The sequence below is a fragment of the Lactuca virosa genome, chromosome 4 (assembly GCF_052849685.1).
Source record: "Lactuca virosa cultivar CGN04683 chromosome 4, Lactuca_virosa_CGN04683_v6, whole genome shotgun sequence".
In the NCBI taxonomy this organism is placed as follows: domain Eukaryota; kingdom Viridiplantae; phylum Streptophyta; class Magnoliopsida; order Asterales; family Asteraceae; genus Lactuca; species Lactuca virosa.
In genome coordinates, this window is record NC_136429.1 from 67,963,097 (window position 1) to 68,035,185 (window position 72,089).

General features: G+C 35.5%; 3 protein-coding genes and 2 non-coding genes across 6 annotated transcripts; 3 read left to right on the forward strand and 2 right to left on the reverse strand.

Annotated features, from left to right (window-relative positions):
* Window positions 1-28,850: 28,850 nt before the first annotated feature.
* On the forward strand, window positions 28,851-30,287 carry LOC145105206 (uncharacterized). The gene is made up of 3 exons (XM_079042336.1): window positions 28,851-29,103; window positions 29,609-29,663; window positions 29,764-30,287. Exons 1-3 carry the CDS (start codon window positions 28,966-28,968, stop codon window positions 30,141-30,143), a joined length of 573 nt encoding a protein of 190 aa, XP_078898462.1. The 5' UTR covers window positions 28,851-28,965; the 3' UTR covers window positions 30,144-30,287.
* A 1,040-nt stretch (window positions 30,288-31,327) lies between these two features.
* On the forward strand, window positions 31,328-31,399 carry TRNAC-GCA (transfer RNA cysteine (anticodon GCA)). Its single transcript has one exon. It is a non-coding gene; the product is annotated as a tRNA-Cys (tRNA).
* Window positions 31,400-31,473: 74 nt separating this feature from the next.
* TRNAC-GCA (transfer RNA cysteine (anticodon GCA)) lies at window positions 31,474-31,545 on the forward strand. The gene has a single exon. It is a non-coding gene; the product is annotated as a tRNA-Cys (tRNA).
* Window positions 31,546-34,134: 2,589 nt separating this feature from the next.
* On the reverse strand, window positions 34,135-38,538 carry LOC145105207 (serine/threonine-protein kinase BSK7-like). Its single transcript, XM_079042338.1, has 11 exons — window positions 38,034-38,538; window positions 37,357-37,456; window positions 37,047-37,261; window positions 36,830-36,965; window positions 36,453-36,586; window positions 36,266-36,371; window positions 36,011-36,096; window positions 35,547-35,735; window positions 35,285-35,437; window positions 34,940-35,053; window positions 34,135-34,658 (listed from the first exon to the last, which is right to left on the reverse strand). The coding sequence occupies exons 2-11, from the start codon at window positions 37,433-37,435 to the stop codon at window positions 34,389-34,391; spliced, it is 1,482 nt and encodes a 493-aa protein (XP_078898464.1). The 5' UTR covers window positions 37,436-37,456; window positions 38,034-38,538; the 3' UTR covers window positions 34,135-34,388.
* A 2,826-nt stretch (window positions 38,539-41,364) lies between these two features.
* Window positions 41,365-45,500, reverse strand: PRL1 (pleiotropic regulatory locus 1). Of its 2 annotated transcripts, none has more exons than XM_079042340.1 (17): window positions 45,248-45,500; window positions 45,148-45,172; window positions 44,663-44,768; window positions 44,200-44,269; window positions 44,035-44,097; window positions 43,839-43,923; window positions 43,658-43,750; window positions 43,512-43,575; window positions 43,325-43,410; window positions 43,135-43,236; window positions 42,788-42,871; window positions 42,655-42,715; window positions 42,490-42,556; window positions 42,320-42,397; window positions 42,161-42,225; window positions 42,002-42,079; window positions 41,365-41,898 (listed from the first exon to the last, which is right to left on the reverse strand). In XM_079042340.1, exons 1-17 carry the CDS (start codon window positions 45,382-45,384, stop codon window positions 41,726-41,728), a joined length of 1,437 nt encoding a protein of 478 aa, XP_078898466.1. In that variant the 5' UTR covers window positions 45,385-45,500; the 3' UTR covers window positions 41,365-41,725. The 2 variants fall into 2 exon arrangements, with proteins under 2 accessions (XP_078898466.1, XP_078898465.1); XM_079042339.1 differs by having other exon boundaries at window positions 43,839-43,926.
* Window positions 45,501-72,089: the final 26,589 nt, after the last annotated feature.

Here is a 72,089-nt window from a genome sequence, read left to right on the forward strand (position 1 = left end):
TCAAGAAAAAATCAAGAAGTAAACCTATTAAACACTAGCACACGACTTGAGGATTGTAACCTATCGTATTGACAAAATTTTAGTTATGTGCCAATCCAGTTGAGTGATTATGCATATGAGTTCTACGAGTTCTCAATTGAATGCATAAGGGCAAACACCTTGATCAATGAAAGTACATTGACTGGCATAGGTGAGCTGCTAAATAACTTGGAAGCAGTGGTGGGACCCTTGATGGCAAAGAATCAAGTATGAACAAGTTCTGTCCATAAGAGTTTGGATTTGTCACAAACATTATCTTATGATTATGGTTATGACAAATTCACATGGATAGGAACACATGCACCATAAAATCTAAGTGTCATAAGGTTTCTTTCCTTCATGAAAATGATTGTGAGGAAACGCTTTCACTAAGAAAGATTTTGGAGATAGCATTGTGTAATTTGCATTTCTCGAATTCGATTATGACTACGGCATCCCTCTTCATAGTTCGAATTGTGAGATTTGGCAATTAGTTTAAACATTTAAGACTTATTGCGATAAGTGCTGAAATTGTTTAGACACACATATAAGCTATCTAAGGAAAGGTGTATGAGTTTGAGAAGCTTAGATAAAGTCTTATCGAAGCATCTAGTATTAGAAATATGAACTTAAGAAATTCAATAAGCATTGTTTTCTAGAAGTTCAGCTGATTTCTGAATACATGTCAAAGCTAGTGGGAGCATAAGTGTTATGCTAGTAAGGAGATAATCATCATGTTAGTGGGAGCATGATTATTATTTTAAGTGTTCCAAGTTAGCAATATTAATTATAGAAAATAAAAGTTTCACTTTGCAAAGTTGCAGGGGTTGAAAAGTTGTTTTGCTATAATTAAGGGAGAGAATATTATACTTCGGTTCAAAATCTAAAGGTTTAGATCGAGAAATCTTAATCAAATTTAGTCAAAAGATATATGAATGTTATGTTGAAAAGATTCAACGTAAGAGAATTCTATATATGGAATTATTTGTTGCGTTCCCACACTCGATTATGATTACCGCATCCCTCTTCATAGTTCGAATTGTGAGAACATGGCAAATAGAAGTAGAAATATTATAGCAAGAAACTGGTAAAGTATCACGTTTTTCATTATGAATCGTGTCCCATACGCTTCGGGTATAGGATTGATTGCATATGCTGTAATATCCGACCGTTCTAAAATTTTCCAAATGCCTAAGGCATTTAGAGGGAAAAAGGGAATAGAACCGGTTTTGACTAAATTAATTAAACAACTGTCAAGGACAATCTAAGGTTCGCCAAGGATTGGTCGCTTGTGGACAGTTGGAAGTATAGTCATGGATGGACCATACTGACATTATTATGAATAGATAAGATTCTATTTAAAATGAGTTGTCATATGGAAAATATGGAAATGTTTTCATATTGGGAGTTAGACGTTAAGAATCTATATGTCTAGATTAGAAACTTTTATGCAAGAAGGATGTTCAAAGGAATGTACTTTTAATGTGAGACTTCGTATCTATGGAATTGTCTTGCAACAATCTCCAATAGAGGACTTTGTAATTTCATTGGCAATAGTATTTATAACTTTGGTGCTGCGACATTACAAAAGGGTCATTGCATTAAATGTTAGAATCTAACATATTCTATAAGTGGCAAGAATTTGGTATTCTTATACTTGTGGTAAGGATTGGAAATTGTGAAATGAGTGTGATTGAAAATGTTATTCAATTATACAATTTCACAAAGTAAGGACCATAGAAAAACATAGTGTGCATGCTAAGAGCATGGGACAATTGTTGTTATAATTCAAGTAATAAGTTGATTACTCGAAACATTATACAATGAATAATGTGTAATCAATATGGTGACTAAATAAAAGGAGTTTTATTTATACTCAAAAGTTTGGGGCCATATTGGATTCGATTATTATTGTGTTTCACTTTGCATGTTTTGACTTCCTGAATAATAAGATTATTCAAACGTTCCACAGTCGCTCATACTTTGGGAGTAGGTATGAAAGAAGATTGTCATGAATTGGTTGTAGATTGTCTAAAGTGTATTAGACATAGCAAAGGTTTGCTGCAACGTTCATGAGTGCTTACGAATATGATTTGAGCATTGGATTAAACCCACGCTCACTTGGATCGCTTCATGGATTTTATCACGAGTGATTGGTGAGACGATAATATCTTATATTCTTGAAACCGAGATGTGTGAATTGTATCTTGTGAGTCGGTTGCACATTGATAATATGTAAACGCACCAGTAACTTGGTGTTATAAAACATATTGTTGTGTGTAATTCGGTGAGCGAGTACAAGCGAGCACTGAGTCGAAGTTTATCCATTCCTTTTACCCAATGTAGGATAAAAGTGATATATGTGGGCCCCTCGATGATTTAGTGATGACAAACATAAAGTGCTCGGCCGGGACATGACTGATTTGATTTGTTCAATTAGTCAGTCGTTATAAATCGGAAATCGGGAAACAACACATAGACTGAGAGAATGATTTAAATCCATGTCTCACGTCTGTACGATATCTAGAATGGAGGAATATGTGATCCCTTATCTAAAGGACGCGTATCTGATAAGATCAGAGTTGACAGCGGTTTTTGAAAGCTACGATTGCTGATTAGGATCTGAAGTCATACGCAGAATAGTTATTAGACTTATCCAAGTGGGAGACTGTTGGATTAGTGTCTCCATAACTGTTTTGGTATGTACTTGACCCGATTGCGAGCATGATCCTTTTGGGTTGCCTTCACCAAAGCAACTTGATAGGATGATTTGTGGAGAAAGAGATTAATTATGATTTATTAATATATTATGTGAATAATATATTAAAAGATAAATCATATTATTTAATCAATAATAGTCAAGAATTAATCAGAATTAATTTTGTGGCTAAAAGACATTAATTAAATAAAGGGGACTAGAACTGTCAATTGTGTGATAGTTGGATATTGGGCTAATGGACTCCATAGAGGATGGAGTGGACGAAATCTATGGGGAAACCCATTAGAATTCGTCCAAGGCCTCTAAAGGAGGAGTCCATGGGCTGCTTAGGGCCTAAGCAGTCAGATTAGGGTTTCCTAGTTCAAAACCCTAATAGCCTCACATATTTAATGACCCCTAGGGCACCAAAAACATGGCTAAGCATTCCTTAGGGTTCTTGCATGTTTTTTGGTGCCTCCTTCTCTTCTTCTAAGGCATCCTCTTGCTCTTGGTGTTTGTGAGCCATTAGAGGTGTCACATTTGTGACACTAAGCTTTCAGAAGCCAATTACAAGAAGGAATTGAGATTGTTATTGCTACATAACAATCAAGGTAAGATCTAAACCCTAATCCATATGTTATTCGATTATTGTATGCTAGATCTAGGGTTTATGGCTTTGGATGATTATTGCATGTTCATTAGACAAACTAGATCCAAAGCTTTAGGGTTTGCATGTACACCATAGGAATGATGTGGTGCTCAAAACCCATCAATTTTTAGGGGCTCAAAAAGTCCAGTTTATAGTATATACTAAAATTGCCCAAGAACTTCGCCCGTATCTATTATCTATTTACGACGTGAGAAAGAAAGATGGGTGAAAGCAAGCGACAAACAATCATCAATCGCGCATAGAGAAACCAAACATCCGCTGCTCCTGCCTCCTAGAGACTCGTTGGCGTTGGTGTCGATGGCAGAAATCAATTCCTACCTAGAATACGTCTCCCTTAAATAAAAAGTAAGAACAAAATTCTCTATTTTTCACATTCAGTCCATAAATCGATAATGTATACCTCTCAATGCTCAAATATCAATTTCTTATCGGTCGATACTTCACACTTGAATCTTGAGTCTTGACAGTGATGATATAGTGGTGATTTCTTTTATATGGTTCAGTTTGAAGGTCTGATTTTTCTATAATCTGATACAGCAAAGCTGATTCTGAATTTCTGATTTTTCGATTAGGGTGCGATTCATTTTTGGCTGTTTTAGAAATCAGATTTGGATTAGTTCATGAGCTCAATTTCGAAATCAGTTTATTAAGGTTTGTTGTAAATTTGATTTCTTTATTTCTTCTTTAGTGATTCACTAATTTAGTTGTGATTTGTTTTTGTTTTCTGATTCATAAATCAGATTGGGATCGGTTCATGAGTTCAATTTTAAAATCTATTTATTAAGGTTTGTTGGAAATTTGAATTCATCTATGTTTCTTCTTTAGTGATTCACTGATTTGGGTGTGATTCGCTTTTGTTGTCTGTTTCAGAAATCCGGTTTCTCCTTTATTTATGCTCGATACCTACTTCAGAAATCAGGAGTGGATGAGTTCAATTTCAAAATCTATTCATTAGGTTTGTTTCAAAATTTTGATTTATTTCTTATCTATTTGGTTACAGTAAAAAAGAATCAAAAGTCAATGTATCTAATTTTTGTATCAGATTGGTGCTCGTTATCTGCTGTGAAGTAAGAGCCAAACTTTTGATTTTAGTTTATTTTGAATATCTCAAATATGAACTTGAATTTCCTAAAAAACATATTTATAATAGAAAAACAATTTGATGAAATGCAATATTTTGAATTTATTTTTGGTTTTTTGTTTGATGGTTCCAACTAAATTTGTTTAGTTGATAATGAATTAAAAAATGTTGTTTAAATATTGAGTCCAATTTGACAAATGGTGAAAAATATAATGTTGATGCAATTAGTTTATTTATTTAGTTGCCAATTTTGCAGAAAATGTTGTCAGATGAAAACATATAAAGGTGAAAGTCCTTGGACATCTAATCAAATAATGGAGTATGCAAGAAGACTGGATATGTTCCCTAATGTGTTGATTGCATGTAGGATATTGTTGAGGGGTCCTGGTTACTGTTGATTTCGTAGAAAAAAGTTTTTCAAAATTGAAGCTCTTGAAATCCTATCTCCTATCTTCGAAGAACAATGTCTCAATAAAAATTGAATGGATTAGTAATTTTAAGTATCGAAAGTGATTTTTTATAAAATATTAAATATTGTAAAATAAGAGGTGTTTTCTCATCAAAAAAATGCACAAAGACATCATTTTAAGGGATTTTTTTGTAGGTTTTTTTTGTATTATTTGTTTGATTTTAACATTTATTGTAATTTTGTTTTAAAAATCTTTTTTGCATATGTCTTTTGTATCGTATTGTACATATATAAGGGCATAAAATTTTTATCTCGCCCCGGGTAGTAAAAAACAATGAACCGGCCCTGGATAGGATCGTTAGATATCCTAGAGATAATAAGAAATGATCATTAGATATCATGTAAAGATACTAAATTAATATAAATAAATATATCCTAAAATGATAATAAGATGGGATCGTTAGATATTCTGAAAGATAGTAAGATAGGGTTGATAAATTACTTTAGGGGAGGTTTTTATAAAAGAAAAAGGATTCTTAAATTAATACAACCCAATAAAAGCCGAAAACTATAAAAACTTGTGCACTCACGAACATTATATTAACATTTTCAAAAATCGCATGTGTTCATAGGATGGAGTAGAGATCCAGTCAAGGAAGGATTATCGGCATGAAGACTTGTAGACTTTCGTTAGATAGGTAATTATGATTGGACCTCTGTGATTTGGGAAATCTTTATACCGTCACCACTCGAAATTTTCTACTATCGGCCGAGGAGGGTGTGACAAAACGACACCCATTCGATCCAACTTGTCAATGTATGATTTCATTTTCAGAACATGCACCCACAAAGAGTTTCCATCTTGATGTCTACATGCCAATAGGGCTTGATTAGATTTGTATCTTTCAACTTAAGGAAAATGTGTCATTGGGAGAGTCACTGGAGGTGGGGGTGGAAGAGTTCAAGAGAGATGATGTCCAGTTCTATCATTTCCGAAGGAAGGGAAAACAATTTCACCTTGACTTGAAATTGGAATACCATATCTAGAAGATTGGGGAAAACCATTTCCATAAGAATGAGGAAGACCATTTCTATCTCCATAAGATATTTATAAGCAGGAGAAAGGAGAATAAAGTTAGTTGATTTTAATCCTTAATTATTGATCCAAAATTTAAATTAATGTTAGAATCCATATTTTCGATTCAAACTTTGAAGAGCAATGTCGTAATCAAATTCGAATCTATTTTAGGTAGGTAAGGCTTTTACCAATTCCAATCTTATGAAACTCCTAGATCTTTTGAGATTCATTGGATCTTATCAATGACATGTTTAATATCAGATTATCCTCTCATTTTTATGATTGGGATGTCGAGGATCACAAACGAGATGTGAATAACCATGCAAACCTGCTTGACAACCTTGATGTCATTTATCATCTCACATTGATGTGTCAGTTAACCACACACGCTCCATCAACAATGATAATTTTCGAGATTCCCATAATTTATCTTTAAAGTCCTTACTAGTGTGACGGTTAACCACACACGCCCCACTAACGACATATTAAAGTATGATGTGCGTTTTCATGGATTAGCATACTATTTCACATTTTTTCTAAAGTAACTAGAGTGAGATTTCTAAAGAATATTCTAGTACTTTTATATCATTATACTTATTAATGATATTATGTCCTATCAAATCCGTTCGGCTAACAACCCTCCACCATACATGGGACGGTAGGTGAGAATGGACACCCAATGACGGTCATTTTATAGGTCGCTTCCTTATACCCCCCCCCGCCCTTATAATATGGCTTCGTGAATGAGGCGTACTAGCGATTTGACTTACTTGTCTTATACATATAGAATTAAATTTTAATAATAATATATATAAAGTATATTTTAAAACATTTTTAAAATATGAGGTTCAAATATAAATTATTTAAATTAATCTTTTTAATTAATTAATATTAACCGGTTATGATTTATCTTTATCTTTTAATTAAACAATTAATTAAATCATTTGTGGATTAAATAATTATTTACTATTAATCAATTAATAAAATAATTCAAATTTAATCCTAATCCAAAACCCCTTAATTTTCGAAAATAGGGCTAGGGTTTTTCAAGTTTTAACCGTTCAAAGTTTAAGGCTTTTAAAATAACAAATAAGGAGACAAGGTAAACCCTAAAGGGGATCCTCAATTTTTGAAAAGGGTTAAGGAAGGCTAGGTTTTCAAGAACCCTTAGTATATTTCAAAAATTCGATGGGTCGAGGCTAGGGTTTCAAGAACCCTAGCAATTTTCGAAAAATGACTCCTTAGGGTTTAATTTTGATCTATTCAACATTGTGCAAGATCAATTGGCTCTGATACCACTGATAGGTTTTATAGGTTACTATAAAGTAATATGTGGCGGAAAAAACTTAACCCTAAGGTCACATGCAACCTATTAGATCTAAGTTTTCTCTATTGATTTGCAACAAACAATTGAACATCAAGAACCCTAGGAGTACTCTACTATTTTCGAAATTCACAAAGGGATTATGGTTTACATAGCTTTTGATTATTGTTGTAAATAATTAATAAAATCCTTCTTGAACAAACTCTAGAAAGCAAGCACCAGAAATCTTATGCCTCTGATGGCTCACACCCAAAACCCTAAAAACCCTCGAATGAAGAGGAGTGAGAGGAAGAAGAATGAAATTTTGTTCCTAATACTGAAGTGGTACTCAAGACCACCTATTTGATTCAGCAGGTTCGGAGTAGACTTCCGACCATACAGATTCGACAGAAGAGCTATGTCGACAATCGCCGATCAGATCTAGAGTTTTAGGTAGGGAATATGGTTCTCCTGAAGGTGTCGCCCTGGAAAGGTGTCATTTGTTTAGGAAGATGGGCAAGTTGGGCCCCACGTACATCGGTCCTTTCAGGGTTTTGGCACGGGTGGGTCGGGTTGCTTACCGTTTATATCTTCTAGAGGAGCTTAGTCAGATCCATAACATGTTTCATGTCTCTCAGTTGCATAAATGTTTGGTTGATGATTCCGCAGTGGTTCCATTGGAGGACATTCAAGTGGATGACTGTCTGAATTATATCAAGAGACCGGTGGCGATCCTTAACAGAAAGACGAAAACCTTGAGGAACAAGGTTACTGAGTTGGTGAAGTTGCAGTGGCAGCACCGCAAGGGTTCATAATGGACGTGGGAGCCCGATGACGAGATGAGGGAGCATTACCCAGAGTTATTTGCGGCAGTGGACTTCGAGGACGAAGTCTGATTCAAGTGGGGGAGAATTGTAACGCTGCACTTCCAGGTTTTCCCTTTAAGCACTTGCTATATAAAAATATTTGCGAAATCGGTCCCTATCCGAGTACGCTGGGCGTACTGGCTCTCAAGTTAGTCGCGGAGGTGCCCACGTACGTTGGGCATACATGGGAGTACGCGGGTCGTACGCTTGGCAGGGACAACCCATAATTTTTTGGGTTTGTGCCCTATTTAAACACCTTAAGTTGCCTTTGGGGTTTTTTATGACCAGCCTCCATCTCTTAAAACCCTAAGAACGAAAACCTAGTCCCTATTTGAGTGTTTGTGAGCCTTGTTGTGATTTGAGGTGTTTTTGGATTTTTTGAAGGAAATGAAGCTTTGGTGGACTTGGAGCTTGAATATCCAAAATCTTCATCGACTTTGCAATCCATTTGAGGTATAAAGATCCTAAATTGATGATTCTTTATGATAAGATCTAGCTTAGGGCTTGTTTTATGCTTTTTATTGTCCTTTAAGCCATGTTTGAGAGTATGAGCTACTCCAGAATCTAGGAATGGTAGATCTTGGCATTTTTGAGGTCCCTTGTTCATAAAATTGCAATCTTGATGAATCATTTTGGCCCATTCATGAGTTAGAGTTACTCTTATGGTTCTTTTTGAGTTTTGGGCCCCATTAAGTCATAAAAGAGTGTAAATTTGCCAACTTTACGTGTTAAGACACCGTTTACGATCAGATTTGAGAGTTTGGCTTAGTGGGCTTAGTGGCTTACTCGATTAAGTGCTTAATGGAAAAGGTTGGTTTCATGTGGAGTACGTTGGGCGTAACAAGCTCATATGTTGCGCGTAGTGGCCCCAAAGGGAGTACGCTGGGCGTAAGTCTGAGTACGCTGGGCGTACTCAACAGTTTGACTTTTGTTGACTTTTGTGTTTTTGGCCATATTTGGACTTTTAGGGTTTGCGCCTTGTTAGGCCAATAGTCTTTTGACCTTTGGGCTATTGTTTGACATTGGGACTTCTTGGATTGGGCCCATAATAGGATTTGGGTGCCATTTAGGTTTTTGGGATATATTGGGCTTTTGGGTTGGGCTTTGGTTATTGGGCCAAGTGAGGAAAGGGTAAAATGGTCTTTTAACCCTGGGAATTGGACAATTGAATGTGATTCGTAGTTTTGGTTTATGGTCCAACTTATTAGTTAGGTTTATTTGATTGGTCAGCACGGGGACTTTCCAGATCAGCAGCCCGAGTTTTTATCTGAGATATTTAACAGCTTGAGGTGATTTTCCTCACTGGGCTTGGCGGATCGAAGGCACCAATGCCGGCCCATGATTTATTATGATTAGGATGTTATTTTTCTGTGTGACTCTTGCATGTATATTATATGATATGTATACCGGACGGGGTCTGATGCCAGGCGGGGCCTGATGAGTGTATTGTATGCCATTTATCTTAGTGATGCTTGCACGTGTTTTATGTGACTGTATGGATGTTGGGCGGGGCCCGATGCCAGGTGGGCCCTGATAAATGTGATGAGGCGGGGCCTATCTCATACCGTTGACAGCCCTGTTCCGAGCGGGGACCGATGTCGGGTATGAGGTATTTTAGGGAACTCACAAAGCTTTGTGCTTAAGGTCAATTTATGTTTTAGGTACTTTCGGGTCGATGGGGAAGAGATGTGGATGATCGCATCGCACACACCACATTGTTCTGTCTTTTTATTTGACTCTGATTTATCTGGATGATTATTGATATACTCTTATTTCATTATGGTTTTATGAAACGTTTTGGTTGATGGTTTTAATATTATAAAAATGAAATTTTTGGTCTTAAATTTTGGGACGTTACATTATGACATCACGTTACTGATGCGTTTTCGCAATACAATACACAACCGACTTGTAAATTACAACCCATATATCTCCGTTTTAAGAATAAAAGATATTATCGTCTCACAATTACTCATGATAGAATCCATGAAGTAATTCTATGAGCGTGGGTTTATCAAATACTGAAAATATCCATTTTCTAAGTACTCATGAATATTGTAGCAACCATTGCAATGTCTAATCTCCATAGACAATCTACAGTTCAATTCATGACAGTCTTAATTCACTACTTACTTCCAAAAGTATAAGCGACTGTGGAATTTCGATTAATCAAATTATCCAGGAAGAAAAACATGCAAAATGAAACACAATAACAAACTAATTAACTATGGTTTCAAAACTATTGAATATAAATAAAACTCTTATTATTTAATCACCATAATAATTAAGAATTTATTCATTGTATAATGTTTCAAGTAATCAACTACTCACTTGAATTAAACATCAGTCATGTCATGTTATGAACATGCATACTATGCTACTTTATGGTCCTTCCTTTGTGAACAGATCAATTGGACATTATTCCAATGATGCTCATTTCACAATTCTAAATTCTTATCACTATCCAAGATGTGATGGAATTTCAACTTAACATGCATTAATCTCCTATGATATCAAGATTCCAGAGTCTCAAATATTGATCCTTTGATATTAAAAAAAATATCTCATTGGAACATTGTTACTAGAAACAATTTCATGGTAATTTCTAGTTCAAGGTACACTCCTTGAACACTTCTCTTTGAATTAAAGTTTCCAACTCACATGTAGATTTTTCAAGTATCTCTCATTATAGAAACATTTCCATATGACCATCAATTCTAATCAAGAACCATCTCAATCCAGAATCATGTCAAGATGGTCCGTCCAAATTAATATCATACTTCTAACTACCCATAAGCAACCAGTATTTTGGTATAATCTTACAATGTTCTTGACAATTGTTCAACAACTTTAGTCACACAAAATTCTAGTCCTTTTTCTCACAATGCTTTGAGCATTCTAAAAATCAGAATACGTTAATATTATAGAATATGTAATAGATCCTATATCCGGAGCATATGTGACTCGATTCATTATGTCTCACATAAGGATTTGATATTTGTTCAGTCTCTTATTTCCTATGTTGAATCATTTCAACATTATATTCATATATGTCTATGACTAATGTTGAGTCTAATTGTGTTGCGTCTTGGGCTTATGTTTTGTATCCGGATTGGGCCTGTCCATCCGTGATTATCTAGTAGGGTTATACTATAAATATGCATGCATGTATGCGTTAGGAGGTTAACGTTGTTGATTATTACGTTTATTGTTTTGTAACCCGAAACACCTCTACAGTCGAAGTTCTTAATCGAGCTCTTCAGAGGTGTTGAAGTTTTAATCATACGACACATTCAAAGCCATTCTCGTGTTCATAATTACTTTCTTAATCGTTTGTCTGCATATAATCTAACGATCCTAATTGAACTTTGTTCTAACAATTGGTATCAGAGCAGGAGACTGTGTGATCAATACACATTCCTTCTGTATTCAGAATTCTTTAGGGTTTCCGCTTTTATCGTATAAATAGAAGTCGTCTTCTTCATATCGACGGCAACTCTGTTTCAGATAAAACCCTAATCTCAAGTTTACAGGTTTGATTCTAGCAGCTCACCATGTCTCACGAAGATTCGCAAACAAATCCCATCAACATCTCAAACAGCATTGGATCTACAACCAGGATACCCATTCTCTACACTCAAGACTATGAAGTATGGGCGCATCACTTTGAAGACTACGTGGTTGGATCTGAAGATAATGGCTATCTCATCTGGGAAGCTATCACACTTGGTCCGTTTGTTCATTCAGGAACGAACACGACAGTTAAGTCCCAAAAGGAATATAACAAGCTGGTGGCGGATGTAGAGAAGATGCCACAGGATGAGAAAGACAAGTTGCTGTGTAACGTGAAGGCCATGAGAATGATCAGATTCGCCTTGCAATCTGACACTTTTCGGTTGGTTGGTTCATGCACGACGGCCAAAGAAATCTGGGATAGGTTGAAAGAATTTTATTCGACTGATGAAGATCTGGAACACTCCATTCAAACCTTGCTACTGTCAGAATTTGGAGTTTTCGAACAGAAACCAGAAGAAAAACTCATACAAACTTTCGATCGGTTCAATCATCTCCTAAGTAAGATGATCAAGCATGGAATAGAAAGAAAGTTGATCGAGCAGAAGGTGACCTTCATGAACGGTCTGAGACCAGAATGGATGGTTGTGGTTTCAACCGTGAAAGCGCATGAACAGTTTAAATCTTACTCGCTAGCGAAACTTGTGGGAATACTTAAGTCCCATGAGAGTGTTGTAACTAAAGAAGTGAAGGTAGTTTCTGGTGTGGGATCGCTAGCCCTTGTCTCAAAAGGAAAAAGCATTGCAGAAGAAGAAGAAGAGTCTGATATGTCTGAGTGTGATCTTACAAGCGAAGAGTATGCTATGATGGTCACCAATCCAAAGAATTTTGCACGAAGAAAATTTCCTGTCAACAAGAACCGAAACTGGCAAGGAAGTTACAGTTCTGAGAAGGTGAAGGATGAAGCGAAAATCTCTTCTCAAAAGGATGAAGACAAGAAGGAGAGCAAGCTTGTAGGAGACTTTGGGTTCGACTGCAATTACTGACATGGCAAGAACCACTTTGCCAAAGATTGCATGCTAAGGAAAATGGCTGAGAAAAGAGATAGTGAAGATGATGAGGCATACTATATGCGCAAGTTGGAAGAGATCAAGAAAAAGAAGGCGACTAATAGTTCTATGAATGCCTTAATTGTGCAGGAGAATGCAGATAAAGATGAGTTCGGTGGCGTTGAAGTTTGGTCAACCGATTCTGAAGATGAAGAGGTGAGAAAGCCCACTCATGGAAAGGCTTATGTGGCAAAGGAAGTAGGTTCGGCTGGAAGGTGTTTAATTGTCACAGTTGGTTCATCAACCGAAAGTGCAAGTGAGGAACCGAACCTGACTGAGGACAAGTGTTTTGCAGCCAAGCCTGTGAGTGAGAAGATCAACGACTGCGATCGGCTGATCAAAAAGGTACAATCCATCCTTGAATCACTTAAAGTTCCAATTACAGATTATGAAGAAGAATTAAATGAATTAAAATTTAAATTTTCTAACTTAAGTGGTAGTCTCATGCAAACTCGCTTAGCGAATTCTAACCTAACTGACCGACTCAGCAGGGTGTCTTCAAAAAGTGAGGAGAGAAGGATGTGGATTGAGCTAAATGAGGCGGAATTAAATAGAGCTAGGGATGAAAGTATTTATTTGCAAAGAGACAATTTAAAGTTTTTAAAACAAAGGAATGTTTTTTGTTTAATTGCTAAGCGACTATACTCTAATATTGCTCAATTACATTTAAGTTGTGAGATAGGAAAGAAGATTCATAAGATGATTTTACCCTTCCTTGAATTTAAGGAGGATGAGGTCATAGCAGAATGTGAATCAGTAGTATCATCAGAAGAGACATCCATGTCTTACAAAATTGGACTGGACAAGATAGAAACCTTCATTGATTCTAAGGAACACAAATGCATGCTCAAAAATATTTTAGATGAAAATGATAGGTTAAAAATTAAGTCAGACACTATTCAATCATTTGACTTGTCTAATGCCAAATTAACTTCAGAAAATAAAATAAACTTAGAAAAAACGTCTGAATTTGATGAGGAAAGTGAGATGAGTGAAATCTCAGTAGAAGACGAAGTTGATTGCTCTGAGTTCATGAAGAGTGAAACCAAGAATGAGAAACCCCTCATATCTGAAAATTCGGTTGAGTTCGCTCGCTTGTCAAAAGACAAGACACAAAAACTCAAGGAAAAAGCTATGGTCTATCAAAAAGTTCAAACTGTGTTGAATCAGGTATATGCAGTTACAGGGGTCACTGCTAAACAAACGGCAGAATTAAAAATCTTGGTCGACAAAGACAATGCTGAAGGATGCGACGATTACTTCTGGTCTGCTCCTATTGACAACGCAGACGAACCCGTAGGCTTATCTGAGCATACTTCATGGAGGGTTAAAGGAAGATATGTTGATGAACCCATCAACAAACCCTCAAGTTTCGACAAACCAAGCACAAGTGGAACTAAAGAAATCCCTAAAGAACCGATGACAGAACCAACTGTTCCAACAAATACAACCGAAAGTAAAAAGGAGAAGCCAAAGGCTAGCTTCAATATCCACAAATCACAGAAGGAGTTAGCTAAACAGAAACGCTTAAGAAATCAAAGATACGCAAAGAATCTGAATAAGCGAAATCGTCACTGGGAATCTCAAAATCCCAACTACGTACCTCCTAAGAAAGAATCAACGGATAAAGGAAAGGAAAAACTGAAAGGAAAAGAAAATTTCAGCCCAAATTCCTACTATTCCAAATCTCAGAACCGAACATCTACTTTCGGTTCCCAATCTAGCGTACCGAACCGAAAGACAAGTTTCGGTCCCCACATGGGCTCTCAGAACCGAAAGTCAAGTTTCGGTCCCAAGTCTAGTTTCGGTCCTTCTAACTCCCTTAGCAAAACAAATTCAGTGAAGGACATCAAAGGAAAGGGAAAGCTCAAATCAAAATCTGAGTTCCAAAATAAGAAAAAGTCAGCTAACCCCCGAATTCAAAAGAAAATTCCTAAACCATCTAACAACACACCAACTTATACACCAAAATTTAAACAAGATAAAACTAAAATCAAGGTGTATACCATTAAAAGAAAAGATCAAACCACTCTAGTAAAAAGAACATATTTGGTTGATATTTCCACTGTAATTCCTTTTTCTGTGAAAAACTCACCAGGACCCAAGAAAGTTGGTTGTGGCATCGACGTCTATCGCACCTGAACTTCAAAGACATTAATAAGTTGGTGCTTGGTGATCACGTTCGAGGACTCCCTCTTCTTAAGTTTGACAAGGAACATCTGTGTGCAGCGTGTGAGATGGGCAAACAAAGCAGAAAGAGCCACCCTACACGAATCAATACAAAGATGGTTGAAGCTCTTGAACTATTGCACATTGACTTATGTGGACCTTCGGCTATCGAGAGCATCGGTGGGAGTAAGTACATTCTTGTTATTGTAGATGATTTTTCGCGCTTCACCTGGGTCTTCTTTCTTAAGCAGAAATCAGATGCAACTTCCAAGTTAAAGACATTTATCAATCAAGTGGAAGTGCAGCTGAGAAAGACGGTGAGGAATATCAGAAGTGACAACGGTCTGGAATTCAAGAATAACGATTTTGAGGACTTTCTGGCTGACAAGGGGATAACTCACAATTTTTCGGCCCCTTATACACCACAACAGAATGGGATTGTTGAAAGACGAAACTGTTCTTTATGTGAGGCAGCCAGAACCATGCTCAGTTTCGCTTCACTTCCGTTATACTTCTGGGCTGATGCAGTTGCAACCGCGTGCTATACTCAAAATCGGTCCTTGCTCAACAAAAGATTCTCAATCACTCCATATGAGATCTTAAACAATCGAAAGCCAAATGTCAAATTTTTTCACATATTCGGTTCAAGGTGCTTTATTTTCAATAATAAAGAGAACCGAAATAAGTTTGACGTCAAAGCCGATGAGGGAATCTTTCTGGGTTATTCGCTAACATCAAAAGCATACAGAGTGTTGAACAAACGCTCCAAACGAATTGAAGAAACATATTATGTAACCTTTGACGATAATTACATGAAGAAAGTTCAAAGGAGCGAAAGTGATTTAGGGGAAATTTTTCCTGCATCAGGACAAGTCTCGGTTCCCATATCCAACTTGTTCGAGGAGTACATTCGGTTATTTGATGAACCAAAGAAAGCAGTACACTCAGAAGCGAAAGCGACAGATAACAAAATCGATAATCTCAAAAAGATCATAGATGAAGCTGCCAAAGAAATAGAAACTGAACCTCCTAAACCGACAGGTGGTCAACCCTCCACTGACTCTCCAAAGAGAGGCTCATTGTTCAAGGGGGAGAGTTCATCAGCACCAAAGACAACTGAAGTATCTTTCGAGGGGGAGAATCCAATTTCGTCCCCAACTCATAAAGGTCCAATCGAGGGGGAGAATCCAACTCCCACAGAGGATGCAAACTCTGATGCTGCCATAGGTTACACTTCGCCAGTCGAGGGGGAGAAAGAGAATGCAACTGACGAAGGCGAGGGTGATCAATCAGAATTTGAAGAGGAAGTGAATGCTGAATTGGATCCAGCATATGACCCAAATTATCCTCCGTTAGTGAAATGGACCAAGGACCATCCCAAAGCTCAAATTATTGGAGAATCATCTGAGAAAGTTCTCACTCGTTCACAGTTGAAAGCGAAACAAACTGCATTATTCTCTAAAGTTGAATTCTGTATGTTTAATTCGTTTATCTCCAAGGTCGAGCCGAAAACAGTTAATGTTGCACTTGATCATTCTGATTGGGTTCAAGCAATGCAAGATGAGCTCCATGAGTTTGAACGCAACCGAGTTTGGAGGCTGATTCCCACACCAAAGGATGCTTCAGTGGTCGGCTTAAAATGGGTCTTCAGAAATAAATTAGATAAAGAGGGGAATGTCATTCGCAACAAGGCTCGGTTGGTGGTGAAAGGATATTGCCAAGAGGAAGGGATAGATTATGAGGAAACCTTCGCTCCAGTAGCTAGGTTGGAATCAGTTAGAATCTTCCTGGCATATGTTGTTCATAAAAACTTCGAAGTTTTCCAAATGGATATCAAATGCGCATTCTTGAATGGAGAACTAGAAGAAACAGTGTATGTTGAGCAACCTCCCGGGTTCGTGAACGAGAAATTCCCTGAACATTGCTATGTGCTGGATAAAGCGGTATATGGTTTGAAGCAAGCACCGAGAGCCTGGTACGAAACTTTAACTCGCTTTCTGAAAATGTCGAAATTTAAGCAAGGTTCGGTTGACCCAACCTTCTTCCGAAAGAAAGAAGGCGAACATCTAATGATAGTTCAAATTTATGTCGATGACATCATCTTCGGCTCCACGAATCCTAGCTTAATGGCTGAATTCAGGAAGTTGATGGAGACTAAGTTTGAAATGAGCGCAATGGGTCCGATTAATTTTTTCCTTGGTTTGAATATTAGACAGGGACCAGAAGGTATCTTTATCAACCAGGAGGCGTACACAAAGACCCTGCTAACAAAATTTGGCATGACAGGAGACTCAAAAGTGAAGGTTCATATGGCTTTTGGCACTAAGTTAACACCCTCTCTGGAAAAACCTGCTGTTGACATAACACTATATCGACAAATGATAGGGTCCCTAATGTATCTAACAGCTAGTAGACCGGACATTATGTTTTCTGTTTCTTATTGTGCCAGGTTTCAAGCTAATCCAAGAGAACCTCACATGGTGGCGGTGAAAAATATTTTCCGTTACCTGAAGCGAACCTCATCTCTCGGTCTCTGGTATCCTGCTAGATCTGGATTCTTCATTCAAGCCTTTTCTGATGCTGATCTTGGAGGATGTGGTCTGGACCGAAAGAGCACTACAGGTGGATGCCAATTTCTTGACGGAAAACTGGTTAGCTGGCAGTCCAAGAAACAAACCTGTGTGTCACTTTCAACAGCAGTAGCTGAGTATATAGCAGCAGCATCTTGCACATCTCAAGTCATATGGATTCAAAGTCAACTAAGAGATTATGGGCTGAGTATGAAGAAGATTCCTCTCTATTGTGACTCAGAAAGTGCAATAAGGATTTGTCATAATCTTGTGCAACACTCTAAGACCAAGCATATTGCACTTAGATATCATTTTATCAAGGACCACGTAGAAGATGGGAACGTGGAAGTACATTTCGTTCGGTCCTCTGATCAACTGGCTGACATATTCACTAAAGCCTTGCCTGAAGCGAGTTTCAATAAAATTTTACAAGGCCTGGGAATGATGGAAGCAGAGTCTGTACCGAATCCTCAAATCTCTCACTAAAAATTAAACAAGCGAAATGGAGCGAATGCTCGGTCTATTTCGGCTCCATAATTTTCGAGAACCGAAATGAACCGACCGCTCGGTCTATTTCGGCTCTGGAATTTTAAGGAACCGAAATGAACTGACCGCTCGGTCTATTTCGGCTCCATAATTTTCGAGAACCGAAATGAACCGAACGCTCGGCCTATTTCGGCTCTGGAATTTTAAGGAACCGAAATGAACCGAACGCTCGGTCTATTTCGCTTCATTCTTTTAAGATAAGGTTTCGGTTGTACACTTTGTTCACTTCAAAAATCCAAAAATATTTTCTTTTTCTGTTTTTATTATTTTTCAGAAAACTTCAAAAATCCAAAAATATTTTCTTTTTCTGTGTTTATTATTTTTCAGAAAACTTCAAAAATCCAAAAATATTTTCTTTTTCTGTTTTTATTATTTTTCAGAAAACTTCAAAAATCCAAAAATATTTTCTTTTTCTGTTTTTATTATTTTTCAGAAAACTTCAAAAATCCAAAAATATTTTATTTTTCTGTTTTTATTATTTTTCAGAAAACTTCAAAAAAAATCCAAAAATATTTTCTTTTTCTGTTTTTATTATTTTTCAGAAAATCTCAAAACTTCAAAAAAATATTTGTGGTGTGTTTGTTTATTTTGTTCTTTTAATTAGGTCACAAGTGTACCAGTACAACAGAATTTGGAGCTAAGGCAGGTATAATGATTTCCATAAGAACTAGTTAAGGGTCCCTAGAAGCATGCTGCTGCATGTTGACAAACGCCTCTACGACTTAGAGCAAGGCCTTAATGATTCGATCTCTACCTATCGTTTCTTCCCAATCAGGCTATTAAAATCAACTCAGTCTAGAGCTACCTTACTCTTCTCATATGAGTTAAGAGTTTTTCTGCTTAGTCACGTTTTTATAGCAGAAGGTACTTTCGGTTCTTTAGCCACCCTCCTTACATTCTCCATCAACTTTCGGTTCATCACTGTAACCCTTGAGACTCTCAGTCTTTACCACTGAGGTTTATGGTTGCACAAAATTTGTGTTTGTGATCTTAGATACGTATACCACGTTCTGAGTGAAACCCACAATCCAACACCCACGACGAATTGACGGTGAATTGTAATATTCAAGATCTTACTGGTTACCTAATGAAATCTCATTTTTAGTTTTAAGTGATCTTTTATGAATTTGTCTAACACCAAGGCTTTTCTTCCCATAAAGATCCAGTTTATTTTTGTTTTTGAGATTTCTATAACTTCTTTAGTCACTATAAAATATATCCTACCTACTTGTTCAACAGACCACATCGGTCTCACAAGTACTTCTTCTAATGTTCGGTCTTATGTTAAGAATCGACGTTCGGTTGAAGATAATCCTCCTTAAGCCTATGACTTAAAAAGAAGTCTTTCAATGTTTCTCTACAAACATTTGATCGTTATTTCACGGGAACCCACACAAGCACTTCAGGTCTCTCTTGACTTTGAAGGAAGCGATTCTTGCCCGGAATCACCTGCTTTCTGTCTTATAATAGACATCACTCACATCTAATACACATTTTGCTTTATTTCTTTATCTTTTGTCACTCTATTGCACGAAAATTTTAATTTTCCAACATTCTGGTTGCTGTTAGTTCGATTTTTGTTTATCTTTTGGCGAAACAGGGGTAATCCTATATCTTGGAGCGACACTGAATTTCAAACGACGATTGAGGATAAGATTTTGGGCGCGTGAATTTGAACGGTCTCTATACCCACGCGTGATGACGTATACCTGGGAGTAACCAACCTGTCACATCGCGCTTTTTCAGGCAACGTTTTAGTGATCGCGTCATTATCATGATGATTTTTCTCTCTCCTAGCAACGGTATATAAAGGGTTTCTAATCTTATTTGTCTTATATCAGCAACAAATTCTCTCAAATTACAAGGCAAGTTGAAACTATTCATCTTCTTTCTTCGATCAACAATGGCGACTTCTTCATCAGTTCACGATCAAACTGCTTCGTCCACATTGCTTTCGATTAAGCCAAATCAGAACATTATTATTGAACTCAATTCGTTTCTGTACGATTCGTATATGCTGCAGGTGGTTGAGTGTTTGAAGTATTCTCCACTGGTTCTAGCCCTAACACAGGTAGAAGCCGTTCTGATGTCACTTTTATCACAGGTTTACTCTACTGCTACTTATGACAAGAACAAGGAACGAATCTGCTTCCAAATCCACTCTCATAAGACTTCAATTTCAAAAGGGAGATTTTGTTCCCTATTGCACCTGGCTGTGGATTCTTCTGTTATTTCACCAGACTTCATCACCACTACTCAACTCTTCTCTATGCTTTACGAAATGGGATACACGGATGTGCTTACCACAATCACGAAGGTTAAGAAGTCCTGCTTACCGTCCCCATGGAATGGAATGCTCACTCTTCTCATCAAGAGTTTGGCGGAGAGAAGTGTTGGATCTGATGGCACCAGCAAGGGTTTTCTAACCCTTCTATACGGTCTTTACAATGGTATCAATCTCGATTACGGGACGATTATCTGGTATCAAGTGGTGCAAAGCCTCAACACTTCAACGAGGCATTCTGAAATCTCGTGTGCCCGATTCTGGACTCTCATTACACGTAGGGCAATTAATTCTTTGGAAATTCCAGTGATGAAGGATGTCCTAGTTGCGTCTATTGCTACGTTTCACACCAAGAAAATCATCATTTCTGATCCTCAGAAGTTTCCTCACATTGGCTCTATCCCAGAGACAATGTACCGTGTGTCACAACTGAGAGTAAAGTTATGGCGGATTATCGCAAGCTTCCTCCAACGGCACCGGGAGTCCTATCTCCTGAACATCAGGCTGCCCTAGATGCTGTGGACAAGCCTAGTAACCGAGGGAAGCGGACTACTACCAAGAAAGAGCCCACAGAGGATGATAAGTCGAAGACTGCCAAGTCCAAGAAGCGAAAATCTGACAAAGGGGATTCTTCTAAACTGAAGAAGGTTAAAAAGATGGCGAGAAGATCCAAGAGTCCTACTCCTCCCAGTTCAGAACATGATGAGGAAGTTGAAGAAGAAGAAATTCATCATGACTCATCGAGAGGTAACACTCCTCCCCGTTCTCCTACTCCAACCGAATCTCCTCATAACAAAATTCCAACACCTCCTCCATCACCGAAACAATCAGTTCCAGTTTCGGTTGCTTCTATTCCCCCACCTACCACATCTCAAACAACAACTTCTTTTCCACCACCTCCACCAGTTTCTTCTGTTCCTATTTCTACAAATCCTTTACCAGCTCCTATAATTTCCCAATCCACTACCACTACTATTCCTGAACCGACAGTAAGAGTCAACGTATCTGATACGGGGGCGACTACTGAAACAGAACCTCCAGTTACCTCTACACTACTTTCACCCTCACCTTCAACTGACTCCGGTGCCACTCTCGGTGGTGCTAATGATGAGTATGATTCTACATACTTCAGTCCCTATAGGCTTCCTACTGATGAGGATGATGATGCCCCTATCACCAGCCAACACTTGCAGCGCGTTCATGAGAAATTGGATAAATTACTTGATGACAGCAAGTCCTATAGTGGTGTTGTGCTTAAAGCCTTTTTGGACACTGCTCTTGAACAATACACTGATGCCATTGAAAAATCCACCAAAGCTGTTAATGAGTCTACCTCCTCTTGCCAAAAGGCCACCACTGATATTAATGAAATTGTTCATAGTACTCAGATCTTTCTTGAGTCACTTAAAGGGCATGCTGATACGAATGCAGCAAAGGTGAATGCTTCTGTGGAATCTTTCTCCAAGTCTCTTCAAGAAGAGCAAACAAAGTTTGAGGCTGTACGTTCCTCCATCCAAGCCGAGAACACTTCACTTATCAGTTCGGTGAATTCTCGCCTTGAATCTCTTCACGCTGAGTTGGCAACAGAAAGTGCTCTGAAGGCAGAACTTGCTCGACAAGCATCCTCGATTGAAGTCCAGAAGGTTCAGCTAGCTCACGCTGAAAAAGAAATTGCTTTGTTGAAGACAGAGAGAGCTGTTTTTCGCAGCTGTGCAGGGGATGTGAAGGATATGCTCACCAACATTCTTGGTGCTCATGATCCTATCCTCACTTTGACCATTAGGAATCATCTCACTACCAAACTTCTTCCTGCCCTTGCATTGTTACACGAGATGAAGGGTGTTTCGGAGAAATTTGTTGCTCCAAAACAAGGGGGAGAGAGTGCTCATCAACCGAAGGTTAAAACTGAAACCGATTCTGCTCATCAACCGAAGGTCAAAGTTACAACCGAACTGAAGGATAATGTCGCTTCAGGTTCTGGTTCACAAGCCAAGAAAAAGGAGATTGATGATGATAGCGATGACGAATCTGGGGAAACTATTGTTGAGGCTCTTAAGCGAAAGAAGAGGGATAAAGAGCTTGATGAAACCTTGAAGGTTGCAAGGGAAGCAGAGGAGAGGGAAAGGAGAAACAAGGAAGAAGAAGAAGCCTTGAACTGCAAGAAGGCCTTGTTTCCCTTATGGACAAAAGAGGCACTTATCAATCAAGCTATATAGTTTCCAAGTGTTTATTGGTTGGAACCTGTTGCTTCGTTTGACTGTGATAATTCTAAGGACTCGCAGTTCGACATGCCGATAACACGAAAGGCATTCACGTTTCACTGCTTTGATTCAACTGTTGAGGTTCCTTTTCCACATCCAAAAGTTGACCGAGAGCTTATTGATTTCTATCTGAAGTATGGACAACCTCACCACTTGACATGGAGCGCACAAAATATAATCACTGTCAAGGTACTGAAACCTACGTCTGTTGGGAGGTTTGTAAATGTCAATTTTAAAATCACTCGAGGGTCTTCAAACTCGGTGTCGATTATTTCCCTGGCAGACCTTCCTAATCTAAATCCTCATGACTGGATTCTTTTGTTTAATATTCTGCTCACAAATCTAAGGGAATATGAGCCGATATTGGAGCACTTGAAGAGGATGTTGGCTTCATACATCCATGAGGTTGCAGCTATGGATCAAGACATAGTGAAAGTGATGAATAAGAAACCGACCATCAAGCCAACACCGAAACCAGGTGATGTGAATAAGATGAAGATGGGGCAAATAGATTCAACAAATCTTACTGTGATGTTTACAAAAGGCGAAGCTCACAGATTTTTATTTGCTCTTGTTGATAAACATTTGTTTTCAACTGACTGCTTGGAGCACATCATCAACATTATTCATCGGTGCAAGCAGAACTCAGAAGCAGACAAAAAGAACTTCACGGACATGCTTCGGTGGTACATAACGTTCCGTCATCATTTGCTGGCTATCATTCCGAAGGTGTTCAAAACAATAAAGAAGTCTTCTGCAGCTCAGCCGAAGTGAGCTTTCTGTCCCATTGACGCAAAGGGGGAGATTGTTGAGTCTAATTGTGTTGCGTCTTGGGCTTATGTTTTGTATCCGGATTGGGCCTGTCCATCCGTGATTATCTAGTAGGGTTATACTATAAATATGCATGCATGTATGCGTTAGGAGGTTAACGTTGTTGATTATTATGTTTATTGTTTTGTAACCCTAAACATCTCTACAGTCGAAGTTCTTAATCGAGCTCTTCTGAGGTGTTGAAGTTTTAATCATACGACACATTCAAAGCCATTCTCGTGTTCATAATTACTTTCTTAATCGTTTGTCTACATAGAATCTAACGATCCTAATTGAACTTTGTTCTAACAACTAAGTTATATTAACATGACACGTGTGTCCTAATTATAGTGAGAAGACTCACCTAAGCTAACCAACTGAAGCTCAACAACAACCTCAACAATAGAACAGCTAACCCAAGCTACCTAAAGCAAAAAACGAGACCAATCCTTAGTCAAATACTCAATTCTACCAAAGTTTGACCAAAAGTCAAACTTGTAAAAAGTCAAGGGTCAACGGTCAACCATCACTGACCATCGCGTTGCGACCATCCCCTTCACCGTGTCGTGTTCATAAAAGGACAAAACAGTCGGGTATTCACATTAACAGGTGAGCATCAAAAAACCCATAAATCACGTCGCGTCCCTTGAACGAACGCGTTGTGGTTGCCCTGATCTAACAACTCCAAGACGATTTAATCCATTAAGTCCAAGTTTCCAACTTCCAGATCTGGATCCAAATGATGTTTTAATGGATAAAGTTTCCAAATTTATCCATTCAAACATCCCAAAACAACTAGATCTAAAACCCTAGTTTCTTAAAAGTCCAAATCCTACTTTCTTCATGCATGGAGTAAAAGAGAGCTCATGCATGCTCTCTAAAGTTGACCAAAAGGTTAGATCTGAAGTCTAATATGAATATAAGATTATGGATTTTTCCAAACTCCCAATATCAAACCATAAAGAGACCATAACTATATAAAAATGGACAAAAACACCAAAAACACATGGATCCAAGGATGAAACCCAATAAAGCTTGAATATCTGTAGCATACCATGGTCCGGAAGAAGAATGAAGGTTGATCTCATCAATTAAAAAGCTTAATAACCAATTCTTTCAGTAACACAACACTCTTAATCCATAAAAACACAAGAACGTGGATGAGAGGAGAGAGGAAGAGCTCAATCTATGAAAAGGCAGGCTAGTGTTTGCTCCTAAGGAGCTCTCTGATGTGATGGAGGTTGAAAATGAGCTAAAACAATGAGATATAGCCTTTAAATATAAGGGAAACCTAATATTATGGGCTTACGTTTCACAGATCACCGCGTCGTGGTAACCTTCTTTCCACATCGTGGTGACACAATTCTCGGATTTCATTCCAGCTTCAAACAATCACAACTTCTTTGTTCTAAACCCATTTTCAGTGATATTTATATACATGTGAAGGTATTAACAAGCTCCACAATTCTATCTAATTTCTTTTGACTCGATGTATTCAGAACTTAATTCGTTAATACATGCAAAAAGTCCAAACTATCACTTTTTCCCATTTTACCCCTTTTGGCTCCATTACACATTCAGGGGCTTAAATCGCTTAACCAACATTATCAACATATAATAAGTTCCAACTTTATCTTTTGAAGCCCAATACCTTTACTTGATCAAATTACAATCTGTTATCTCGAAATAAAAACATCCTGAAATTGGATGTTACAACCTAGGGGCTACTAAGCAGATATTAGACATGAGCATAGCCAGGAACAAAGTTACCGGTACACTAAAACTTTCACAAGTTAAGTACATCAAGAAAGTTTTAGAAAAGTTCAGCATGATAGATGCTAAGGCCAGAAGTACACCTTTGGGTAGTCAGTTAAGACTCTCAAAGAAACAATCCCCAAAGACGGAAGAAGATAAGGAACATATGGCTAAAGTTTCATATGCATCTACAGTTGGTAGCTTGGTGTATGCTATGGTGTAAAATCCCAAAGTTCAAACAGTAATTTTTTTAAAAATCAAAGTATAAATTTTCATGAATATAAGACATTATTCGTTATATTAAAAGCAATTCTTGAAATCAGAAATGTATCATCTCATTATTATATTAAACATAATACCATCGTGTTGCAAAAGCATAACATTGTTTTGAAAATCACTTCGTAAAATTAATAAATATTGGATATATGTCATGCCCTTGAGAATTTCTAGATGTTGTAATCATGTCGGATCCCTCCCATCTAATCATCAGACAAACCAGTTGAGAAAAGCATAAGGTAGCAACTACAAGCCTAAGGCTTAGTGAGTAATCACAACACTCACCCATTATACAAATCATATGCAACACACAGAATAGCACATAAAATCCAAGTAATAAGTCACACATTACTTACATTCTACCATATAACATATGCTAGCATACTCCTAAAAATTGTATCTAGAACTTCCCTCTGAGAGCCTATTCTCTAGAACGCAGATCATCTGATCATACTTCCCTCCTAGAGGTTGTTCATGATCAATATATTGTCATGGTACAACTAGAACTTCCTTACGAGAGGCTATTTTCTAATTGTCATATCCTCCCAACCACACTTCTCTCCGAGAGGTTGTTCGTGATCAACATATCGTCATGGTACAACTAGAACTTTCATCCGAAATGCTATTCTCTAGTTGCTCGATCCTCCCGAACATACTTCCCTCCAAGAGGCTATTCCTGGTCGTACATATCATAATTACATAGTCCACATAATAAGAAACTTCGTGAGAACTCACTTGAATATATGACAAGATGAAATCCACAAAACCAAGCTAGTGGCATCGAGTCTTCCTCAAATCACTACACAATACGTAACCTTAATTTAACAATTAAGGCAAAACATTCATCTACACTTCCTTATCAAGTATAGGTCCAAATAAAGTTATTTTATGAGCAAAAGACCATTTTGCCCCTCCAAGACCCAAACCTAACACAATTGACTAAAAGCCAAACTTGTCAAAAGTCAACGCTCACCACGTCGTGACCAAGATGTTGACTGCGCCGCGGTCACTCTATAACAAAACAATCGTGACACTCTAGGCACTGTGTTGTGGCCATCCCTTAGTCGTGCCGCGGATCCTCTTGTTGAAGCTTAATTCATTAAGCACGTAATCCTTACATATTAAGGCTCAGAACTACGGATCTGATTATTCTCGATGATTTAATGGATAAAGTTTCCAACTTTATCAATTCAAATGCATAATTCCTTCAGGATCATTAACCCTAACTTGGTTTGTTCCGACAAGGCTCAACACTAATTATATAACACTCGGTTTTCAAGTATAAGTTCCAGGCTTTATAACATTGTGGTTTTGGGATTTTTTTCGTTACCACGACATGGTAAGCTCTGTGCCACGACGCGGTGGTCATTTAATGACCACAACATGGTCAACTCCTTGCTATGACGCGGTGGCGGTTGGGTCTCAAAACCCTATATTTTGGGCCTTGGGCCCTATTTAAAGGATAAGGGGGTTAGGTTTCGATCACCCTCAACCTCCATCAACTCAGAAACACTCTCATCGGTGAAGTTCTAGAGGTTGCACAGCTCCAAAAACATAGGATCGAAATTCACAAAAATTATTAGGGTTAGATGATTACCTCACTTGTTATATTGTAATAACAAGTACAATCCTTGCTTGATCTTGACTTCTGAAAGCCTAGTGCCCCAAGTGTTGCACCTCTAATGGAGCCACAAACACTCAATGCAAAGGATGAGTAGGAGAGATGAGGAAATCGGATAGGGTTCTTTTAGAATCTTGCATAGGTCGAAAATCCTATAGTGGATGGTTCCTTATATAGCTGTGGGCTGCTAGGGTTTCTGGAGGAAACCCTAATTCCTGCTTAAGGCTTAAGCGGCCCATGGACTCCTCCTTATGAGGCCTTGGACGAAATCTATAGGGCTTCCCTATATGATTTCGTCCACTCCTTATTAAGGAGTCCATTACCCCAGTCCTGCAACTATCAGTGATTTGCAAAACAGCCCCTCCATTATTAATCAGTTCATTTAATCCCAAAATTAATGTCAAATTAATTTCTGATTAATCACTAATTAATAATATGATTTCCAAATAATATATTAATCTTGTAATATATTAATAAAATCATTCTAATTACCAATTTATTATTTCACATAATAAATTCTACTCTCTCTCCATTTGTCATCATATCAAGTTGCATGAGTGAAGGCAACCCAAAAGGACCATGCTACCTATCAAATCAAGTACATACCAATTATAGTTATGGGCTTAGACACCTAATCCAACAAATTTACACTTCTTGAATTGACGACAATATATCTTTATATATTGAAGTGTGTTGCATCAAGAATAGAACACACAAAAAAAAACAACAACAACAATAAATACCGGATAGAAAATATAGAGTAAGGTGGTTCTTTTTGTTCAAATCCTATTGTTTGGCAACCAAAAAATACGAGTGATATCTTACAGTGAGTGATCAGATTACAAATGCAGTTTAGCATTGTATGATTGTGATTTTCTTGGTAATAATACAATCCTCTCTCTCTCTCTCTCTCTCTCTCTCTCTCTCTCTCTCTCGCGGATGTAGGTCAGATTAACTAAGCCACATTAAATATCTGATTTTACAGTTTTTAGTTTGTATTTTTCAGTAGTTTTATTTTGCATGTGTCATCGAAATCATTTATCGATTTGTTTGAAGTTAATAGTCGGCGGTGGCGATGGGTGACTGATGGTTGACCGGTTGTTGGTACCATTTTAAGATTAAAAATGTCTTTTTTTACAATGAACTTAACAACAAGATCTAATTGAGTTAGACGGAGGAACCGAAACAACAAAGTTCAAATCCTAGGATGGCAGGGTTAGATGAAAAAAAAAAGTTTGAGAGTACGAGAAAAAAAATGGGTTTTCTATAAGTACCTCATTCCTTTTCTAATTCCACCCCTTTGATTTGATTTTTTGTTTTTTTTTGTTTTTTTTTTCTATTTTGTTTTTTTGTTGTTTTAATTCTTTTTTAATTATTATTATTATTATTATTATTATATTTTGATTATTATTATTATTATTATTATTATTATTATTATAAATTTCGCACAAAATTTTAACATTCGGAAGACATTATAAATTCAAACGGCTATATAAAATCGGTTTTTAAATATTTTTTTTATATTTTTTAATTACGGACAAAAAAGTCGTTCGAATTTTATAATGTTGTGCGAATTTATAATGTTTACCGAATTTTAAAATGTCATCCGAATTTAATAGTAATAATATTAAAATATAAAATAAAAAGAAAAAAAATCAAAAACAAAAATGAAAAAATAATAATAATAATAATGTCAGATAAAAATAAAAAGTTGATTTGATTGATGTTAGGGGGTAAAATTGGTTAGGTAGACAACCCAACGAAAATTATATAACCCTCTGTAAAAATTATCGACATACCCGTATATATATAGATACATTCCATTGCCTCAAATCTCTCTGATTTGATTCTTTACAAAATCCAGGAAGTTGAAATCAAACAGACCAAAGTCGACTACTTTTCTTTAATTCAATCTTGCAATATACAAAATGGAAATCCCGAATCGTCCCCAAAATCTCCAAGCAAATCCCAAAAAACGTCCTTCTGATTGCAATGTCAACATCCAAGACTCAACTTACTTCAAGATTCGAGCCGTTCTTAAGGATCTTCGTCCTCATTTCCTTGAGGTAATCAAGTCGTAACAACAAATCCCAAATGATGCTCTGTTTGTACGCACTTTTCGTCTTGTTTTATAAACCCTAATTTCATCTCTTTCCAGTTAGTATACTTGTTTTCGATCTGTTCAAATAGTTGCTCCGTCATACAATTTGAATTTTTATGTTAATTCTTGTTATGTGATCTTATTGTTTTTGCCCTGCCTATTATGATTAATTTAGGTTTAACTTCTCGAATAGATCCTAAAGTTTTAATTTCTGGATTTCTTTAGACACTAAACTTTCATAGTAAGTTAAAGATGGGAGATTTTGCAATTACTCATGATTTGGTTATGGACTTGTGCAATTATCGTTAGTTCAATTAGGGTTTATGATTTTCAACTGGATTTCTATAAACATTCATACTAAGTCGCATAGAATTCATTTTTACTTCGAATCTTATAAGAACAGTTATGAATTCATATTCTTTTACAATTTATTTGCATCAAATTCCTGATTAATCCCTCTCATCTTAAAGGTACTCCGAACTCCAGACTTCCAGACTTCCAAAGCTGCTCATGAAATCACCCAACGTAAGTTTTTTTTTTTTGTTTTTTTTTTTAATATAACAATTGACAATCATAGTTTTATAAACTTCATTTTCATTTCCATTTTTATTTCTATATTCCACAGAAATGAAGGTCTTAATGAAGCTATACAAAGACATGACAACAGACACAATCACCATGGAAAAGTGTAAGAACGGAATCGATGGAGTTCATGATCAGAAAAAGCCACCACCACCGGAGGTCAAACCGGCTGAGCCACCACAGCCGCCGCCAGTAGAGAAGGAAAAGGTGGTCACCAGAAAAGCTTCTGAAGAGCTGCCTACCGCCAATAAGCACCACCCTGAAGAAGTAACTCCGGGCAGTTACATCGTCGGAGGGTCCGCTTTCGGTTGGAATTTTGTGACTTTTCTGGGCGGCAAACTGGCGGCTTATTATGGTAGAACCAAAGAGGATTTCCGGGCAGCTAATCCGATACCTGATCATCCTGACATTGCAGAATCTTGATTAGTATGATACTGGTTTTGTTTGAATGATGGATAGTACGTTGGTATTTTAGAATGTGTAACAGATGTAACGCTGATGATGAATGCCTGAATGGTATTTTTGTTTGTACTTTTGTTTTTATTCAAATCTACTTTGTGTTGCATATTTTTTTTGAACTGCCTTCCAATTTGACAATTTAGCCCGAAACTTATCCATAATAGGACACTAAATTTTAGATATTGGCTCCAACGAGGAACCCAAGATATGTGAAAGGGTAACAAGCGGGCTCACATTTCAAGAAGCCCAATACTTCTACCTTACACATACACCGATAAATAAGATTACTTGTCTATAATCTTTCAAAGACAGCAGATCTTTAATCTTAAGAATCAACGAAATAAACATAAGCACTCCATCCTCTACTTAATGCACCCATCCCTTCAAAATCTTTAATAAAATTAAATATATCGACTTTAAGAACATCCCAGAATTCATTTACAAAAGTGAACTCATCCGGTCCCAAAGCTTTATCATTACCGCAACACCATACAACATTTTTTTATTTCCGAAACCCAGAACGAATGCTATAACAACATCCACAAATTTAAAAAAAATAAAAAGAACTGTCGGTAAACCAAAAATTCACTGACTATAATAATCGGACAATGATCCGAACGAAGTTCATCCTGCCATAAAAGGCTAGAAATCTGTCAATCTTGACAACCTTAATTTTATTATGTGATGATTACTAATTATTGATTCTTTTTAGTATTAATTATTTTTTAAGTGTTTATTTCTTTTTCTTAATTTTTGTAGGATTGACATTGCGGTTTTTCAGTTGAAAGGGATCGGTATCCAAGCTAGTAATTGTATGCGCCCCATGTTACCGGAATAAAATATATATTTCTAGATACATTACTAAAGGCTGCATACCCTAGTTGTTTTTTCTAGATCCGCGACTTAATGAGTTATTTGAATTGGATATGGGTGGAAGAAGAAGATTGTGTTGCATATGTGGCTTGCCTTGTGGGTTGTACTTTCTGCATGCTTAGACGTATGTTTATTAAGGTGGTACGATGATTACTTTACGACGTGAAATGGGTTATTGTGGTTCGACTGCTCTATACCTATGGTTGGATTGTTGTACCATTTAGCTGAAACTAATTATTGTATTTAAATATAATGATCGGATAAATAACAACAAAGGGTCCATAGCTCAGTGGTAGAGCAATTGACTGCAGATCAATAGGTCACCGGTTCGAACCCGGTTGGGCCCTATTTGTTTTTTTCAGTTTTTAAAAACTTCCGTTTTTAATAATATTTTCATTTTCATTTAGATACAAACATCAACGGGTCCATAGCTCAGTGGTAGAGCAATTGACTGCAGATCAATAGTTCACCGGTTCGAACCCGGTTGGGCCCTAATCTATCCTATGTTGTTTCTTTTTATTTTTTCTTCTAAGAAGTTTTAAGTTTATTTTGTATTGAACGAGAGGCACTTTAGGTATTTACCTAATTATCGTCAACCTCTTATATTGAAATTTCATATCTACCTAGCATTTACATTTTATTTTGGGACGTAAATACCAATTAGTAACAAAGAAGAGGACTTGTTTATTTTCTTTTGTCCCTTAAGTTATTAAGTACATGTAAATGATGTCTGCTATACATGAAAGTCTATTAAGTTATTAAACACATATTAAATATTGAACATGTAAATGATGTCTCCATAAAAAAATTAGACTTCTATTATTTTATTTACATCAATTTAATTACTTTTGACAAAAGTATCACATGATCTATCTAATAGCCATTTATATTTATTAAAACTCATCGAAATGTTCACATTCTTGAAATGTAATCTTCTTAAAGAATTCATAAAAAATATAAAATTATCAGTGTTGCAGAAATCGGTCTTGGTGGATGATTAATCGCCGACGGCCTTGAACTGATTACGATTAGAATGCTAGGCGAAAATTGGTTAAAATCGGTCAAATCCAGGTTTGGCGGTCCTCAGCGGTCATAGGCGAGAAATATTTTAAACATTCAAAATTTTTAATTTCAAATATTACAACAAAATTTTAAAATTTCAAACTTTTAAGTTTTCAAATTTAAAATATTATACTAAAATTTTCAAATTTTTAAAATTCAAAATTTTCCAATACTTATTTTTTTAGGATATATTAATTTTTTAAATAAATTTATAAATAATTTAGGGTCACCAATTAATCTCCGATTAATCGCCGTCTAGTCCAATTAATCACTTAACGTCAGTCAACCGCCCAGCTACCGTCGAACGATTTTCACAACCTTGAAAATTATTACTAAAAATTATGATTTTTTTTCTTTATAAAGAGACTACAATATCCAAATATTTCCATATCCAAGTTTGGTTTCCTATTTCGAATCTCTTTCAACTTCGTATTTAATGTCATGGATCCTTCGTTTTCAAATAGTTTTGATTTGAATTTTGGTGGTTCTCAAGATTATCAAAATACTCAATACTTTGAAAACATACAGTTTTTATCAATTCCAAAATCAAGCTTCTGTCACTGCAAATCTTCATACCTCACAAAACGCTGAAACACAACCACGAGGCAATAAATGACATGTTGCAGAAGATATCGTTTTAATGTCTTCATGGCGTATTGCTAGTCAAAATAGAGTTCATGGCAAAAAATAGAAAAAAGAATCATTATGGGCACGAGTAAAGGCATTGTATGATCAAGCCCATGTAGAAAACCAAGGAAATATCGGTAACAAAAACATGGATCAAATGAAAGGTTGTTATAATCGACTTAGCGAAAATGCTCAAAAGTGGGTTGGTGCCTACCAGGAAGCATATCGTCGAAAAACGAGTGGAATGAGACAAAAATATATCGAGAACGAAGCTCATAAATTTTATGAGGCAAATAGGAACAAGAAGTTTAGCGGCTTGGTTGTTTTTAATGAAGCTATGTGAAAAATGTCGAGCACGTATTCTGAAAGTTGTTGCATCGTATAACTTATGAATATGACACACATTCTTTGGAACACCAGGTTCGTGCAATGATATTAATATCGATCACCTATTTTTAGTGATGCCTTGGCAGGCCGAGCACCAAATGTGAGTTACGTTGAGAATGGTTCGCGAAAGTAATGTCGTATTATCTCACTAATGGAATATATCTTGCATGGGTTGCCTTTGTCTAGTCAACAACTGATCCACAAATCTGAAAACACAAGTTGTTCACTGAACCTCAAAAAGCCGCCAGAAAAGATGTTGAACGAGCATTTGTAGTTTTACAAGCTCGTTTTGCATTTCTTTGACGTCCATGTCTGGTCTAGGACAAAGATATTATGGGAAAAATTATGATGACGTGTATAATCATTCATAATATGATCGTTGAGGATGAACGAAACACATACTTTAACTATTATGATCCATCTGAATTTCTAAATGACATGCCTACAAACCAGCGACGAAACAGCTCTACTCAAGATGATGAACAACAATTTGAATACTCTACTGACATTTATATGACCAATAGGGAACAACTTCGTAATAGAGATGCGTATATAGCTCTAAAAAATAATTTAATTGAGCATATATGACAAAAATTTGGCATTCATGAATAATATGTACTTTGCACCTTCTATATTTGTAATTTTATATATTATGTTACATTTGAAACTTGATTTATTTAGTTATGATTCTAAAATATCTCATATATATACGTATACTTCTATATTTTAAATAAATAATTAAGTTGTTTTGAATTTTTTAAATAAATTTAATAATTTTTGTTATATAAGAAAAGAATAAAAAATTATAATTGTTTAATAAAAAATGATTTAGGTTGAGTTGTTAATGAGAGTGAAAGTTTGTATTTAGTTGGGTTGTATAGATGGAAGAGAGAAAAATTAGTTATTTAATTTATATTTGGATTGCATTGGGTTGTGAATGGGGCTAGTCTGATAGATAGAGTTTACTAACCAAGAAAATAAACAATAAACATTTTTGTACACAAACTAGAGTCAATGAGTTGTTTGCTTTACATTCAAATCTCCAACAAAAGAATGCAATTTTCCTATTTCAATCTTCCCATTACACAAGGTCCCAACTTACTCAATAACATATAAAAAAATCAAAAACCCAAAATCAACATGAAAAAGCCATTGCATTTGACCATTGAGCGAAAAAGTCAAACATCTCATTCTAAGTCGACAAGAAATTTCAGAGATTTACAGCAAAACATTGACTGATATGAACAAGTGTCGAGTGGATCATTGAGCAGATCCATTGGTGGAAGGTGTGGTTCTCTTGGCTTCAAGGGTTGCAGCCTCCTTAAGGGCAGCATGGGCTTCATTTTCCATTTTAAGGGCAAAAAGTGAGGCAGCTTGTAGATATGAAGCAATGTGCCATACGGGTGACACCACTTGAGCTTGCATTGCATCACTTAATGCCTCCTGAGGCTGTGACATGTCATTCATCAGATACGATAAACTACGCCTCGCGTACACTGTTGGTGATACCATTGGTCCATGTTCAATGAACTGCATATCAATTAAGTAAATAAGTAAATAACTATGTAAGGGTATTTTAGACTTTTGACTAACTGTTAAGTCAAGTAGGTGTTTTTTTTGTGGGAAAGAAATAGTCAAATTAGGTGCGACATTACTTGTACAGAAAACGTAGGTCATGCACATTCTTTGCCAAAAGTTTCTTTGGTGGTTCCAAAGGGTATTTTAGACATTTTACCAACATTCAGCGTTGCAATTTTGACAAAAATAATAATAATAATAATCATCGATCGGAAATGTGCAAAAGAAAGAACCTGAGAATAACACTCTATTGCATCCTTGAAATCCTTGTGTCGGAATGCCATATCCCCTTTTTTCTTTGAATTCAATGATTCTTGCATTTGATCGGTCCACATTTGAAACGACAGCTGTAACAATAAATTACAACAAGAATCAAGATCCACAATTCAAAAAAAAAAATCACGCTTTATTCATTTTGCCGATGTTCAATTTGATACTAGTAAATTACAACAAGAATCAAGTATGTGGGTCCCACCTAGTTTATGTGAAATCAAGAAATGGGACACATGCATGAAAGAAGAAGCCTTTTTCTTAATAAAAAATAATATTGTGAATAAAAATAAGTAAGAAGTAAGAACCTCGTTTGTTTGTCCTTCATCATCTTTATATGAAATTGTTTCTAAAATCTCATGAATTGCAGTCAAATCCATTCTCAAGCAAGCTTCACCAAGTGGTGATCGAGGTGAGAATGAAGTTGTGGCCGGGATACCCATCAACACGTAAGATGGAACCTGTAAAAATAACAAAAATTAATAATCTCGCCATGTTATGTTTTTCAAAATACTTAAATGCAAGAATTTAGAATTTAAATGAAAAATATAAAGATATAAATCAACTAACATCGGTTTCCTTTTGAAGAACAATCAAGGAAGCTACTAGTGACTTTGGATTTGGGCGTTCTCTGGGTTCATATTGTAAACAACGAGAAGCCAAACGAACCAATTCGGTTCCATCATCATTTGAAAATTGTCCTTCCAAACATGAATCCGTAAGCATTTGAAGGTTCCTATCCCTTATCAAGTCAAGAGCCTGAAATTTTAAACCAAATAAGAAGGGCATTCACGTCTTTTTCACACACAAAAGACAGATCACTAGTCTACTCCCCATATTTTTGGGTAGTACAAAAATTGCAGCTTTTGTCCCATTGACATCATTCTCAGCCAATCAGCCAAACACAGTACAATTTGTTCTGTTCTGTCATGTCAATGTCTTGTCTTGTCCTACATAACAAATGGGCCCACATACATACATATATACATACATATATCTATACATATATGGAAAGTGTGGACATGTATTCTTACATGGCTTGGAGGAATATGTTTCCCACTAAGAAGGTCAAGCAAAAGAGTTCCGAAGCTATATATCACGCTTTCGGGTGTCACTCTTCCTATAAAACAAAAACACATTTTCAAAAAAAAAAAACATTATAGCAACAAAATTTAAGAAGTCATTTCAAAATCAAAGTTAAAAAGATCGGACCCTTTGACCTCAAAAGTCAAAAAACATCTTCTTTTTTCAGAACATAATTAAAAAATACATTGGAAAAAAGAATGTACCTGTTCTTAAATACTCAGGAGGAGTAAATGCAAGATTCGTGCTATAACTTTTCCCATCACGACTGTTCTTCATTAGGCCAAAACAAGAAAGTCTTGGATTACCTTCCTGCAAGAATCTAATGCATTAATATTGGGTTTTAAAAAAAATTGAAATTTGAAATTTGAAATTTAAAATTAAAATTTCCACCTCATCAAACAAAATTCTGTATGCATTGAGATCATGATAAAGAGCACGGCCTTTACTTGTACAATATTCAAGAGCTTCTGCCAAATGTAGAACCACACGTAACCTCATTGCCCATTTCATCGGCTGTGATTCCCCTAGATCAACAAAATTTACATAAACCCCCTCGTAATATTGAATCTTTTCGTTACTAACCCCAATTCTTGTGAAAACGTCTTAAAAGACACTAGTATACTTTGCAAGAATGAACCATTTTGAACGATTATGAAAAATCAAATGCAAAAAACATCATCGTACTTAGCCTTCTTATCCAAAATCACTAATTCTTGAAGAGTATAATGGTTTGAATTTTGAAAAGTCGATCATGAACGATTTCTTACAGTGAAAAAGATGTTTGGCGAGTGTATTATTGGGCAAATATTCGGCTACAAGAAGTCGTTCATCATGTTCACAACAACAACCAAGAAGATTTGCTAGCCTCACATTACGCAATTGACCAACCAATTTTGCTTCTTCCTGATGCTCATAAAATCAAATTCTCACATAAAACTATTATAAAATTCACAAAATAGAACAAAAAATTGAGTTTTTTTGTACCAAAAATTGTCGGGAATCAGGCCAAGCGGATCTGTTAAACCTTTTAACAGCTATCCTCACTTGATTTTCAAGCTTCCCTTTGTAGACGACATTTGGAGCCTTTTCACCATGTTCAGATACAATGTTTTCAGTTGCAAAACCTGATGTTGCGTTTTTAAGTTGCTCAAAACTGAATTCTTTAAATGCAGGCAAGTTTCCAGCTTCCTCTTCATTCCCTATTGATAAAAAAAAAAAGAGTTTTGTTTCAAATTATTATAATAAACTGCTAAAAATGACAGAAGGGTATATTATGGAAATATATGATGCATACCACCATTTGGGTCCTCGAGAATTGAAGCTTTGTGTGGTGAAACCAGACATGGAATGAGCTTGGTGCAAAATGAACCCATGTTGATGAATGTAAACAAGACCTATTTGACAAATAATTGAAAGTGTTTGTGAAATTTCAAGATTTAAAGTATGAAATTAAACTATGAATAAGACTAATCAGTCCCTATTAGATCAATTTTCTAACATTCATGCTTGTTGCAAATTAACCATTATGGTTGCTAAAATGAAAAAAGAAATAAGAAAGCAACACTAAAATACCATGAAATGAGCGATTTTAGACAATTCCCAATGGATCTTTTTGCATATGGATTATGGAAGATATTATTTTTTTCTTTTTAATTTTGGGAAATGAAAAAACTACAAGTACATTCTTGTGGATTCCAATTATGAGTTCAAATTCTCAACTGGATTCATGTTTGATCAACATTAACGCAGCATCAAATGGATTGCACATACAGAAAACAAAGATTTTCACTACAGAATTTAAACGTATAAAAAGGATCTTGAATTTGTAAGACCAACGAATAGGGTTTTTAGCTGATTACCAGTATAGAACAGATATGAAAATCCAATTTAACAAACACAGATTCAATCTTTGAAGCAGAAAGAGAAAAAAACCCACAAAGGAGAAACCAAAATTAGCATATCATGTCCTACCTTTTCTTGAAGAAATTTTCTTGTTTGTTCTTCTGGTCAATAAATGAAAAGAAAAAGTCAACTTTCTCGTCTTTATGATTGTGTTCACAAGAACCCTAATTGGTGGCTTTAAATCCCCTCAGAAAGTCAAAATTCAAACCCCTTTTCTAGATCAAACCCAATCAAAGAAACTAATCTAAACCCCAATTTTTGGTTCCCACAAGATCCACATTTTCGCACCAAGTACCAAGATTGCCCCCACACACACAAAATGAAGACTACCCACTTAGAATTCTGAGACTACCCCTTTACAAAAATTCAGAAATTTGTGCTTTTAGGAAACAACAAAGATGAAAATTGATGAAAAGGGTTTTGGGTTGCATAAATTCTTTGATTTGAGAAAATAAAAACCGAATTACAAGATCCTAGATTGATATGTATAATAGAAATAGAACACACATTCGAGCTAAAGAGCACCCAAAATGAGAGAGATCCTTATATCTTGGGTGAGATCTTTATAATCTTCTTGGAAGTGAGTAAGAATGATGTTAAGCCCTTTTATAGTTTGTAACATGCCATACATATTTTAATAAAATAATTTATTAATTACCCATCTTAATTATTACATTTAGATGCCCCTTTCAATCTTCCATCATAAACAAATACGAACTTTTAATAAAAAAATAATTCAACTATACATTAAAAAAAACTATACATTAAATGTCAACAATTATTTTTGATAAAATTTAAACAAAAACTATATATCATAATCAATTTCATTAAATGACAGTTACAGTTTTAGGATGAGAGAGTGAATCAGATTCCTATTATTAATTTGTAGTGAGATTTCATAGATCTAAAGTACCCACCAGTTTATTTTTTATGTCTTAATTCATCAACAATATTTTTTTTATTTGCTGATTAATTTAACCGACTCGATTTTGACATTAATTCGTCAATTTAAACAAAGATCATAGAAAACAAAATTTGATTTATTTAGTTGTTAGATTATAGCCATGTGTTAAAAATATTTATTTATATAATAATTTACCTATTTTTATGGCTATTTGGATGGCGTTTTTAAGTTGGTCAATATGTATCCCATTTTTTTATGTATCCAGTAACAAACATCTGATACTTTAAATATTGGTTGTCAAAAATATTTAAGCAATTATCCTTAACTTGTTTATAGTTTCCCTTTTCATATTAATTTAACATAACGAACTGTTTATTGTTATTACATAAATTCCCAACATGATTAAGTTATCGATAATGTTATAATATTATACTTTTTGATATGTTGGATAGTAAGGCCGATTTGGTTGAGTGGATTCCTTTGGAATTAGAGGAATTAAAATCCAATTTCATATTTTTCCATAGGGATGAGCATTTCATCATTTCTACTTTTCCATGTTTTCCATGTTTGGTTCAAGTTTTCAAAGAGAATTGGAATCCGACATGAGTTCAATTTTTCATCAAGTAGGGAAATTGAATTCCTTCAACAAAATAAGGAAATTAAAATATCATTCAATTGTTGAAGATTACCATAGTACCTATCCTTTTCTCTGTATCTGACTTCTCATTCATCAAGCCCTTGTTTCCTGCTAACCAAAAGGTTTCTTATTTTAATTTCAATTTCTTCATAAACATTCTGCTAATCAAATGTCACTTAAGAAAAATCATATAAATATATATAAAGCATAAAAAATAGACATCGTTAAAAAAGATCAGCAATTGATAAATATACATTGCAAATTTATATTTTACCCTCTATGTTTTTAATTAAAATAACTTATCACAATAATATTTTAGCATTGGGAACAACCACAAAATAAGATCAATTAATAAATGTTACTTTTTTTTAATTAAAAACCCTTATAACTTTTGATAGATGTCCATGTCGCCAGACTTGCAAATTTTGAATATTTATAAGCATTATACTTATTTTTAAGTTGTAAAATAATCATTATATTTAAAAATTCCAGACAGTAAGGTCCAAGATTTCTTAAATACAGTATCATTTAAGATATTATAACAATTACTATTTAAAAAAATAAAATCAATTATAATTATTACAAGAGATCAATCACTTATTAAAAAAATACTGAAAGAAGGGAAGGTCAAATTGCATTGTGTGATAAGAGAGAGTCTATGATTCCAAAAGTCCCCACATCCAACACACAACTTCTGTCTTAATCATTACATCTTTTTTTATACTTATTCGTATTTAAAAAAATAAATCATACCAGTGTTCCCTAAAAAATGTACAAAACTAAATCGAATATGATTTAATAATATTATTAATTATTAACCATATTTTAGATATACAGTAAACAAGTATACAGTGGATAATGATTATTTATAATAAATTATAGTAAAAAGTAAATCATGAACATCATAATTTTCAGGATGATTCTGAAAAAAATAAAATAAATTTATAAATAAAAGAGCAATAATAATTTACATGTCGACGAGACCCACATGCAACGTTGGCGAGACCCTATAAGACTTAAAAAGATCATATTTTTGGATTACTTAATTTACACTATTTTTTGGACATCAATTGCTTAAATTATACCTAAAAACTCATTTTAGTTTTTAAAGAATTTATAACATTTGATTTGTTATGTATACTATTTAGAACATGTCACAATAAATACCACAAAACATATGTAGTGTATTTTCGTATTTCATATTAATATATTCAAAGTAGTTGGAGATTTATGATGGTTGTAGTTAATACTTTCATACGAAAATAGTCAAATACAAAAATTGGTTAGTCCATTATCAATAAATGTGTTTGGGTATTTAATTTCATATTTTTGAGTTTTGATAAAACATTTTCAATGGAGAATAATAAAGGTGTTATTTTTATTTCTTTTTAATTTTTTTTGTATGGTGATGTGTTTACTATTTACTATTGAGTATTGAATGTATACATTTATTTTTATTATTAAGGAATATAATTAGTTTCGATCTAAGATTTCATTGTAATGCTACACCTTCACAAAGAGTACTTGTATTGATTATTTAAGGCACTTTAATCTTGAGTTCATAATGAACTAATAATTTAATTTTCGCAATATTTTTTAATAATATAATTCATTAATTTTAATAATTATGGTCACATACAAATCAACTCTTTTATCCATGTCTTTTTTGGTCATTTTACATATATAAGCATAATTTGCCAAAATCTAATAACTTACCAACTTATTGTATTTTGTTACCACATAAACTAATCCTAAACTCCCGTTTTACAAAAAACACATTAGTTGTTACAATTAAGCAAATTCCAAACACCATCTTCGTAGCCTATTTAGTAACCAAAAAAAAAGTTGATTGCCAAAAGTAACAACAAAATCAAATAATGATTAGTTTAAATGGACTGTGATCTTTTAGGTGGACACTTTGGTCCCTCAAAAAGTTAAGGTTTGACCAAGTCAAACAACAACCCCATGACATGAGTAAAAAAATAAAGAAACCTGCATGCTACTTAAGCTTTGAGGAAGCATATTTTCATGACAAACCTGCAAATGCCCTTCTTTCCTAGACATGCTAAATAAACACTGGTCCCATTTTTGTCACCACTCATTATATCACAACTATTTAATTTTTTTTTTTTTTTATCAAATATCCCAAAACTAAGCTTTTTTAACATTACAACACAATTAACAATAAAAACAAAAACTTCCAAAAATGCCCCTCCATGTTTAAAACCTACGGATATCTTTCGGGGGTTTGAAGTTGACCGGGTGAGTTTCTGGAGTGGCATTTTCGTCTTCTTTCCACATTTTAATTGTTTTGTCTGCTTCACATGTAACCAGCCTTGATCCGGTCATATCATAAGATAATGCATAAATTCCAGCCTCACTATCCAATGACCCTAATAAAATTTTACAAAAAAAATATATATATATTTAGTGTAAATTAATAAAAATTATAAAGTTAGAAGTAGATTGGTATTTGAAGCATTAAAAGACACGTACCTGGTTGAACAATTGTTTGGGATTGTTGGAAACTATGACCACTTTTCCAATCCCAAAACCATAAACTCCCATTGTCACCTTTCATCAAAAAGATTATTATAGTCAGTCAATATTAAGTGAAATAATTATTTTTAAAAATGATTATGAAGAAACTCTTACCTCCTGTAGCTAAGACACCCTCTTCATTGACTGTCATTGCATTAATTATTGTCTTCTGTTGGGAACTACAGATAAAAAAAAAAAAAACATGTGAAATTAGATGCTTTTTTTAATTTGATTTTTATAAATCGGATTAAATGGTATAAAAAAAAGACTCACAGCATGTTGTGCAAAAATTCTCCTCTTGGAAGGCTAAATTTTTTTATGTTGTCAGCTGATGCAGAAGCAAAACTATCCCTGTAAATAAATAAATAAATAAATGAACTAGTCAATTAAAATATGAAATAAACCGATAAAAATTAAAAAGTTAAAAAACTGAAAATACATACTCGATAGGATGCTGGGCCAATGCACGCACAGATTTCTTGTGATGAGTAAGAGTCGCCATTGTTTTACCTAAAAAATAAACAACTCCAGATAAATACTAACTTCCAATAAAAAAAAGCCTACAATATATTTATTCATTTATTTATTTGAATAAAAAAGTATATTACCATATCTAAGATCCCAAAACTTTATAGTCGAATCATGTGAGCCAGTTACAACTTGAGGATCCTGGAATAAGATGTAAAAATTTAATCTTTTGAATTACTAAAAAAAATATTTATTAAAAATAAAATTACTTACTGTAGGTCGAGTAAAAACTGAACAAACAGTATTATCATGGCCAGAAAGAGCATGGATTTGCATCTTGCTACGAATGTCCCACACCTGAAATTATTCATATGTTAAAACTTTAAACTATAATACAAATAGTCAAAAATGGACCCTGTTTTTGAAATATTTTTTGCTTTTGTTACTTTTTTCATGGTTTAGTATCGATTTTGGTCCCTGTGACTTTCTGTCTTTGGTCCTTATTTCAAGGTTGCAGGGACCAAAATTGAAAACAGAAACGATTTTGGACTAAACACGGTAAAAATCAGAAACTAGAGGGACTATTTTTGTAATTTACTATAAACTAAAAAAATTCATACCCGGCAAACAGAATCACGGCCTCCGGTAAGTAGAACATCAATAGTGGGATGAAGGGCAAGGCAATATACACCACTTAAATGCCCATGATATGAACGAATAACCTTTCAAAAATAAAATATTTAAGAAAATTATATAAAATAGAAAAAAGAAAAAAAGGGATTTTATGTTTTTTGTTTAAGTGATATGAACCTTGTTCTGTTCTAGGTCCCAGCATTTAACTTGTTTGTCATCACCAGCTGAAAACATGTAAGTGTGCCTACTGCTAACAGCAAGCCCTGCAATAATTAATAAACATTAAAATTTGTAAATATATATATATATATATATATATACACATTTTTTGTTAGTCAAGTTTAAAAAAAATAACAAAACAAACCTCGAACTTGTTCTATATGTCCTGTTAGTGTGAGCCTTAACCTTCCAGATCCCACATCCCATATCTGTACACAACATTTTATCATGTTTAAAAACAATAATTATATAAAAAAATGGATTTGATAATTAAAATATTATAATTATTACCTTAATTGTTCGATCTGCAGATCCAGTACAGAACCACTGATTACTTGGATCAAATGCAATAGATCTCACCCATCCCAAATGGCCACTAATCACCTGTAAATATATTACCACGTTTAATTAAACATATAAAATATTTAAATAAAAAAAAAAAAACATTTGTAATAAAAATAAGTGTTCTTACTCTGTAGTTCTTCCATGGAGCATGCCATACAGGACGTGGCCACCTGCTAGGGATTCTTTCCATAAGGGCTGCAGTTGAAAGATTCCTACTGGAAATAACTCAAAACTATTAATAAATAAACTATCAAATAGGAAAGATTTGTTAAATAAAAAGTATAAAACAAGACAAGTTTTTATAAAAAAATAATAATCCAAACCTTTCTGAAGTCCCGTGAGCAGGAATGATGGAAGTACTTCTGCCACTCAAATTGCCATCACCTCTGTCAAACAAAAACTTACACAATCAATTAATTCAGTTTACCAATTAAAAAGTATATCTTTTAGAAGCATTGTTAAATAGAAAGTATCAAAATAATGCTTACGGGTTCTTTGATTGAACAGGAGTAATGGCTAAATCACTCTGAGCACCACTCTTCTTAGAACTTTCAGTGCCTACAAAATTTCTTATATAAGTCAAAAGATGATATTTACTAATCTATCCATGATGTTATTTGGTCTGAGTAATTTAAGTTTCATTTCATAAAAAAAGCTAAAAGGTAAACTGTTGTTTTTGCATAGATTGTATAATATGACTAAACTTATTAAGAAGGAACAATTTGCTAAGCATCGAGGTCTATGATCATAAAGACTGATTGACCACATCTATGTAGATAGGATTTGAATCTGTCTTTGTTAGTTCCTTTTTTCTTAGGCATTTTTTTAAGAGCTATGGGTATATGCTTTCATTGCAATTGCTATTTAAGGCAGTCTAGATTACAGTAAATAAGAATCAACATGCAAACAAGATTAATGCTGATAAGAATGATGGAAATCATCAGTGTGTACCTGGTAGAACAAGAGCATTTGAGTTTGAAGGTGTAGCTTGATTTTGTGAGGAACTCTTGATAGGCTGATTAGGCACACTTTTTATTCCCCCATACTCAACGTGTAGCTGCATTAAAAAGTAATGCACACATATAAACCACATAATATACATTCAAAAGTAATGACCACAAACGCAAGAAACAATAGTGTAAGTTCTTTCCACTCAGGAAAACGATAGAGGACCCAGTGACTTCTAATATCAAACATAGTATTCCCCAATTCCAAATTCAAAATCAAACATTGAATGAAACGTGGTTCTATTTGTATCATTGTGATACAGTTTAACGTGATTCTCAAACTTTTTCTCTAAATTAGAACAATTCATATCAAGTCTTGATCAAAAAACTAGTTTGTTTGGTCTAAGAAAAACGATGAAACTAACATACTTAGGGAAGAAAATAAAAACAGTAGCCATATAGTGAGTGAAAATACAGCGACGTACTAACCTTATGGTTCATCCGTATCTTCTTGCTGCACAAAGAACAATCAGATCAAATATTGCAATACTTGACATTGATAAATCGAAATTAGGGTTTAAAAAGAAACCTTTCGGGGTCAGGAGGAGGAAACTGAGAGTGAAGAGGAGAAAAAAGATCGAGAGCCCGTTTTAGGGTTTTAAAGCTAAGCTTCTTCAATGATTGTGGTTCCACTGGTAGTTCTGCCTCCATTGTTGGCCCTGGCATCTCTGCTTGTGGTGTTTGGAGAGAAACTTGGAGAACCTCGAAGACGTCGAAAGGGGAGGCGCTTGATGGTGATTTTGGTTTCGATTTTTCTCAATCTACGGAAACGGGGACTGATTTTTCCACGGCATATTTTTATACTTCGGACCAGTTTGATAATTGCTAACTGAGAAAGTGGTGGCTGAGAAAGGTCTGTCTGAGTAAGAAAATATGTCCGAGTTTTGTTTGATTGAAGTATTTTTATACTTCGGCCCAGTTTGATAGTTGCTAACTGAGAAAGTGCTGACTGCGAAAGGTCTGTCTGATCTGTCTGAGTAAGAAAATCTGACCGAGTTTTGTTTGATTGAAAATCTGACTGAATGTGCTGACTTGTGCAAAATGACCATTTTACCCCGATGCTCTATACGTTTTTATGCAATATGATGATAACAACAACTACAATAACAACAATAATAACAACAATTACAATAATAATAATAATAATAATAATAGACATTAATAATAATAATAATAATAATAATAGACATTATTAATAATAATAATAATAATGTATACAAAAACTTTCAGTATAATATAGACATTAAATATATTATTTTGGAGATAAAACACAAAAAGCCCTTCAGCTTGCTGGTAAACACCATTGCTTTTATAAAGAAGACCCAAGTTCTAATCCCGTAACCTTCATTAGCTGCGAATTTTTATCCAAGCCAAAGCCAAGGGTACCATTGGAAAGTCTTGCTTTCTTTCTCAGTCAGCCATCTCCCAACTTCTTTCTCGGTCATACCTTGCTTTCCGAGTCAGACGCCAAGATTTTGTTTATCAAACACCTTTCGTCCGACTGAGTCAGCCAAAAATGTCTGACCTGACTCGGTCAGATGCATATCAAACATTCGACTGAAATTTATAGTGCATCGACTATTATGCCTTTATTGTATTTCAGAGATATCGAAGAAGTATAAGGTTGCGTTTAGTTGCGCAAAAATATGTCGTTTTTCGGAAAAAAAATTCCAAAAAAAATGAAAATTTTGAAAACGCGTTTAGTTCGTCTATTTTTCTAAATTTTTCGTTTTCTAAAATTACAAAGTAGTTGAAAATTTTTGGAAAACCAATAATCATTGTTTTCCATATTTTTCTAATTCCAAAATTTTCTGAACATTTAAGGCTAAGGGGTCGTTTGATATGGTATCTAACTGAGTCCAAACTAAGATTGGATCCATAAAATACCAATTGGCATGTTTGATAGGCATAGGACTCGGTCCAATAAAAACATAGGACTCGGTCCTTGCTTTCAACTTGATGGACCGAGAAAAACAAAACCAAAAAAAAAAAAAATCGTTGTTGCCCTACATATTGTTGCGAGGTTCTTGATTTCATCCCCTTCCCCGTTAACCTCCCACCATCGCTAATCCTCAGCCACCCCTTCGTTGCTCAGTCACACCTGATTCTTCCACCCTTTGTTGGCAACCTAATACTTTCATGGTTACTCCGCTATTCCAAATTTTTTTTTCAATTCAATTGTTGACTCAAACATGCTTTGATATTCTTACCATATTCCCCAGTTTCAAATACATACTAGGATACCCATTATATCGATTTCATGATTGTGGCACTTAATTGTTGTTTGAGCTTCTCGATTCCATGATGGACAATCCGCTCTCATTCAAATCGAAGAAATACATCACAACAAGAATTAGTTTCGCATATCACCACTGTCGAATCCAGTTCATTAATCCAAAAGTCCAGCAGAAGAAGGTACTTTGGTATGTATTCTTGTTGCAATTAACGATCTCAGCAAGTCCGCGGTAAGCAATCATTCTTCTATTTTCGTTTTTGTTTTTTTCTTTTTTTTAAATCATATTAGATGTCATGTTGAAATTAGATTTTATTGGGTGTTATGCTGAAATCAGATTATCATTGATCGTTTGAACGATCTCTCTTGCTAATGTTTATGTATCTTCTGAAGTTAGATGCTAATTTTATGTATTTCTGAAATTAGATGTTAAGGTTTATGTATTTTTTGAATTCTTGCCACATATTGTGTCTGTATGTTGCCCGGGTGCTCTAGAGTATGTATTTTTTGATATCAGATGTATGATTTTAGTCCAAAGTATGATTATAGGTGAAGTGATGGATTTGTGTTTGATTTCCATACAAGCATGTTGATGGTTGCGATGAATTTGATTCCCATTTCATCATAATGTTGTAGGAGCTTATGGTACTGAAACCTCTAGCATGTTGATCCAAACAAGCATCAGTGATAGGATGCTTGGGCTGTAATTCTGGATATTATTAATGAAGAAAAATGAGGAGACTATGGAGAAAGAAGAATCTTGAAAAACATTTTGCAACATATGGATCTTTTTTATTACAATTATGTATTTTGTGATATTGAATGGTTGTAAGTTGTTTTTTTAAGTTGTTGGTTTTGAGATTAATATTTAATATTTTGTGATATTGAATGGTTGTACGTTCTTTTTTATTACAAGTGATTAGTTATGATTTTAGTCCAATGTATCCTACAAGTGATTAGTTATGTATGTTGAGTTGCATACATAACAGAAAGGTAAAATTGTTATTTTCATAATTCAACACAGTCAGTCAGAGAAATAATCAAACAGAATAAACTCAGTCAGATGTGGACCCAGTCAGTTTTCTAACTCAGTCAACAACTATCAAACGACCCCTAACTATTTATGGTCTTCAAAAAAGTATCAAAATGCAGTTATATAAGTCTAAAATATAAACACACATCCACTCTCACCTCTAACTACCCCCAACCCACCACACCCCACCACCTACTCCCAATCCTACCCCCACAAACACACACACACACCCACAAACACACACTCAACCACCCACCCCCACAAGCACACACCTACCCCAACCCACACCCACACCCACACCCACACCGCCACAAACATACATACACACACACAACCACAATCGCACACCCACCCCTACCCCACAAACACACATACAAACACACCCCCCACAAACACACACCCACACCCACACCCACCCCCACAAACACACACACACACACACACCCACAAATAGACACCCACACCCACACCCCCACAAACAAACACACACGCACACATACCCCCCCTCCCACACACACACCCACAAACACAACACCACTACCACAATCACCAACCTACCATCACCATCACCACCACCACTACCCCATCACCAGTATCACCACCACCTCTGCCACAATTGCCGCCGCCACCACCACCGCCTGTCACCACCACCACCGTCGCCATCATCGACACCACCACTGCCCCTTGCCGCTACACCCACCCCACCCCTACCACCGCTACCGTTTTCTAAAAATGAAAATCGATAGAAATATACACATCTAAACGCCTTTTCTAATTTTCTAAAACTGAAAATGAAAAAAAAAATAAGTTTTAACTAAATGCGTTTTCTAAATTTTCCAATGAAAACTGAAAACGAAAAACGAAAACTGAAAAGGGAAAATGAAAAACGAAAAATGAAAATTGTTTTCCGTAACTAAACGCAACCTAAATATCCCAGGATTTGTTTCCACACGACCCTCCTTCTCCCCATTCTTCTCATTCAACGTTGTAATCTTTTACCGACAATTTGTTGCGTCCTCAGCCCATTCACATATGTAAGTGGTCTCTGATTCTCTCATTCTATTAAAAAACCATATGTGATATCTGATTCTCTGTGTATGCCTATATGGGATTGATAACAAATATTATTATTATTATTAATCTAAGTATAAATGTTTCAAGAATCATAGTAATTTAGAAATTTGAAACTTAATAAATGAGTTCAATTATTATTGTCATTGTCTTGTTCCATCTTTTTTATTTATGAAGTAGTCAGTAGTCACAAAGCATAACTCTAACTTGAATTTTCTTATATTTAATTATGTAATCGGCTACATAAGTATAATCGACTGCTATTTCAAGATTTCAAGAATTGATCACTCACTAAGTGCTTCTGGAGTAGTGTGCCCTTGTTGATGAGCATTTTGCCCTCGGTGCTGCCATAATGGTGTTGAAGTACTTAAAGATCTTACTTGGTGTATAAACTGTGGTTAACATGCTTTCTTGATATTGGCTAAGAAAAAATATGCCCACTCAAAGTTGGTTGCTTTATTAAAGTTGGTTGAATTCACCTTAGTTTTTAATGTTTCATCTTGTTCCTGAAATTGTAATATCTTTCAGTTTAATTTTAGCTATTTATACTCTTTTTGTATTTGGTCAAGCTGTTGGATCTTGTTTTCAAATAAAGAGTCATTGCAGTTAAAAAAAACAAATTTATGAGAAATCCAAGTTCTAAGTGAAGCATTCCTTCATTTGATTGTTTTGATTGTTATGTCATTTGATTGTTTTGATTGTTACACTTCTTTAAATTTCATATATATTTTTTTACTATAGTAGGGCGACTTATTAAGTTCTTGGTGAACAGGTGAAGCCTTCTTCCTTTTTTATTCAAGTATGGACCATTTTTCCCTTGCTGATGTTTTGATGAAATTCACCGTTTTTTGTTGATCACCTTCTATTAATTCAAGACTTCATTGTTTCAAACTTTTGTTGTGATTGATGTGCGTAAAATAATTATGCACTAGTTTATCCTACTAATGAAACTAATTATTACATAAGGCAGTGTACCTTGTAGTATAGCTCAATAGGCAGGTATCGAACACATGGAACATATTTAATTAACTAATTTAACTACTAAAAATTAATCTAAAATTAAGCAAAAGTTTAATTGGTTTTTATCTGATTTTGCAAGTTCAGACAAACTTAATTACTTAACTAACGAATTTAATCAATATATTAAAACACTTCCATTTAGTTCGAATCCACTTCTCCTCTATGGGTAGCTACTAATTATGGATTATTAAAGTTGGTTACCAAACTTTATATTATTAGCAATCCAAGTCCAAATTTACTAATATTTTCTCTAATTCATGTAAAATTATGTATGGTCATACACAAGCAAAAACAAAATTAGATATAAGATCTAGGCAAGCTATGTAAGATTAATCAAAATAAACGCAATTGTGATAACAATTTATGTTCTCCAGCACAGCTAAATTAGTTACTTTAATTATTTATCCAAGATTGGATCGATCCTAGCTCTAGCAATTTAATGGTCACTAAACTACTAGGTAACAAGTTCATGTAGCTTAATGTTCACTAAGCTACATAAAATCTGAATTCAAGCAATTAAAGTATCAAATATTAACATGCTAGGTAAATATAATCAAACACAAGCTCATAACCAACAATTAAAATCCATAAATCAATAATCAAACCATAGAGTTAAAGCTTCATCTAGCTAAAAGGAAGCTATTAGATTCAGCCACTCATGGTTGAAATCAAGAACACAAATCCAATAAAAATTGACATAATCATATTATACCAAACTAAGATGATGAAAGTATTCTTCAATCTCTTGATCTTCAATTGACCCTCCTTCAATGAATGCTTTTTCGCACTTATCTCCCAGTAAATTTTCTCTAGAAGTCTCTCTGAAAAACCTCCCAGCCTTCTCAAATCGTGAAAGTGAATGCATATATATATATATATATATATATATATATATATATATATATATATATATATAATATTCGCGCTCCACGACGTGGACAGGGATTTCACGTCGTGACTTGAGATGAATCCTTATCGGGCAAGGATTCTGACTTCCCGTGCACTTATCTTCTAGAACACTCACTCCACGTCGTGTAAGTCTTCGCCACGTCGTGATTTGGGCTTTTCACATGGATTTTTTTCTTCTAAATTCTTCAAGTCTCCAAAGTTCCTCCTATTTTCAATTATAGTCCTTATTCTTCAAGATTGCTCTTTTTAGCCGCAAAATTCAATTTGATTTTATAAGTATCATATATCTTTGCAAACAACCAAAATATTAATAAAAAATGCGTTAAAATATTGACTAAAATATGTATAAATATAGCAATATCAAAATACCCCACACTTATCTTTTGCTTAACCTCAAGCAAAACTAATTTATTATAAGTCAAACTCTCATCACTAACATCACACAAGACAATCCATTCTGAACTCAACCATTATATCAAAACCTCAATGCATAGATATGTGTCTAAAATCATAATAACTTCCCAATCCTAAATACTCACAATCATTATGAACCTTCGCCCCTTAGCTTATACAACACTCATTTTTGCAACCCTCCAAATCAATCCTCAGCAATCTTTCTTAACCTCAATGTATTTTTGGTTAAGCTACCCAAACATACATAATCTAGAAAAATTACAACTTTATATACCACAATGGAGCTCTTTTGGAATTCTTCACTTCTTTGAATAATTGATCTTTGATTTATTTGAATTCACCACCTTTTTGGTTGATTTTTGGTATCTTCACTTTTGATTCTTCAGAATTTTGATCTTCTGATATTCATACTTTTACAGCTCCAAAATTCTTACGACTTTTTTGGTAATTTCTCTTTTTTTTTAAATAACTCTCTTTTTTCGCTCAATTCCTACATGCTTAAGCAAGGGAGCTTAACTTCAACCTTTATTGGTTGGAGGTATTAGTCTAAGTGCAATAACTACATAAGCTCTCCTGGATAGATTTCAGGTATAGGCTGCAAAACTTTTTATGCCATAAAAACTACCAGATTACCTTTCATATCTCATGGCTTTGCTGCAGAGTTCATGAGTGCTTTGATAAGATTAAAGTATTGGATTAAACCCACGCTCACTTGAATCACTTCATGGTTTTATCACGGGTGATTAGTGAGACGATAACATTGTATATTCTTGAAACCGAGACGTGTGAGTTGTCATTTGCTGGTCGGTTGCACATTGATGATAAGTAAACACACCAGTAACTTGGTGTTATAAAACTTATTGTTGTGTGTGATTCGATTAGTAGGTGCAAGCAAGCATTTGAGTCGAAGTTTATCCATTCCTTTGACCCAAAGTGGGATAAAAGCGATATTTGTGGGCCCCTCGATGATTTAATGATGACACCCTAAGCGCTTGGCCAAGCCGGGACTAAGTTGATGTGTTCAATTGTAGTCTGTTGTCAGTCGTCATAAATCAGATGTCGGGAAACAATACATAGACAGAGAGAATGATTTAAATCCATGTCTCATGTCTATACGATATCTTGTAGAATGGAGGAATGTATGATCCCTTATCTAAAGGACACGCGTATCTGATAAGATTAGAGTTGACAGCGACTTTTGAAAGCTACGATTGCTGATCAGGTTATGAAGTTATGCAAAATAGTTATTAGACTTATCCAAGTGGGAGACTATTGGATTAGTGTCTAAGTCCATAACTATTTTGGTATGTACTTGACCCGATTATGAGCATGGTCCTTTTGGGTTGCCTTCACCATAGCAATATGTAGGATGAATTAAGGAGAGAGAGGTTTAATTATGATTTATTAATATATTATAAGAATAATATATTAAAGGAGAAATCATATTGTTTAATTAATATTAGTCAAAAATTAATTAAGAATTAATTTTGTGACTAAAAGAGGTTAATTAAACTTAGGGGACTGGAGTTGTAATTATAGGATAATTGCAATTGGGCTATGGATCACCTTGGAATAATAGGTTGGATGAATTCTATGGGGAAGCCCATTAGAAATCGTCCAAGGCATGTTCCAGAAGGGGTCCATGGGCTGCTTAGGGCTTAAGCAGTCAAATTAGGGTTTCCTTGTTGGATAACCCTAATAGCCTAGGTATATAAGGAACCCTTGGGCACTAAAAACATGGCTAACACTTGGATTAGGGTTTCCAGCCGTTTTTGTGCCTCCCCTCTCTTCTCTCCTTCATCCAATTGCTTAGTGGTGTTTGTGACTCCATTAGAGGTGCAACACTTGAGGCACTAAGCTTTCTGAAGCCAATCAAAGCAAGGAACTGATTGTTATTACTATATAACAATCAAAGGTAATTACTAAACCCTTATTTCAGTTCTTATATGATAGATCTAGGGTTTATAGCTTTGGATATTCGATTGCATGTTCATTAGACAAACTAGATCCAAAAGCTATTAGGGTTTGCATGTACACCATAGGAATGATGTATTGCTCGAAACCCATCAGTGGTATCAGAGCCTAGGGCTGTTTGTTTGATGTATTTGATGCTATAGTTGATTATTCATCCTTCAAATCGAAAATTTTTAGTTTCTGGGGGCTGGACTCGCCGAGTCCATGGCTGAACTCGCCGAGTCCATAGTGAACTCGACGAGTCCAAGCTAGACTCGACGAGTCAGAGTCGCAGATGAAGCAAATTTCGGGATTTTGACCTGTTTTGGCTGTGGATAATTACCTAAAACGTTTTTTATTAATAAAATCCGATTTTTATCAATAATTGGAGATTATCCTTGCCAAAATAGAACATAATTGTCAATATTTAGATAATCTTTTGTTTTATTAGATAAATATTGATTATTTGTAATTTAGATTTGAATTATCTTGTGAAAAGTTTCAATTTTCCCCTTTAGGTTTTATAGTTTAAATTTGAACTTAAAAGTTTTGTTTTTGAAATTTGAATGGTTAAACCCTAATGTTTTGAAAAGTTTCAAAACTTGCCCTCAAGTTTTGGAATTTAAATTTTTGATTAAAAGTTAATTTTGAAATATTTAAATTCTAATCCCAAATGTTTTGAAAAAGTTTCAAAACTTGCCCTCAAGTTTTGGAATTTAAAACTTGATTAAAAGTTTGATTTTGAAATGTTAAATTCTAAAACCATCGCACTTTGAAAAGTTCAAATTACACCCTTATGGTTTTTGTTAATTAATTAAAGTGTATAATTAAAAGAGAGTTAATAAATCCATAAAGTTTTGGTTTACATTTAATTAAATTAAAAGTATAATTTATTAAATTAGACCACCTAGTATTTTAAAAGTGTAAAATACACCCTATACTATGTATATATGACATTGAAAGTCTAATATTATATATGTATAAGTAAACAGTCAGTCTTACCGTTAGTAGGCCTCATTCACGAAGCTGGTCTATAAGGGGTGTTTAAGGAAATTGCCTATAAAATGGCGATTGAATGGGTATCCACTCTTACCCACCGCACTCTTGACTAGTGGAGGGTCGTTAGCCGAACGGGTAGGATAGGACGAAACCTTCCATTATAAGTATAATGAAGTACAAAGTAACTACATGCTTTTACAAATTCCCAAATTCTAGTTACTTTAGGCAAAATGTGAAATTGTATGCTAATCCATGGAATTACACTTCATACCCTTGTCAAACGTTAGTGGAGCGTGGTGGTTAACCGGCACACTAATTTGAGGTTGACATTGGTTGTGAAGGGTGGCTTGATGTTTATCATAGATCAATGGAGCGTGTGTGGTTAACCGTCACATTGAATAGGTGATAGTATCATTGAGTGCATCACGTTGATTCGTATGGTTATTCACACCTTGTTTGTGATCCTCGGCATCCCAGTCGCAAATTTGAAGGGCATAATCGAGATTAAACATGCCATTGAAAAGTTCGATGAATCTCAAAAGATCTAGAAGTTTCAATTCATTTAAAACTTAAATTTCATTTTTTGTTTTTCATGGTGGGAATTGGTAAATCGTCATTTACCTACCTTCAAATATTCTGCAACTAGATTACGACATCCCTCTTCTAGGTTGTAGAGTATTGTGTTGGATCCTAGCCTTGATGTCTCATTTGGGTGTTACATCAAGGATTCTTATCAACTAACTTGAATTTTCTCCCGGTTTGTAGATGTCTGAATCTAACAATGGTCTTCCCAAATCCGTTGGAACAAGCTTTCCAAATGAAGATGACGTTCCACGATACGATCAAGGAAATGAGAGTCATGCTTCACTTCCTTCACCTCCAATTATTCTCCCTAACCCACAAGTTCAAAGGCTTGAAAAGTTCAAGCTCACTCAAGCCCTATTGGCAAGTAAACACGAAGATGGTAAACCTGTGTGTGCACACGTCTTGGAGATAAAGTCACACATTGACAGGTTAAGGATGTTGGGTGTCGAGATTTCAAGTGAGTTGGCTGTTGACTAGGTTCTTCAGTCGCTTCCTGAATCATATAGTGAGTTCGTAAGAGAGTACTATATGATGGAACACGACGTGACCCTCATTGATCTCACCTATTTGCTTATAGCTGCTGAATCGGCAATGATTTGGCGTGCTGGTCAAGCAAATTTGTCTGGTGAATCAAACTCCCAAACTTCAATGGACATTGAAAATTGTGACATTGGAAATCCAGAAAAGGTAAATTTTGAGATAGTTCCTTGTGCCATTCCAAAAGAGTCCATTTGCTTTTATTGCCAAGAAAATGGGTATTGGAGACGAAGCTGTCCTGTTTACCTGAGAGATCTAAGAGATGGGAGAGTCAAGACGTATGGCTCTACTTCAGGTAAAATCCACTAACTAACTCTGTAAGTTCCTATTTTTGATTCTTGATACATGATGTGATAAGATTACATTTTGATATTTTGCAGGATCGAAGAAAAGAGAGGAAGCTTAAGGAAGAAGCGTGCTGAATCTGATCATGAAGAAATGGATTTCGATCGCATGGATTCGAAGATCAGATTTTTGAGCTGCTACTCTAGAGTTAGGATAGAATGATAAGAAATATGAAATATCATAGTTTTTCAGTTGAATTGCATTGTAAGGACAGATTTTTTCCGCAATAAAATAAATTTTGATTTTGTCTTTACTTACTTATCCTTGCAATGGTGTGTATGAAAAATTGATGTTTAATTGTTTCTATTATTAGCAGTAATGGATTTGATTCTTAATTATGTTATTTGTGGAAATGTCGAGAATTTGCCAAATAAGGGAAGATTCTCATCGCCCAAGTTTCATTTGGACAGAAACTTGGAATCATACAACTTGGTTGTGTGATGAATGAGAAACTTCATATTTGGAAATTAGACTAATTCTTTGGCAAAGTGTCAAGAGAAGGACTAGGAGATCGAGTACACTAGGTTGTGCGTTGATCAAGTCCACCACAAGAGTGATAAAGATATTCGTCATGATTTACTAAAGTTTAGTAAATATGGTTATACTTGTAAGATTAAGTATAATTCTGAGTTGATCGAAAGAGTTTCAATCAATAGCAGAACGAATAAGAAGAATCAAGTACGCAGAAAGATAAAAGTTTCTCTATTATAAGAAGAAGGGAGAGTACCTTTTATTGTGTTTTATGATAAGTCTTAATGATTAAGAACTATTTCTCAATTGGTCCTCTAAGCGAGTCTTAGTGCATTTGCATGTCTAAGAAGAGGAATTGAGAATTATGGAAATAGTTAAATCAATAAGTTAATCATACTTCGTTCCAATATCAAGTCTTAAGAGTCATACTCCAAGATTATGACTTGAGTGACAAGTCTTAAGTAGGTTTATAACACTCGTCAAATGTGGAATTTGGAAAAGTTTTCTTATTCTTGCACATTTGAAATTGGTAAGTTGTGATGTCTTGGATAAGACAAAGACCAACCAAGACCAATTGTGTGAAGTGTTAAACTTGACAAAAGGCTACACTAACTCTTGAATATTTGTTTGTCAAGAAATGTTTCTTGACAAGAGAATCTTATATGTCAAGATGTTAGTGGGAGTCTTAATGGTCTTGAAAAGTTTCAAGAACAAATCAAGAGTAAACCTAGTTAATCATCACTAGCACACGACTTGAGGTTTATAACCTATCGTGTTGACATTATTTTGTTTCTATGCCATTCCAATTAAGCTAAATATGTATGTGAGTTCTATGAGTTCTCATTTGAATGCATAAAGACAAAGCACCTTGATCAATGGAAAGTACATTGATATGTAAGGGTGAGTTGCTAAACCACTTGGAAGACATGGTGGGCATTCATGTTACCATGAGGCAAGAAATCAAGATTGAACAAGTTCAGTCCATATGGTTTTTGGATTTGTTGCAAACTTTCGTTTTGACAAATTCGCATGGATAAGAACACATACATCATAAAATCTAAGTGTCATAAGGTTTCCCTCCTTCATGAAAATGATTGTGAGGAAATGCTTTCACTAAGAGAGATTTTAAGAAGATAGCAATTGTGAAAATTGTATTCTCAAATTCGATTATGATTACGACATCCTTTTTCATAGTTCGAATTGTGAGATTTGGTAATTGGTCTGAACATTTGGGACTTAGTAACATAAATTCTGAATTGTTTAGACACACATGTGAGATATCTAAGGCAAAGATGTATGAGCTTAAAAAGCTTAGATAAAGGATTATCAAAGCATCAAGTGTTAGAAATATGAACTTAAGGAATTCAATAAGCATTGTCTTCTAGAAGTTCAGTTGTTTTCTGAATACATGTCAAAGCTAGTGGGAGCATAAGTGTTATGCTTGTATTGTAATAATCATCGTGTTAGTGGGAGCATGAGTATTATGGTAAGTATTGCAAGTTAGCAATATTAATTATAGAAAACAAAGATTTACTTTGCAAAGTTGCAAGGGTTGAAAAGTTGTTTTGCTATAATTAAGGGAGAGAATATTATACTTCGTTTCAAAATTCTAAAGCTTAGATCGAGAAATGTTAATAAATTTAGTCAAGGATACATAGTGCATTCTCAATATTCGATTATGATTACGGCATCCTTCTTCATAGTTCGAATAGTGGGAACATGGTACATAAAATATTATGGCAGAAGGATGATAAAGTATCACGTCTTTATGTGAGACATTATGCATCGTGTCCAATACGCTTCGGGTATAGGATCGATTGCATATGCTATAATATTTGACCATTCTAAAATTTTCAAAATGCCTAGGGCATTAAGAGGGAAAAAGGGACTAGAATCGGTTTTGACTAAAATAATTAAACAACTATCAAAGGACGATCTGAGGTTCACTGAAGATTTTTCGCTTGTGAGTAGTTGGAAGTATAGTACTGGATGGACTATATTGACATTATTATGAATAGATAAGATTCTATTAAGAATGAGTTGTCATATGGCAAATATGGAAATGTTTCCATTAATGGGAGTTGGATATTAAGAAATATGTCTAGATTAGAAACTTTTATGTGAGAAGGATGTTCAAATGAATGTACTTTGAATGTGAGACTTCACGTCTATGGAATTGTCTTGTAACAATTTCCGATAGAATACCTTGTAATTTCATTAGCCGGGTCTTGGTGACTTTTGTGCTGTGACATTACGAAAGAATCATTGCATAAAATGTTAGAATCTGACATATTCTAAAAGTGGCAAGAATTTGGTATTCTTATACTAATAATAAGGATTGGGGATTGTGAAATGAGTTACATTGGAAAAGTTTTTCAATTGATCTATTTCACAAAGTATGGACCATTGGAAACCAAAGTGTGCATGCTTGGAGCGTGGGACAATTGTGGTTATAATTCGAGTAATAAGTTGATTTTCTAAAAACAGTAAGCAATGAATAATGAGTAATCAATATGGTGTTTAAATAAAAGTGTTTTTTATTTACGCTCAAAAGTTTTGGGGCCATATAGGATTAATATTATTATTGTGTTTCACTTTGCATGTTTTGACTTCCAGAATAACTGGGTTATTCGAACATTCACAGACGATCATACGTTGGAAGTAGGTATGAAGGAAGACTGTCATGAATTTGTCTGTAGATTGTCTAAAGTGTTTAGACATAGCACAAGTTTGCTGCAGAGTTCATGAGTGCTTTGATAAGATTAAAGTATTGGATTAAACCCACGCTCACTTGAATCACTTCATGGTTTTATCACGAGTGATTAGTGATACGATAATATTGTATATTCTTGAAACCGAGACGTGTGAGTTGTCATTTGCTGGTCGGTTGCACATTGATGATAAGTAAACGTACCAGTAACTTGGTGTTATAAAACTTATTGTTGTGTGTGATTCGATTAGTAGGTGCAAGCAAGCATTTGAGTCGAAGTTTATCCATTCCTTTTACCCAAAGTGGGATAAAAGCGATATCTGTGGGCCCCTCGATGATTTAATGATGACACCCTAAGCGCTTGGCCAAGCCGGGACTAAGTTGATGTGTTCAGTTGTAGTCTGTTGTCAGTCGTCATAAATTAGATGTCAGGAAACAATACATAGACAGAGAGAATGATTTAAATCCATGTCTCATGTCTATACGATATCTTGTAGAATGGAGGAATGTATGATCCCTTATCTAAAGGACACGCGTATCTGATAAGATCAGAGTTGACAGCGACTTTTGAAAGCTACGATTGCTGATCAGGTTTTGAAGTTATGCAAAATAGTTATTAGACTTATCCAAGTGGGAGACTATTGGATTAGTGTCTAATTCCATAACTATTTTGGTATGTACTTGACCCGATTATGAGCATGGTCCTTTTGGGTTGCCTTCACCATAGCAACATGTAGGATGAATTAAGGAGAGAAAGGTTTAATTATGATTTATGAATATATTATAAGAATAATATATTAAAGGAGAAATCATATTGTTTAATTAATATTAGTCAAAAATTAATTAAGAATTAATTTTGTGACTAAAAGAGATTAATTAAACTTAGGGGACTGGAGTTGTAATTATAGGATAATTGCAATTGGGCTATGGATCACCTTGGAATAATAGGTTGGATGAATTCTATGGGGAAGCCCATTAGAAATCGTCCAAGGCATGTTCCAGAAGGGGTCCATGGGCTGCTTAGGGCTTAAGCAGTCAAATTAGGGTTTCCTTGTTGGATAACCCTAATAGCCTAGGTATATAAGGAACCCTTGGGCACTAAAAACATGGCTAACACTTGGATTAGGGTTTCCAGCCGTTTTTGTGCCTCCCCTCTCTTCTCTCCTTCATCCAATTGCTTAGTGGTGTTTGTGACTCCATTAGAGGTGCAACACTTGAGGCACTAAGCTTTCTGAAGCCAATCAAAGCAAGGAATTGATTGTTATTACTATATAACAATCAAATGTAATTACTAAACCCTTATTTCAGTTCTTATATGATAGATCTAGGATTTATAGCTTTGGATATTCGATTGCATGTTCATTAGACAAACTAGATCCAAAAGCTATTAGGGTTTGCATGTACACCATAGGAATGATGTATTGCTCGAAACCCATCACCGGGATCAAATTATGATGGATTTCATTACGAAGTTGACGAAGACTGCGAAGGGTTTTGATGTTATATGGGTGATAGTCGATCGTTTGACAAAGAGTGCTTACTTTCTAGCCATATATGAGAGCTTTTCGGCCAAGAAATTGGCCGATATTTATGTCCGAGAGGTAGTGGCTCATCATGGGGTGCCGACTTCCATTGTGTCATAATGGGATGTTCATTTCATTTCCAGATTTTGGAAGAGGTTTCATGAGGAGTTGGGTACTCGATAGCATTTCAGTACCGCTTAGCATCCGCAGATAGACGGGCAAAGTGAGCGGACTATTCAGATGCTCGAGGATATGTTAAGAGCATGCATCATTGACTTTGGTGGGAGCTGGGACTCCTACCTTCCGTTGGCTGAGTTGTAACGCCCTGATTCTCAGGTATTGAATTAATATAAGAATTTTCTTGTTTTCAAGGTCTACTCGACGAGTTGGTTGCCCTACTCGTCGAGTGGCAACGGATTGGTCTGCATGTTTTAGTGACCTACTCGTCGAGTCCAATAAGGGACTCGACGAGTAGGAGCGGGCAGATGAAACCCTAAATCCCGGGGTATTGCACCCTATTTAAAGGATCATTAGCCTTCCCCAGCATCCCCTTTACAGTTACTTGACACCCTTAAACCCTAATTCGTGTGAGTGTACTCCATTTGTGTTCTTAAGCTTGGGAAGAGGATTTTTTGTGGGAAGAAGCTTGGAGATCAAGTGATTAGGAGCAAGGGACGTGTGGAACCAGAAATCTACCTCAGTTGGCATCCTTTTTGGAAGGTATTAAGCCGTTATCCTAACCCCCTTTTCATTCTAGATCTATTTTGGGTGGATTTTAGGGCTTTTCTAGCTTATTAGGAAGCCTTTCTTGTGTTTGAGCTCAGATATGGGGTTGCAACCTCAGATCTGAACTCTCTTGGGTCTCTAAGTCCATAAAGTTTCCAGATCTTGCAAGAATGAGACTCTTCTAAGGTGTAAAGCTCCATTAGAAGCTTATATTGGTCATTTAGAGTCTCTAGGGCCTTGCATGCACGTAAAGTTTGCAACTTTACGTGATAAACATGCCTTAGAAGCTTGGATTTGCAATATGGAGCCGTTGCATGGCTTAAAAAGTACCTGTATGGATGAAGGTCTGAAGGGACTCGGCGAGTTGCATAGTTAACTCGGCGAGCCACGTGAAGATGGTCCTGTACTCGACGAGTTGGATGAACAACTCGGCGAGTCCGATGAAGATTGCCTTGGGCTCGGCGAGTCAGTCGAATGACTCTGCGAGTCGGCTAGGGTTTTTCCCAATCTTTGGACACGCATGAACTCAGTGAGTTCTAGGGGAACTCAACGAGTCAACCAAGGATTTCACGACTTCTCGATTTCAGGAAGGACTCGACGAGTCGGTGAACTACACTCGACGAGTCGGGTCAACATGGATTGTTGACTTTGACTGTGGACTTTGACTTTGACCAAGGATTGACCAGTTGACCTCTGGGGGCATTTTGGTAATTTGGGATTTATGGAAAAAAGGGTTTTATGGTAACTATAGGTGGCGGAGTTCGTGTTGGTGAGTCGAGAGTTTGAGACTATCATTTTCAGTGCGACATTGTGAGGTGAGTTTTCCTCATTATACTCAAGGGTCTAAGGCACCAAGGCCGGCCCTTTGGATTATTATCTGGTTATGTTATGCTAGCATGATCTGTTAGATCGGTATCCTAGAGGGTAGGATAATAATATATGATATGTGGTATGATCTATTAGATCGGCATCCTGGTAGATAGGATGGTGTTATGTGCTATATAGTATGATCCGTTATATCAAGTATTGTCTATAGACTGTTATGTGATTATTTGTTATATGTGCACATGTTTGTTTGGCGGTCGAGGCTTATCTGCTTTGTGCGAAAGCCAATAGACCTGGGCATTCTAACCTGTTGGTTGTGGGCCGTGAGTATTCCATCCCGAGGATGACTGGACTCATAGTATGTGGGCATTCCAACCTGTTGGTTGTGGTTCTGGGGTATTCCATCCTGAGGATGATTGGACCCATAGTATGTTGGCATTCCAACCGGATGGTTGAGGGCCTGGGGTATTCCAACCCGATGGTTGACTGGACCCATAGTATGATGTTTATGATTATATGTGTATTGTTGCGGGTATGGGAATTTTGGGGGAAGTCACTAAGCTTTCAGGCTTACAGTTTCAGTTTATTGTTTCAGGTACATCAGGGGATCGTGGCAAGGCGAAGGCATGATCGTACAGCTCCTCATGAATCGTTTATGTTTTTGGGAAACTCTGATATTATACATTTTGAAAACAAAGTTGTAATGATTTTTAATGGTTTGAAATGTTTTTAAAAGTTTTAAATTGGCTTGAATTTTATGGGTGTTACATGAGTTTTCTTACAACAACAACCATCATGCTAGTATTGGCATGCATCCCTTTCGAACTCCTATATGGGAGGAAGTGTCGGATTCCTATCTGTTGGAGAGAGGTCGACAGAGAGTCATTAGGAGCATTGAGATAGTGCTCAAGATGACAAAGCTTATCCAACAGGTCAGACAGAGATTGATGACCGCCCAGAGCCGCTAAAAGAGTTATGCGGATCGAAGACGCTTTGAATTGGAATTTCAAGTTGGAGATTTGGTGATCCTGAATGTATCACCTAGGAAAGGCATTATCCGATTCAGGAAGCGGGGCAAACTGGGCCCCAAGTTTATTGGACCTTTCAGAGTGGTAGCCCGAGTGGGCAAGGTGGCATACCGGTTAGAGCTGCATGAGGAGTTGAGTCAGATTCATGACACCTTCTATGTTTCCTAGTTGAGGAAGTGTGTGGCTGATGAGACAATTATGGTTCCTTTGGAGGACATTCAGGTCGATGGTCTCCTGAATTACATTGAAAGGCCGGTAGTGATTCTGTATAAAAAGGTGAATACCTTGAGGAACAAGGTAGTGAACTTGGTCAAAATTCAATGGCAACATCGGAAAGACTCCGAGTGGACTTGGGAGCCCAAGGATGAGATGCGTGAGCATTACCCTTATCTTTTCGTAACGGCTGACTTCGAGGGCGAAGTCTGATTCTAGTAGGGGAGAATTGTAATACCCATTTCCAGGTATTTCCATTTTCGACCTTTAAAATGTTAATTGTTTGCAAAGTAATCCCTTACGTTAGGTGTACAAGGATTGTACGTCGGGCGTAAGTCAACATTTGGATCGCGACTTAGGTTTAGTACGTTGGGCGTACACGTTGAGTACGATGGGCGTACTCGAGCTATTCCTAAGCCCTAAATTTTTAGGGTTGTGTCCCCTATTTAAGCATCTTATTCCTCTTTGGACCTTCTTATGACCAACCTCCATCCCTCTTAACCAAATTTTTAGGGTTGTGTCCCCTATTTAAGCATCTTATTCCTCCTTGGACCGTCTTATGACGAGCCTCCATCCTTCTTAACCATAATATCGAAACCCTAACCCTTGCGAGTGAGTTTTGAAGCCTTTGAATGATTTTTGAGTGTTCTTGGTGGGGAAGGAAGATCATTGAAGAAATAGTGGTGCACTCACGCTCTTGGATCTAGAATCTACACCTCATTGTTCATCTCCATAAGGTTAAAAGTTTATACATAGAGGCTTGCTTTGCTAGATCTTGTATAAGCTTAAGTTTATGTTTATTTTGTCCCAAAACCTTGGTCTTTATGAGTATGGACTACTCCATACCATTTGAGCTGTCCTTTCAGACGTTTTAGAGTGCACTGTGTCATAAAAATGCAAGCTTGGTCCTTCCCTTTCATCTATGCATGAGTTATGGAGTTGTTGGTGATGTTAGAAGTTAGGGTTTTGGGATTTAGTTCTCTTTAGACATGTGTCACACCCCCAAACCAGAACGGCGGAAACGTTCGGGGGCGGAGGACTTCAGGTAAGTATCACAACACATGAAATATAGTAATCAAAGTACAAACAACCATTGCATTGATAAGTATAAGTTTTACATAAGTGTTTAAACATTACATATTCAAACACCAAAGTAGGTACAGTAGAAGACAAGAGTCGCGGTACGGTACTAGGTAGTCTTCTCAAAAGCTTCGGGAGTGTACCTGTCTACTGGATTCCTGAGAATACAAGTTATTTGGAAAGACTAGATCAGCATTTAAGCTGGTGAGTTCATAAGTATTTTAGTTCTGTTAAGTATACTCTAAGTTCTTTGTAAAAGTTCACTGGTTCCTCCAGAAAATCCTATATTTCCTGAGGTGATAGACTGATAACCTCAATAGTTTCCCTCTGTAATTACTTAGTTTATACTAATTATATATAACTCAATATCGAATGGACAGTTAAATGGGTGTATCTGCCCTAAGCCCACAACCAAACAAGGAACAGGAAGTAAGGCGGAAGTCACACATTTCACTGTCAATCGGATATTACTTATGTATAACTATGATGTAGCAACTAAGGAATTATAGAATTAACCACTAAAGTTCCTTTGTGTTATACTAGTTTAAAGAGATTGAATGACTAAGTTCCATTTGATAAGTAGTTTAATTCCATATACCGTTTCATTTGTAAAAGTGGTTTAATCCCATAAACCGTTTCATTTGTAAAAGTGGTTTAATCCCATAAACCGTTTCATTTGTAAAAGTGGTTTAATCCCATAAACCGTTTCCTTTGTAAAAGTGGTTTAATCCCATAAACCGTTTCCTTTGTAAAAGTGGTTTAATCCGAAAAACCGTTTCCTTTGTAAAAGTATTCTTAGTTATATCTGTTCTACAGTAAAACATTAGTATTAATCCTGGAAAATATTATATTATCCATAATACTGCCTTGTGGTTTTAAATGTTCCAAAACCAGAAGTATAAGTATATTTACCATACTTGATTTCATGATACGTAGTTTTTACTGTAAGTAAAAACTAACAGAAGGTATATTTGGTCAGGATGTAATTATCTTTTCTTACTGTTTTAAAAGAAGTATATTACTTAGTAATTTACTCGTTGTTTTATCCATGTGAGTTCTATTAACCATACTAATATGACTGATATGCATGCTGCGACGTTCTTCAGGCGTCGGAAACGATATGATATTTGACACCCTAGGCCTGCCGGCCAAACTGTAGCGAACAGTAAAGGTGCGGGATTGTCAGTCCCATATAGATCTATACACAAATTCACGCTCTCCCTACAAGAGATTTTGGTTAATAAGTCAAGACTTAAGGTCGTACTTAAATAAGTACACCATGAAGAGTCTCACAAATTTATTGTTTCAACGAGATTTACGATGTATTATTACCCCGTGATTGCTAACCCTGGTACTTTGTATTGTACCTTTGTTAATGCAAACTCAGTATGATGTATTATTACCCCGTGATTGCTAACTCTGGTATGTTGTATTTGTACCTTTGGTATTGCAAACCCGGTATGATGTATTATTACCCCGTGATTGCTAACCCTGGTACGTTGTATTTGTACATTTGTTAATGCAAACCCGGTATGATGTATTATTACTTCTTTAATATATTATCCTTATATTAAAAGTATTATACATATCTTGGTATAGATAAATGAATTGTTGGTAATTTCCTTGGAAAGTATACAATCGTGAATCATACTTGTATATTTAGTTTTGAATCATAAATTATACCTATTATAATTTATATGTTCTATCTGATTAGCATGATTTCCCATGGATGAACACCTTTGATCAGCATGATACAAAGGTAATGATACCGAAAGGAGTAACCTTTTATACTCATATATGTATAATATATATATAATTAAGAAGGAAACGACCTTCAGACAAATAATCCCACCTTAATTCCACATCCAAACAAGGAAAAGAAAATAAGATAATTCATTAGTCCTAAGCCCTTCAAATCTTATTTATATATTTATACATATATAAACATCATTTTGGCGATTATAATTTGAAATAGTTTATAAAAACCTTTTTCAAAGAATTTAACGGAGTTTACATGACTTTAAAGATTTAACATGGCTTTAAGTCATTTTGGAAGTATTTGGTAATCTTTAAAAACATAAGGAAAGCCTTTGTGTGATTATTATCACATACAGTTATTCACACAATTTAATATTGTGTTAAACTTGTATTCCCCCCACCCCCCAAAAAAAAGCATTTAAAAACCATTAAAAAGGTAAATTATAGGGGTATGAACTCACTTTGATAAGCGGTGATTCAAGCGTTTCGTTTCCCGGAAAGGAGTTTGTTTGACGAGAAACCGGCTTAAATTGAGCAGAGTTTCGACTGGAGAGAGGTTAACTTCTCGGGAATCTCGGGGCTTCGAGGCTTGCTTAGGGTTTGAAATAGGATACCGGGGCTTTAGGGATTGTAAATATGCTTGTGGGGGTAGAAAGTGTGAAGAAAGATGAATTTTGGGGTGAAATATGTGAATTCTTCGGAAGCCCTCGCATGCCTTATATAGGCCGGAGCCTCGGATCCGAGGCTATGCGAGGCTGTGCGAGGCTGCCACGTGTTCGGACAGGTGGCGAAGGAAGGAGTCAGTAGCACACGCGTCGGTCATGCGAAGGGTACACGGGGCGAGGCTTCGGATGTGGTGGCTTCTGAGTGGGCCAAACTTCGGTCCAATGGGAAGAGGGCATGTGTCCGAGGGGGTGTCCAGGGGGTGTCTCATGCGAAGGTGTCGGCTGCTTACTAGACCTCGGCTGCGGTCCAATCAGATGGTGACACGGCGAACTTCGGTCCTATCAGAAGGTGACACGTGGAGGCTCGCATGCGAGGGTGACGTGTCCGAAGGTCACCCATGCGAAATTGCCCGGTTTTCAACATTTCTTGATTTTCGTGCCAAAAACTTGTGAAATTCATAACTTTTGCATACGAGCTCCGTTTTCGACGTTCTTTATATGCACGCGTAGGTAAAATTATACTCTACAACTTTTGTTTAGACTTCATCGGCTAATTTTGACTTTATTTTTGATATTATTATTTTTAACAGTCCGGGACAGGAAATCCGTTAAAAATTCATAACTTCTTCATCTGACGTCCGTTTTCGTCTGTTTTTTTACCTTTGTACTACTTTTGACGAGACCTTCGATTCTCGTTTAAGTTGCGTCGGCTAAATATCGATCGATTTATATTTCAAATTTTTAGCTGTCTACTGCTAAACTGAAACTTAGAAAAATCATAACTTCCTCATACAAAGTCAGATTTTTACGTTCTTTTTATGAACGTTCTCGGTTTAACATATTCTACAACTTTCATTTAAATTGTTAAGGCTAAAAAGCCTTTTATCGAAAATTCACTTTTTACACTGAACAGTGTTTTGCCGGTTTTGTCGCGGATTTTCGATTGGTCATAACTTTTTCGTTATAACTCGGATTTCAGTGTTCTTTATATTTTTGGAAACCTTGTTACAATCTCTACCACTTGGTTCATCCCAATTACAATTATTGATCAACTTATTTTTGACCTAAATTTGACTGGTGTCACAACATGCAAAGGCATAAAGTTAGAGACTTTATGGATTAGAATATCTTTTAGGGGCAGATCTAGGGTTGGGGTAAAGTGTATTAATGATTAAGAGCTTAAAAGATGGGATTTGAGTTTAGGCCTAGTACGTTGAGCGTAAATTTGGCCACGCCCAACGTAGTCAGTTGGGAGCCCGTCTTTCTGATGTTGTGCTCTACGCCCAACGTAGAGCTGAGTACGCCGCGCGTAAGGTCAAAGTGTTGACCTTGAACTTTCTTTGACTTTTTGAATAAGTGTGCATTTTTGGTCAATTTGTGAGGGTTTTGGTCTTTGAAGGGGCAAAATGGTATTTTGCCCAAATTATGGATCAGACTTGGATTGGGACTAGTTAAGTATGGAAAATTACCTTAATTGTTAATTAGGGTTATTGAGTGTAACTAATATACGAAGTTTAGTTCCGACAGTTCGGGTGTGAGTTCTATCAGTCACCTATACGAGGTGAGTTTCCTCACTATTCTTACCTGTATGGTGGAATATATGTGTTAACCAGCTGGGTCTATTTGTTTTTACTATGATATGTGTTACTGTGTGTACTGAGACTTCGGGTAGTCTCTAGGATTGCTGATAATCCACATGGCGTGATATTTGCCCACCGAGACTTTGGGTAGTCCCCAAGGTTGTTGATAACCCATAACTGTTTATTTGTGATGTGTTGTATGTGATACTTTGGGAAACTCACTAAGATTCATGCTTATAATTGTTGATGAAATTTGTTTTAGGTACTTCTGATGATCGCAGGAAGGCAAAGGGTTGATTATACACATTCGCCTGTAGTTTTTGATTCTAGATATTTTGGGACACTTTGATATTATTATGATGATTTGTATTTGATACTTGAGATTTTCTTGAGATGGGTTTTTATGAACAATGTTGTTGGTTAATTAAAATGAAAAATTTGGTTTGAAAATTTGGATGTTACATATCCTCCGGGTTAGAGTAGACAAGGAAAAGAAACAAATCCATGATACCCTCGTGGTACTATGGACAAAAAGGAAAGTAGTTGGTACCAACAATATGTGTTAGGAACTTATGTTTTATGTGATGTATGAATCGTGAAAAGTATGTTATATGTGAAGGTATATGATTGATATAATGGGTGAGTCATGTTTGTGGTCACTAAGCTTTATGATTACTCGTTGTTTATTAACATTTTTCAGGAAAATAAGAAATTCAACATGACTGCATCGCACTCGATAATAATGTTCACGACCTTTAAGTATTCCGCCTTTATATTTTTATTTATGTTTTAAACAAATTAATGTTATGATAATTTTAAAGAAAAGTAATTTTCATATTTAGTATTTTAAATTAAGTTCAAGACTTTCACTACATTGTTTATTTCATATTGTCTTTTTGACTTTAATTATAATAAGAGTTTTTATTCGGTTTGTTTTGAGAAAATATTTAATATATTAATGTTTTAAAGAAATTAGGGTATTACACACATTGCTTATGGAGTGGAAGTTGTGAGCAGATTCATGTCAAATCCAGAAAGAGAGCATTAAGAAGGATTAAAGTGGTTGTTACACCACTTTAAAGAAACATTTTGAGATTTCCATATGTTTTAGAAGAAAGGGGTAGTCTTAGAAGGTTTTGTTGATGCAAATTTGGGAGGATGTGTTGATTCGGGTAAAAGCACAACATGTTATGTGTTCACGATCGTAGGTACAACAATCAATTGTATGTTAGGTTACAAAAGAGTGTTGTTCTTTTTAACACAAAAGTAGAATATATGGATCTTGTACTTAGAAGCAACCAAAAATCTTATATGGTTGAAGGACTTCATATTATAGATTGGAATGCATAAAAAGGATTATGTATTTCATTGTGACAACCATAATGTAGTTCACCCGACAAAGAATTCAGTCTCATTTTGATGAGGTACCATTTAATTCGATAGTTAATCAATTATGGAACTCTGAATATGAAGAAAATAATTGGAACGAAGAATCCATTTGATATGTTTACCAAGGTGGTTACCAATGAGAAATTAAAGTTTTGCATGACTTCAACTGGCCGACCATAAGTTTGAGAAAAAAGGATGGCATGAGAGATAGAGAGCGACATGTATTAAGAAATGTTGAGGAGTTGTATAACAGAAAAAAGACTAAGGTGCTGTTTGTTTTTCTGAAGCCAGAATGTCTGCAGTCTGCGGACCACACCTGCTAGCCTCTGTAGCAGAAGAGGTGAACAAACGTCTGCAGTCTCCAATAAGAAGACTGCTTGTTTTTTAACGTCTGCAGGCTGCTGAAATAAACTGAATTTTAAATAAAATGATTTTACAAACTTAAAATGATTTTTCAACACCAAAATTTTAATAATAATAGGCATACAACTCTGGAAATAAAATTCATGCAACTAAATTAGTCATACAATAAACAAAAATTTGGTTTTACAATAACAATTTCATTTAAACCAACTCAATTTATATCGTGCATCAACTGCTCAACAATTTCATCCCGTAACTGAGTTATATATTCACGGTCTGCTGCAGTAACATGTGTTGGAATCCTGTCATCATCATCATCAACGACCACATTGTTATTTTGAAACGAGACATTGGGTTCATCGTATCGTGCGAAATACTCATCACCCAATCATTCTCTCCTTATAAAATTATGAAGCGCGAAACATGTCATGACAATGTTTCCTTGTGTAACAAACCAGAATGGTGCCATCCTCTTTAATATAGAGAAGTGTGCTTTCAAAACACCAAAAGCACGCTCAATGACATTCCGAAGTTTTGCATGTCCATGGTTAAATTTTTCTTTATTGGTCAATGCACGTATTTGACGAAAATCTCCAAGCCAATACCTCACATTACGATAAGGGGCCATAAATCCTCGAGTGTGTGCATACGCGGCATCACAAAGATAATATTTGTCTGTAAAAAATGCAAAACACTAATCAATTTTCAAAATAAGATAAAATATTAAAAAAACAAAAACTTACATGGTGGTGGAAACGGGAATGATGCTTGTGGATCGGCTACTGCTTCTGATAATATTCTAGAGTCATGCGCTACCCCTTCCCACCCGACCACAACAAATGTAAAAATCATATTGAAGTCACAAATTGCCAATACGTTTTGGTAGCAATCTCCCTTTCCCCAACTTCTATATAAGTATTGTTTCTTAGTAGGGACAACAACATGTATCAAAGTGCCATCAAGTGCACCAACCGCCCATTTGAAAACCCGTCGTAGCCTCCTATTATGTCCATGAATGTTTGGATTCGGATTAAAAGAAGTTGGTAATATAACGTCTTGTGCGAAAAGCATCATTTTTTTCCAACACTTCATAAAAAAATTTATGAATTGTTTGCTTTGAGTGTTGAAATCTCCGCTTGATAATCATGTAACGTTGATTATGACCAATCATCATAAAAAACATAGCCATCTTTTCCTCAACCGATACATGCTGGATGTCCTTTAATGAGTAATTTGCTCTAAAATGAACACATAGTCGTACAAAAGAGTCACGGGACATGCGTAGTACTTTAACACATTGTAAACGATTACAATGCGATAACTCTAATGTGTATTCATGTCCCGTCATTTCCGAATCATTATCCCGTAATCGTTTCACACCTCTCTTCCAAAAATAACGGATGCACATGTACATAAGAATTACGAGAAGTATATTTGGATCGTGATCCATTATGAACCTAAAATCAACAAAGTAGAACTTTAGAAAACATTACATTAATCATATTTCAAGTAACAAAAAAGCATTACATAAACCATATTTAAAGTAGCAAAATAACACTACATCAATCATATTTCAAGTAGCAAAAAAACATTACATAAACAATATTTCAAGTAGCAAAATAACACTACATTAACCATATTCCAAGTAGCAAAATAACAAAAAATACTTCCAACAAAGGCAAAAACACCTAACAAAATAGTTCCAACATAAGCAAAAAGACCTAACAAAATAGTTCCAACAAAGGCAAAAAGACCCAACAAATAGTTTCAACACAAGAAAAATCATCGGACAATCTTTTTGTCCTTCAAAACTCCTAAACTTGTACCCGTCATCTCAAGCCATCCTCGTAATCTCTCGGGAACATCGGGCAAATGCATCAACATCTCTCTCATGTTCATGGTCCCTCCAAAAATATGATATGCAACAAAGCGTAAAGGATC

Bases quoted from the DNA above. Each gene is read 5' to 3' on its own strand.
- LOC145105206 (XM_079042336.1), top strand. From the start codon at position 28,966: ATGGAAATCCCGAATCGTCCCCAAAATCTCCAAGCAAATCCCAAAAAA. The intron at 29,104-29,608 runs GTAATCAAGTCG...CTCATCTTAAAG, and splicing joins TTCGTCCTCATTTCCTTGAG to GTACTCCGAACTCCAGACTT. The intron at 29,664-29,763 runs GTAAGTTTTTTT...TATATTCCACAG, and splicing joins TGCTCATGAAATCACCCAAC to AAATGAAGGTCTTAATGAAG.
- LOC145105207 (XM_079042338.1), bottom strand. From the start codon at position 37,435: ATGGGTTCATTTTGCACCAAGCTCATTCCATGTCTGGTTTCACCACAC. The intron at 36,372-36,452 runs GTGGAAATTTTA...AGATTCTTGCAG, and splicing joins ACAGAATTTTGTTTGATGAG to GAAGGTAATCCAAGACTTTC. The intron at 36,097-36,265 runs GTACATTCTTTT...TTTGTTTTATAG, and splicing joins TCCTGAGTATTTAAGAACAG to GAAGAGTGACACCCGAAAGC.
- PRL1 (XM_079042339.1), bottom strand. From the start codon at position 45,384: ATGCCAGGGCCAACAATGGAGGCAGAACTACCAGTGGAACCACAATCA. The intron at 42,872-43,134 runs GTATGAATTTTT...GAATAATTTCAG, and splicing joins GCCGTGATTCTGTTTGCCGG to GTGTGGGACATTCGTAGCAA. The intron at 42,557-42,654 runs GTAATATACTTT...TTTATTTTTTAG, and splicing joins GTTTTGGGATCTTAGATATG to GTAAAACAATGGCGACTCTT.